General features: G+C 38.3%; 3 protein-coding genes and 1 pseudogene across 3 annotated transcripts; 3 read left to right on the top strand and 1 right to left on the bottom strand.

The window, feature by feature from the left end:
- The first annotated feature begins 15,987 nt into the window (after positions 1–15,987).
- On the top strand, positions 15,988–17,819 carry LOC149011108 (polygalacturonase-like). Its single transcript, XM_089162922.1, has 4 exons — positions 15,988–16,479; positions 16,572–16,861; positions 17,008–17,236; positions 17,374–17,819. Exons 1-4 carry the CDS (start codon positions 16,045–16,047, stop codon positions 17,590–17,592), a joined length of 1,173 nt encoding a protein of 390 aa, XP_089019048.1. The 5' UTR covers positions 15,988–16,044; the 3' UTR covers positions 17,593–17,819.
- Positions 17,820–32,635: 14,816 nt separating this feature from the next.
- LOC149011107 (polygalacturonase-like) lies at positions 32,636–35,613 on the top strand. Its single transcript, XM_089160467.1, has 4 exons — positions 32,636–33,234; positions 34,339–34,628; positions 34,754–34,982; positions 35,337–35,613. Exons 1-4 carry the CDS (start codon positions 32,803–32,805, stop codon positions 35,553–35,555), a joined length of 1,170 nt encoding a protein of 389 aa, XP_089016593.1. The 5' UTR covers positions 32,636–32,802; the 3' UTR covers positions 35,556–35,613.
- Positions 35,614–35,932: 319 nt separating this feature from the next.
- LOC149011105 (putative sugar phosphate/phosphate translocator At3g17430) lies at positions 35,933–66,424 on the bottom strand. The gene is made up of 10 exons (XM_089160468.1): positions 66,289–66,424; positions 63,780–64,028; positions 54,293–54,400; positions 52,556–52,587; positions 52,425–52,475; positions 51,864–51,925; positions 51,506–51,767; positions 49,897–50,162; positions 49,665–49,759; positions 35,933–36,300 (listed from the first exon to the last, which is right to left on the bottom strand). The coding sequence occupies exons 2-10, from the start codon at positions 63,861–63,863 to the stop codon at positions 36,139–36,141; spliced, it is 1,122 nt and encodes a 373-aa protein (XP_089016594.1). The 5' UTR covers positions 63,864–64,028; positions 66,289–66,424; the 3' UTR covers positions 35,933–36,138.
- LOC149011106 (auxin efflux carrier component 1 pseudogene) lies at positions 46,164–47,027 on the top strand (annotated as a pseudogene).
- Positions 66,425–72,089: the final 5,665 nt, after the last annotated feature.

Raw genomic sequence — 72,089 nt, 5'->3', positions numbered from 1 at the left:
CCTCACAAATTCTCCCGCTAGCTTGAAAGAAAACTCACTAGATCTTGCTAGCATCAAAACCCATCTATTATCTTGATGTGTTAGTGAAAAATGAGATAATTATGAGATAATTAAATTGGAATTGTTAAGGCCTTGCAGACATTCCCTGTTATGTATGGCAATATTGTCCACATCAGCCACCGTGGCTTTCGACAACCAACAATCCATCTCCGGGTTCTCTTTTGCTATTGTCGGACAATTCTTTCTCCACGGGTCAAACTAGAACAAGGTTTGAAGGCCATTCACGACCAAGGAACTTAATTTCGCCAAAATTCGGTGGTTTCGCCCCCTGGCGAAACGATACCAGGGGCGAAATGATATTTGCAACATATCGCCGAATTGACGAAATATCGCAATATATCGGTATTTCTCGCTATTTTTCGTGTTTTTAAATTTGTGGTTGAGTGCTATTTGAAATTTGAGCCACACGTGGTTGTTGTTAAACCACAGGATTATAAAAAAAAAAAAAAAAAAAAAGCAAAACATAAACATAAGTATATTGATTTGACAAGTTTATATTTTATTATTTTTTTAAAATTTTCAATCGATGTTTTGCCGTTTGTAAGTACATGATGTGACTCATTGAAGTGTTTTTGTTATTTTTTCAAATTTTGTATTAATGATTTGTAGAGAAAAAAGTCAGACTAATATTATTTTATGTTTTTAAAATTTTACATAGAGATTGACGTTGACGTGTGGGTGTGTATTATATATATAATATATAACCAATGAACTTTTTTTCCGGCGAATTTTGGCGAAATATGGAGGAAATTCGCTGGTTTCGCCAGGCGGCGAACCGGGCGAAACGAACGAAAGTTCATTCCTTGTTCCCGACTTCCCAATTTATCATCTTTTCTAATATAGGGAACACATTGCACAGGCTTTCCAAGGTCCAAGATTCGCCTTTGCAATTGACATTGGCATCAAAGATAGAAGTGTGGGGAAAATATGTATCTCATAACACCTTGACCCATAGTGCTTCTGGTTCACTAATAAGTCTCCATCCTTGTCTTAAAAGAAGTGTCGTGTTGATGTCTTCCATACGTCGGAACCCCAAGCCACTTTGACTCTTTGACTACAACATATTCTCCAAGGGATTAAGGTTAATTGTTTTGTCTTTTCTGGATGCCCTAGCCAAAACCTTCGACAAAGATAGTCCAGTTGTTTACAATTTTTTTTTGGGAAGGTGAAAGCATTGCATTTTGTATTGCGCAATCGGTTGTAGAACCGATTTAATAAGGACTTCCCTTCCTACAAAAAATAGATTGGCCGCTTTCCAATTTGCAAGGCGATACCTTGGTTAAAAGAGCTTGTAGATTTTTTGATCATGCTCTTCCACACAACAGATCCATACCAAGATAACCCACATTATCCTTCACTTCCTTGATCCCCAAAAACTTGTATTAATTGTGCCCTTTGTTGTTTGTTGACATTCCTACTAAAGAAAACCCCGCTTGTCTCCAAGTTGATTTCTTATCCTATAGGGTCAGAGAAAATCTCCAAGATAGCTTTAATGGAGAGCAAATCTTCTTTAACTATGTGACAGAAGAGAAAAGTGTCGTCAACAAAGAAAAGATGTGACACCTCATGGGCATTCCGAGAGATTTTAATTCATCTGAAAAGATTCAAAGCCCAATATTCATTGAGGAGACAGGACAATACCTCCATAATGAGTAGGAAAAGGTAAGGGCTTAGAGGGCACCCTTGCCTAAGGCCCCTAGACCCTTGAAACCAGAGGTACGACTTACCATTGATCTTAATCAAGAAGGAGGAGGTGGAAATAAGCTTATGAACAAGATGGCACCAATGCTGATCAAATCCTAGAGTAGAGAATAGATGATTGATAATATTCCACTCAACTCTATCATTGGCTTTAGACATGTCAAGCTTGAGAGCTACATCTTACCTTTGAGTATTTTTCAAAAAATGAAAAATTTTCAGGGCTAGAAAAATATTATAAGTGATTTGACATCCGGGAAACTAAAGTTTCATAATCACCATGAAGGAGTTTTACAAACAAATTAGCATATAAGATCTAATTGATAGAAAATTTGGTAACATAGGTGATTTTCAACTTAGCTTTGATTAAATTTGATATTTGTTAATATTTTAGTTTCTATTTAATTACATCTTTCCTTTATTTGGTAATTTATTTTAGAGAAAATCACATCTTTTCTTTGGGTGTTTTTTTTTAAAAGAAAAGTGAAATTAAAGTTAATTTTTCTCATATGAAAAAAAAAAAAAAAAAAAAAGGAAAGGGGTGGGGGTGGGGTTGGAAAGAAAAACGGGGGGGGGGGGGGGGGGGGGGGGGGGGGGAGGGGGGGGGGGGAGGGGGGGGGGGGAAAAAAAGGGGGTCTGGGGGCTTTTTAAAATGGGAAAAATGAAACCAAGGGGAATTAACTTGTTGAGAAGAGGTTTGAGTCTACTAGCAAGAGTCTTAGCAAGGATTTTATAGGTCACATTGCACAAACTAATAGGCCGGTAATCCGACAACACCATTGATTTTTTAGGAATGAAACAAATCAAAGTGTGGTTAAAGTCCGATGGTAAGACTAGATCACTAAAGAAAGATGTCATGAATTCGAAGAGATCCCATTTGATTAGGTCCCGATGCTTTTGGTAGAAAAAGGTGTTGAAATCATTCAATCCTGGCGCCTTATATGGTCCCAAAGAAAAGACAACTTGTTTGATTTCATCCAAAGAAGGGTGAGTACTAATATGTCCCAACTCCGATGAGTCGCCAATACGGGGGAATAGAGGGTCAACAAAGGAGGGATCTAAGGGGTTAGAAGTAGCATAAAGCTTCTTCATAAAGGATGCAAACACCTCCGCAATACCTTGAGGTTCAAGGACAGTGGTACCCTCATCCTCAATAAACTCAATTCTCCTCTTGTGGTGATGGATTTTGGTGGTTAAGTGGTAGAACCTAGTGTTTCGATCACCCTTAATTAAAAAATCGCTTCTAGAATTTTGAAGCCAAAAAACCTCTTTGGCGTTGAGGGCCCAAGTGCGAATTTCTTTTTTTTTTTTTTTTGGTTGATAATACTCCAATCTGGATTACCCCAGCTTCTAAGATCTAAATTTTTGCCGAAATATTGTCAAACAACCGATTAATATTACCAAACGTGGACTTGTTCCATCTAACTAAGAACCGCGACATATTGACCAATTTCCGTACCAAGCCATTAGAATAAGAATTCCAAGCCTTAGAGACAACACAAGAGAATTTTGGGTGAAGGTGCCAAGCAAGTTGGTAATGGAACAACTTTTTCCCCAGGGGTGGATTTGTGAGAAGATTGACAAGTAGTGGATTGTGATCGGAGCATACGGCCGATAATTTTTTAACCTTGGTGGAGGGGAAGAGGGAGAGCCAAATCAAGCTAACAAAAACATGATCTAGTTTTTCTTTGATTAAATTTGGAGGTCTCTATTTTATTTTCTAGGAGAAGTAATTCCCAGGGCCAGAAACCTCAACGAGGGAGTGGTTCGAGACCATAGAAAAAACAATTGGGTAGATGGTGACTATTTGAAGCGGCCCCAAGTTTTCCTTCTAGATTCATCACTTCATTGAAGTCACCAACAAGGATGAAGAGGTCGAGAACATTATTTAGAAATAGAGATAAGGAAGACCAACATTCATGTCTATCAGCAAAGGAAGGAGGACCATAAATAAAAACAATAACCCAAGGATTCCTTTCCTTGCAAGAGAGGGCAATAAAAAATTGGCTCACAAATAAAATTGAAATAGAAATAGAATTGGCAACCACCACCAAAAGTCCCCCTTTTAGCCTTTTCCCCCCAAACTATTAAAATAAGCAACCAAATTAAAATCTTTAAACAAATTTTTTTCTTATTGAAAAGATTAACATGGTCAGTGCATTTAGTTTCACAAAGAAACAGGATTTGTGGCCTATGGTTTTTCAATATCTTATTTAAACATTGTAAGGAGAATTTACCATTCATCCCTCTATTATTCCAAGAGAGAATCTTCATGGCTCCTCTTATAACTAAAAAAGAAAAACTTTAACACAAAGACCCTATCACAGGGTAGAATGAAAAAGCAAAATTAACAAACTAAGAGCACATAAAACTAAATATTAATCGAGACAAATTATTCACAAGAATGAAATATAGTCGATTCAAAAGGTGCTAGTCAAGCTACAACTGAGAACTTATATATATATATATATATATATATATATATATATAACACTTATATAAAAACAATTAAACTACAACTGTCTAATCTGCAAATTATTCACCGGAAAAAACACTTGTATAAAACTAGTTAAACTGTGATATCAAACCAATTTTAAGATGGGACGTCAGAAATAAAAATAGCATTAATAGAAGATGTTTCAGGATGGCAATATGGAAAGTTGACAACATGCCAAACGGGTCACCCATCCAACTATTCCTTCACCCAGCCCGCTATACCCAACAAGACATGCCAAAGGGGTCCAATAAGACAACCAATTAAAGTAGCAGCAGTTACGAACAAACACAAAAGGATAAGCAGGTAACTCCTTACATATCCAACTCGACTGCAAGAAAAAAGTGGAACAACTAGCTTCTAATTAAGCACTGAAGTGATTACGGGGTTCGGAGCAAATGTTGACAAACCAACAAAAGATAATAGCAAATAGAACAATGAAATACGTAATGCACTGATCAAAGAAATGGCTGTAACAATGATAAGGGAAAACTTGAGGGGCGTTGGTAGTCATATGCGCTTCCTTCATGTGAAACATAGGAGACAAACCTGGTTTCGCCTCTGTGTGGCCAAAGAAGATGTGGTACTTGAGCTTCATGTCTTCCCAGAAAATAAAGAATTCGGCCGCCGGCTGGGGTGACAAGTTGATAAGAGAATTCAACCATGTATTGGAAAGTGTCAAGTGGTGTAGGCAGGTCATCTGGTAGCATCATTCTTTGTCGCTTGCGGCTCGGGTACATCCCATCCTCCTATCCCCATAGATCCATCCACATTAGGCACACTAGAATCATTACAACCTTGCTTGGTGTTGCTAACGTTGAAGTTTAGGTTTTTGTCACGGCCCTTATCGGAGTTTCTTTCCTTGATCCCTCCATAATTGTTATGAACCTAGATAGACTAAATATTGAAAATTTGGGTGATTTTTTTATCAACATCACGAACTTCATGACTCCTTTTCTCTTTAAGGACTTCAAAGAGTTTCCTAACCAAGGGATCTTGTAGAAAATCTACAGGGACAACCTCGAGGAGTTGCTCCACTTTGTCACCAAAGGAATCGAAAGAAGGCTTCCCCTGCCATTAGATCCACAGCCGAGTTAAAAGAAGACTTCCCCACCACATTATTAGTGAATTTGAGTGCCCTATTAAGGTTTGCAAGTAGTCCATCGCCAGACCCAAGAACATTTACATTGCTCCAGCCAGTTGCATGATTGTCAACATTATCAGTTATAACCTAATTCTTCCCTTTATCATTCCACGAGCAATTTTCTTTTAGTCCTTCCTCCCAATTTGAGTTCTGTTGCTTTTTCCTAACGTCTTCCTTAGTAACATTAGTAGCTTTCTCTTGCTGTGCCTTCTCGCAATGAGGTTGACCAGCTTCCGATTGTCCAACAATAGCGGTTTCTCCCTCTTGAGTCTCTTTGCCGTCATCACAAGCCTTCGAAGGTACTTCTTGAGGTGATGACACAAGGAAAACCTCAGAGAATATTTTTTTGTTTAAGAAAGTATTTACACACTCAGGATCAGAAATAATGATTGGATTTTGGGAGGTTAGAGTTTCATTTTGTACACATCTGCCTTTGACTCTAGGGAACGGAAGTGATCTTCTTTGCATAGATACCCCTCCCTAATTAGAGACAACTCACTCCTCTTCCTATGGGATTTGTGGTAACATTATCAAAAAAAATCAGACGCATGAGCACCCAAACACTGAGCCTCATCCCCTTCATGTAGAGCACAATAATCCGCTTAATGAGTAATCTTGCCACAATTAGTGCACAAGATGGTAACCTCATTGAGAACTTTAACATCAAACCATTCTCCTTCAATGTGTATCGCCACTCCAACCTTGACATGTTGGTTGATGTCAAACATAATCTTCACTCTCGTGTAGTTGATGGGTAACCCCAACTCCACATAATTCAGCCGGACGTCTAGCACCTTTCCTAGGGTAGAAGCAGCATTGAATACTTGTTCAAAGCAAAACAATCCAGGCCTAACTTCACTTAATTGAACCCATATAGCAATGGGAGGGAGGTTAGCCTTCTTTCGGTTTTCAGGAAAATCGTTCACTACAAGATGGATCAGGTGATTCCCCACCCACCACGGAGACAACGAGAATACCTTACTCCTCATATCTAGAGCCACAAATACTGCCTTGAAATATCCCTCCCGCAATAAACAAGAGCTTGTAAACCCAAGTCCTTCCAGAACTTTGACATGCTTGTTGTCACCAAAGACATGGCCAGCAAAGGGAAGCCTAGTGCATACCCATATATCATCCTTTCAGGTGGAAAGTCAATGACAACAACTTTTTTCCAGGCTTTCGGGGAGCAACGTGAGATTTTCCAGGTTGAAACTTGACCCCTTTCCAAAACTTTGGAAGATAATCCAAAAACAAGTTTGGAGGGGGATCCAGATAAAGAATGTGCCCTTTGTGGGGATCCGGGAGAAGAGGGTAGTTGGCCTTGCATTCTAGCTTACAGACAACACCACCACCAAGCAGCAAAATAACAACAAACTGGAGAAACTAAAGGGACAAAAAGCAGACCAACAGGGTCACAAACGCTTGGAATGGAAATAAGAAATGAAGAAACTGGAAAAGGAAGAGGAAGAAAACACTCCGCATAGACAAATGTGAAGAAACAGGAGCATAAGTTATATTTGGCAGAATAACAGGTTGATTAGAAGACATACTTACCATTGATGGAACTAATGGAGAAACTTAGCTGGCTTGGTAGGGTGTAAATTATGGGGGAGACAACTTGAAGCCAAGGGAAGCACCGCGTTAAATTTCTTGGCCATCACAGAGTGGAGTTAAAGCCTACTCCAACGCCTTACATTGAGTTTGCGTAGCATGCCACCTAGCCCCTCAGGCAAAAACCTACACACATAAAACCAATAAAGACGAATAGAAAAGACGAGTTGAGGTACTGGGTGAGTATGGTGGGCTGAGTCGGAATATCGCCAGATGACCCATTTAGACAAAGCACTAACAGGGAGATTTTTTGAAGAAGGTAGAAGTTGGGAAGATAATGAGATTGATGGTGAGGCTCTGTAAGAGAATGGCAGGGGGGCAGAGATGTGGACGTTATAGGAAGATTTGGGATTTTAAGGTTTTGTACTTGTCATTGTTTGTGGTTTTAGTTTTGCTTTGAGGTCATAATATCCAATAAGACTTGGGTTTGATTTGGGTTGATTTTTTCGGTCTATCCAATTGATTTGGCTTCTAGATTTACAAGCTTAACCTTAATGATCCAACCTATTAGAGTATAGTATATCAAGTAATATTTTCTCATATTGTAATGGTTATTTACATTCTATAAATACAAGATTTATAATCTCATAATGAGATTATGCATTCACTTAACATGGTATCATTCCCGAAGGTTCGCTCCTGCTTAATTGACTAAGATTTTCATTCCTTTTTTCTTTTTCTCCCCTGCGCTCTTTTCTCTCTCCTTTCTTGATATTTTCTACGGTTCTTGAGTTTCTGCTCTATCAATGGCTTCCGACTCTGTTACTTCTGCTGCATCCATGGAATCTCCTTCTGCTCGCTGTTCTTCTTCACTGGGATTCTCGAACGTCCATCACTTTCTCACGATTCGCTTAACCCCTGAAAATTATCTTGTTTGGCAAAGTCAGTTCCTTCCTCTGCTTTGAAGTTCTGGATTGATGGGGCTCATCGATGGTACCAAACTCATGCCTCCTCCATTCTTACATCCTGAGTCGGCTTCCCTACTGCAAATCCCGAATTTCTTGCCTGGCAGTATCAAGATCAAACTCTTCTAAGCTGGATTCTCTCCCACCCCCCGGAGTCGGTTCATTCCCAAGTTGTCGGTCTTCGCACCTTTGCTGAGGTTTGGGCTGCGCTCTCCTCTGCTTTTGCTTCCTCTTCTCAAGCACAGATTATGCAGTTACGTTTGCAACTCCATCAAGTGAAGAAAGGTTCTAACTCTATGGCCGATTACTTACTCAAAATCAAAAAGCTTGCTGATGCCCTAGCTCTTGCATCCCAACCAGTACCTGATTCGGATATGGTATTGTATATTCTTGGAGGATTAAGCTCTGAATATCAGGCCTTCGTGACATCTGTAACGACTCTAGACTCTCCAATCAAGATTTCAGATCTTTATGGTCTTCTTTCATGTGAAGAACTGCGGTTATCCTCTGCGTTACAAGATCTCACCAATATTCCTGCTCAAGTGGCTACTACATCTCGTGGGGGCTTCAATCGTGGTGGTTCTTTTTCTCGTGGCAGTAATCCTCGTTTTTCTGGAGGCCGTTTTGGTGGTCGTCATGGAGGACGCCACAGTGCTTCTTTGTTTTGCCAGATCTGTGATCGATCAGGTCATACTGCGAAAACTTGTTTTCATCTTCAACGATATGCCTCTGGTTCTGCTCCCTTCTCTCCAAGGGCTAATGTTGCTACTGCAAATCGTGGAATAATGCATTGGATACCCGATTCTAGAGCCTCTCATCACATAACCTCTGATTTGGGTGCTCTTAGTTCACCTATCGAATATCTTGGTGCTGATTCTGCTCGTCTTGGCGATGGTTCAGGTCTGCACATATCTCATACTGGTTCTTCTTCCTTCTCTGTGAATGGCAATAATTTTCATCTTGCTAATGTTCTACATGTGCCTACTGCTGCTCACAATTTATTATCTGTGCATCATTTTGCTTGTGATAATGATGTTGTGCTTCAATTTGATGCTTGTGGTTTTGTTATTAAGGATCGGTGCTCGGGCCAGGTCCTTCTCAGAGGTCCTGCTGATAATGGTGTTTACACACTTCCTGTGCCGTTGCATAATACCTCTGTTAAAGCTTTCTCTAGTACATGTGTTACTCCTGATGTTTGGCATTTTAGGCTAGGTCATGCTAGTTTTCTTGTTGTCAACCGTCTGATACATACCTTTCATCTTCCTTCTTCTGGTTCTTTTTCTTCTTCTGTTTGCTCTTCCTGTCAGCTTGGTAAATCTCATAGGTTACCTTTTAAATCTTGTTCTACTACTACTACAGCCCCTCTTCAATTGGTCTATTCTGACTTGTGGGGGCCTTCCACTGTTCTTTCCACTGAAGGCCATCGTTATTATGTTTCATTTGTGGATGATTTTACCCGTTTTACATGGTTATACACCATTACTAAAAAGTCTGATACTCTTCAGGTTTTTCAAATTTTTAAAGCTCTAGCTGAAAATCAATTTTCTTGTTCTCTTAAGAGTTTTCAATCTGATTGGGGAGGGGAATTTCGCAGTTTTACTACCTTTTTGCAATCTTGTGGTATACTTCATCGCCTTTCATGTCCTCACACCTCTGAACAAAATGGCCGGGTCGAACGTAAACATCGTCATATTGTGGAAATGGGCCTTTCTTTACTTGCACATTCTGGTTTACCATTAAAGTTTTGGTCTGAGGCCTTCTCTACTGCTTGTCTTCCTTATAAATCGTTTGCCTACTACTGTTTTAGCTTCTGACACTCCTTTTCATAAGCTTTTTAATCGCCATCCTGACTATACATTTCTTAAAGTGTTTGGTTGTAGTTGTTTTCCATTCTTAAGACCTTTTTCACAAACACAAACTAGATTTCAAGTCTTCTGCCTCTGTTTTCATTGGCTACAGCCCTAAATATCATGGGTATAAATGTTTGTCTTTAGCTACGGGAAAGGTTGTCATTTCTCGTCATGTTATATTTGATGAATCTTCTTTTCCATTTCATTCAAAGCCTTCTCTTGTTTCCCCTTCTTCCTTATCCCAATCTCCTTTATATGTTTCTTATCCTTCATCATCTGCACATACATTTTTCAAATCGCTTCTCATCTTGGTTCATCTTCTTGTTCAATCTTCACCCGAGAATACACATTCTCTTTATTCGCATCACATATATTGAGAGAGCATGAAGCAAGCACCTGCACCCAGTATTATGCAAGACCATTCAGTAGCTCCTGTTCTTGAATCACATTTTCGAGCAATGTTTCAAAGAGTGCTGTCCCTGAAAATTCTGCAGCTCCTGCACATTCTACGGTTCTCGATTTTAGTTTACAAAAGAGGACTTCTCACATTCAGCGTTTCCGCACCTTTTGAGGATGCTTCGGGTCCTATATCGAGAATTATGAGGCTGTTTTGGGTCCTATATCGAGAGAATTATGAGGCTGTTTTGGGTCCTATATCAGAAAAATATGAAGTCTTTTCTGGTCCTATATCAGAAAAATATGAAGATGTAAATGCGGTTTGTGATTCTCTTTTGGCTCCTTCAAATTCTTCAGGTGGGCTGGTTTATCAACAACTCCCGTGTCCTGCAGAGAACACCACTGGACCTCTTACTGATGCATTTTCCGATGGGCTTGATACAACTCTTATTGATTTTGCTAATGGGCCTTCTCCTTTTGGTCATCAAGATGTAAATAATACGGGGATCTGTTGAATGTTCAACAAGGACTTTTTTCATTAATGATGTTTTTCCTTCAAATGGATTAGCTACAAGTTCTTTGTCTAGGCCTATTAGTTCTCATACTAATGTGACTTCCAATCACCCTATGGTGACTCGTTCTATGGATGGGACCCGCCGTCTCAAAGTCCCTAAGAGTTACTATGCTTCTCGGTACTTCGTAGCTCTTCTTACTCATATCTCTTCGAGGAAGAACCTACTTGTTATGGTCAAGCCTCCAAATCCCTTGTCTGGCGCAATGCCATGGATGCTGAGTTTAATGCTCTTTTATCCAATCACACTTGGGTTCTTACCCCTCCACCATTAGATCGTCGCTTGATCGGGTGTAAGTGGCTTTATCGTGTCAAACGTAAGGCTGATGGGACCATAGAACGTCATAAGGCTCGTCTAGTGGCCAAGGGTTATACACAGGAATATGGGTTGGACTATGATGAAACCTTCAGTCCTGTCGTCAAGCCCACTACCATTCGCATTATTCTTGCCTTGGTTGTCTCTTCCAAATGGCCTCTTTGACAGCTTGATGTCAACAATGCTTTTCTAAATGGTACACTCACTGAAGAAGTCTATATGCATCAGCCGCCAAGGTATGCAGACTCCCGCTATCCTACATATGTTTGCAAACTCTAGAAATCTCTCTATGGTCTCAAACAGGCGCCGAGGGCATGGTTTCAGCGGCTTAGTACTTTTCTTATCCAACATGGCTTTGAAGGTTCTAAAACTGATTCTTCTTTGTTCATTCGGCATCATCCTACAACGCCATTGTATGTCCTTGTTTATGTTGATGATATACTTATCACTGGGCCTTCCTCGCATACTATTGATGCTTTCTTCTCCACTTTGTCTTCTGAGTTTGCTCTCAAAGACTTAGGCCCTGCTCGGTATTTTTTGGGAGTTGAGCTCATTCCTCTCAAAACTGGGATTCTTTTGTCCCAACAAAAATATATCACTACTCTTCTGGATCGAGTTGGCTTATTGGATGTAAAGCCTATTTCTACCCCGATGTCCTCCTCTCTTCACTTATCAGGTGTCTCGGACAAACCACTGGCTGATCCCACACTATATCGGAGTTTAGTAGGTGGACTACAATATGTCACTATTACTCGTCCTGATTTATCATATGCGGTGAATAAGCTATGTCAATTTTTGGCATCTCCTCAAGAGGTTCATTGGGTTGCTCTTAAAAGATTGTTCCGTTACTTGAAGGGTACTATTTTGTTTGGTCTTCATCTCACTCCATCTTCTTCTACCACTTTAGCGGCTTATTCCGATGCTGATTGGGCTGGTTGCCCTGTTGACCGAAAATCGCAAAGTGGTTATCTTATTTTCTTGGGCTCCAATCTGGTTTCCTGGCAATCTAAGAAGCAGACTACTGTTGCTCGTTCTAGTACTGAAAGTGAATACCGAGCTTTGGCTCTTGCTACAACTGAGCTTACTTGGATACAGTCTCTTCTTCGAGAATTGGGGATTTCTCAAGTTTCTCCTCCAACTTTATGGTGTGATAATATTGGTGCAACCTATTTGTCAGCAAAACCCTTCTTTCATGCTCGCACGAAGCATATTGAGGTTGATTTTCACTTTGTTCGTGACAAAGTTGCAAAGCAAGATCTTTGCGTTCGCTATGTCTCTACTACTGACCAGCTTGTTGATGTCCTCACGAAAGCTCTATCTTGTACTCGTTTTGGTGTACTCCGCTCCAAACTCAAGGTTCTTGAAGGACCCTTAACTTTGCGGGAGGGTATTAGAGTATAGTATATCAAGTAATATTTTCTCATATTGTAACGGTTATTTACATTCTATAAATACAAGATTTATAATCTCATAATGAGATTATGCATTCACTTAACACAACCAAACTAGATTGAATTTGGATGACTCACAAAAATTGATCTGTTAGATCAGTCAGAGGTGATCTTGCTTGAATCCAATACATTGGCAACCTTGCATGTTGTGTGGTGTTACTAAATGGTTTTTAGATCTAGATCCATTGAATGTTAAGTAGAAGCTTGAACATTAATGAAAATAAAAATAAAAACAACATCTACCATGATTACTGTTTATTATTATTTTTTAAAATGAAGAATTTACAATTATATTTTTTGGATTGTATAAGCTATTATATTTATAAATCTTGAAGGGTGGCTCTGTCGGTAAAAGACCAACGCTTCCATGTAAGAGATTAGAGTTCGAATATCTATGAAGCTAGGGGTAAAGCTTTCTTTATATTAATTATATAAAAATTCTTCTGAGAAGTGTTATTTAGCCTATATGAATCTCTCTTAGCTTTCTTTTCCATTTTTTATTTTATAATAAAAATGAGTTTGAGGGTAAAAAGATTTTAAAATTTTTTAAAAATACAATAAATGTTGAATCATCACTTAATTTTATTATTGTAATAGTAATGACGTGTTTGTGTAATTTAGGAAGTATAAACATATTAATCTATAAAACCAGGGGTGTATGTGTAATTTACGTTTTTAAAATTGGAGTTGATAATCTAAAAAAAATTATTTTGGTTGAAAAATCTAAATTATTGATACTTAATTATAACGTATTAAATTTCCTGAACAGGGTGTGTCATTAAATGCTTACACTCTAATCCACGTGATTAATTCTCTTTAATTTTGGGTCGTACAATCCACATGATTAGTTCGATAGTTAATTAATTAAATAATTAAGATCCTAATGAATGACTAGTGGGAATTGATCCGAACCTAATAAAAGTACCAAAGAGCAAATACGGAATTGTCTGTCGTAGCATGTCTACACATGCAAAGCAATAGATAACCACCGACAGCATCATTGTGACATAAAATCGATACCATACTGAATTGTGAAATTTCGGGAAATTGCTTTAGTCTTGCGCATTAACTGTGAAGCTAAATTTCGAATTATTGAATGATCTGGCGGCTAAAATTGTTTTGCTTGACATTAAATGCGCATGACTAAAGCAAGGTCCGAAATTCGGTTTACAGTACGATGCGTTTCGATATTGACAAATAGTTTCGTATGCATATCTCGTGGTTTAGATTTAATCCTTTTAATTCAGGCAATTGATGACTTAAGAGATAGATCTTAGGGCAATCTTAATTGAGTTTGGATTACTTCTCCATCAAGGGAGAACATTGTGTTTCTGTGATACTTCTCGACTACATAATAGGGTAAGGCCAACTTTTGAATGTTGATAGAATAGATCAGAGGTCAATGAATTCTATGTGGATCTCAACTTTATTGTGTGATTGAAAAATCTCAGGGGCAAAACACAGTGTTCTCTACAAGGTGCGCAAAATAGCCGAATTTTGGTGTTGGGTGAAATGAACCCAGCACCGATATGCAATATGGCAAGATATCGCCGATTTTTCGGCAATATCTCGCCGATTTCTCGGCAATATCTTGCAATATATCGCGAAATATTGATTTCCCCCCCCTTTTTTTTTGCGATTTTTATGCTATTTTTCTGCAATTTTTAGACAATTTCTCTTGCAATTTTACAGCAAAATCTTTAGGATCAATGGACAATTTTACCAATTCTATCCCAATGATTCAAGACTCAACATGTAATGTGCTAATTGTAATTAGGAGGAAAATCTACGTAAAATAGTTTATGAAAATAATTCAAATTAGGAAGACATTTTATAGCAAAATCTTCAAGATTAATGAGCAATCTTACCAATTATATTTTAGTGATTTATGCCTCAAAAGTCAACATGCCAAATGTGGTTAGGGAAGAGTATATAAATGAAATAATTTATTAAAACAATTTAAATTATGAAGGGATTTTGTAATATAATCTTCAGAGTGAACGGATAATCATTCCAATTATGTCCGGATGATTTAGGCCTTAGGTAACATGTTAGATGTGGCTAGGCAGGAGAATTTAAATGGAAAAATAAAAAAAAAAAAATTCAAATTTATCACATATTGGCATCAATTTAAGGTAGACATTAAAATTTGGGCTCAAAATGACAAAAAATACATGGGGTCAAAATGGAGGTCAAAATCTGGGCAATATTCGTCATATCGCCTGGTTCGCTGGGCAACAAACCCGACAAACCGAGCAATATTTCGCACCTTGGCTCTCTGAGTGGTGATCCAAGCTCTAAGTCTCGACTGACTTCCCATTCTCTTATTTGAAAGGACTATTATTATTATTAAAAAAAGACGAAGAGGAAAGAAGAAGTACAAGGTCATGTGGGGCCCACCCACAGTTCCACATGGTCGGTGCAGAATCCATTCCCCCACTGTCTGGGGCTGTGATGGCGCCTAAATCTTCTCCACGGTGTTGTGTTCTTATTTTATTCCGACTGCACATGCAAGCATATATGCAACGCCAAAACTTAATATTTCCTGGGCCGGCTCTGTGGCCCCATGCTTCAAAAGTACTGAACCGGCTCAGTTTTCTTGAACCGGAATTTGTTAATGGTTGGCCCTCACCCCCAGTCTATTTAGGAGTATTTAAATTCGTCCAATTACTAATAGGATGTGAATATGGTAATAGTCTTTCTAACTGATTATTATTCGTTGGATAAAATTATCATATTAAGTTACTTATTTAGATTCATTTCTTAATTTTATAAATATTTTTACTTGAAATATGTGAATATTTTTGTAAATTTTCTATTAAAAATAGATGGCAAAGTTGTTAAATTCATACATTTCAAATCCAATCCTCACAAATAAAATTGTAAAGATATCAATAGGTAATCGAAAACTTGTATTCAATCTGTATTCTTACCCATTTGGAAGAGTTTACTTAAGAAATAACTCCCTGACTATCAGAATCGGACTGGAATCGTCCGAAAACCAATAGAATGTTATTCGAATCTGTTTGAATATAATAGGATGTGGATATGATATCATCAATATCTAATCTGAACCCAATCCGTTTACACTCATAATTGAGTATCCAAATAAACCGAGGGGTTAAATCCAATAGAACCGAACCGAGCCGAGCCGAGCCGGGACTTAGAACTGTTCATTGCTTGGTACACTCCAAATTAAAGCTTCTTTTCGATCTGATGATTAATACATATAGCTAGCGTTAATACAACGTATCAAGATGCTCTAATAGGATTGTGTAATCGATTATCAATAAAAAAAAGCAAGTTATCAATTTTCTGCAGCAAGTTATCAATTTTCTGCAGCAAGAACGTGATGAGGTGTGGGTAGTGTGACATTTAAAAAAATGATTAAACTCATCAAAGTTCATTATTTCCCACCGGAGATTCAGGAAACAGAAACAGTTATGGTAGCTTGACCTGAATATAAAGCCAAAATGATGCCTGGAACGAATTCCAAAGTCATTCTCTCTCTCTCTCTCTCTCTGTCTGTGCACTTTTGCATTTGAAGAATGGCTAAGCTTGTAGTTGCTAGTTTTCTATCTCTCTTCTTCTTCTTCTTCTTCTCATCCTCAGAAGCAGCTTACAATGTGGTGAGCTTTGGAGCCAAACCAGACGGCAAAACAGATGCAACGCAGGCATTCCTAAAGGCATGGGCTTCGGCATGCAACTCGGCCAGGCCAGTCACCATCTACGTTCCCAATGGAAGGTATTTGCTCAAAACTGCTGTCTTCGGAGGTCCTTGCAAGAGCAGAATCACCATATTGATGATGTCTGCAACTACTCTTGTTGCTCCTTCCGATTATCGCGTTATCGGCAGTTCCAGCAACTGGTTGTTGTTTAATAAGGTTGTTGGCTTGACCATCCATGGCGGAACCATTGATGCTCAGGGACATAGCTTTTGGGCTTGCAGGTCTAGCAAAAACAGTTGTCCTGCAGGAGCACGGGTATGTCATTTTCTCAAACCAAATGTTAAGTACTTGACCAATTCATACTTCATAAGATAAATCAAAAAAATGTTTTTATTGTTGTTATGCAGTCAATGACATTCAATTATGGAAGAGACATTGTGATCAAAGGATTAAAGTCAGTGTATAGTCAAGTGTCACACATAGTATTTGATGGATGCACCAATGCACTGGTGCAAGGAGTAAAGATCATTGCTCCATCAAAGAGCCCAAACACAGATGGCATACATGTACAATATTCAACTGGCATAACCATTTTGAGGTCTAGTATAAGTACTGGTGATGATTGTGTCTCCATTGGTCAAGGCTCCACCAATGTATGGATCGAGCGCCTCAAATGTGGACCTGGACATGGGGTCAGGTAAGCAAAATATAATTACATATCAGATTTTTGAGCCTAGAATCTCTCAATAGTGACATTGAGTCAAGGATCCAGATTTTGAGTTTTTCTTTTTTTTTGCTAGACTCCATATTAATGTGAATGAATTTGGTGCTTGGTTGATGCAGCATTGGAAGTCTAGGTAAGGATATGTATGAACAAGGAGTCCAGAACATTACGGTAGTGAATTCCATTTTCAAAAAGACACAGAACGGAGTACGGATAAAATCATGGGCGAAACCGAGTCACGGGTTCGTGAGGGGTGTTACGTACAATAACCTTATCATGATGAATGTTCAAAATCCAATCATAATCGATCAACGGTATTGCCCTGACTATTATGGTTGCCCTAACCAGGTATATATAGATGATTCTTTCCACTTTATGAAATATTTTGTTTGGAGTTCCCCCTCTTGAAACATAATATGTTATGGCCTCCTTGATTGATATAAAGAAGTCTGAAGTTGTGAAGTTTATTTTTTTTGTCTGTACAGAATTCCGGGGTGAAGGTGAGCCAAGTTCTATATAAAGATATTCGAGGATCATCTGCAACTCAAGTGGCCATTAAACTTGATTGTAGCTATACAACTCCATGTAGTGGGATCAGATTGCAAGGAGTTAAGCTTACATATAGGAAAAGACCAGCACAGACCTCTTGTAACAATGCTGGTGGAGTTGAAACTGAATCGAGTATGTCAGGAAGGTGTTTGTGAAAACCAAATTCTATTAACATGGAGGGAGGGTTTTTAATTACCTTCATGTTACTAGCATGGTTCATGAATGTAAATTTTAATTTTAAATTTAAATGCATTGAGTCCAACAGAAAGTAAATGTCATAAAGATGCTCTATATACACATGATTGTGCCTTTCAAATTGTAATAGGCCTAGCACAACAAGAAGCCAATTATATCATAAACAATTATGATAATATAACTAAGTTTGGGCCGAAGCTTGTATAGCAAATTAAGTCTACAAGTTTAAGAGCAAATTGCATATACACCCTTGAATGGGCAATCAATTAAAATACTATCCTTGGAAAAGTGAAATTACAAATGCACAACCATTGTTGAGGATTGGGGTTAACTGATGACTTCTTCCACAACTCAATCAAGAGTCGTTATAACTCTAATCGGATTGTTATAATTCAAGGCATTAATGGTAGATGGAATTCCAATCCTGCTGAAAGAGGCAGCTAGATTTTTTGAGCAGGATTGGAATTTGGAAACTTTGAGTTGCCAGTTGACAGAAAGCTCTCTGATCAATATAGTATCCACATGATTTGACCTTTCATTGTTGATGGAATCAAGGCTTTTGTTTTTGGGGCCGATGATAACAGCTGTTGGAGTACAAATGGATCTAGGCCTCTAGGGTTTGTTTTTATAAGAAGTGTTGGAATATGTTGGTGCAGACCTTTACAAGGCCATCCCCCTTATCATCTGAATCAGATCAAGATTTTTTGCATCACCCTTATTCCCAAAGGTGATGCCTAGAACACTTTTCATAACTATAGACCCATTGCAGTGGGTTCTTTCATTTATAGGTTCATTACTTAAGTTTTTCTGTGATTTGTTAGATGCAGTTGTTTCTGCAAGATCGTATGAGTGCCACCCCCATGTCAAGGTCCTGCCATCAACTTAGTTTGCTTTGCAGACGATGGGCGTGCCTCAAGGAACAATGTGGTGGTCTTGCATGACATCTTCTCCCATTTTTCTACTAAATCTAGCCTCACAATCAGGGAAGTCCCTAATCTTCTTTGTTGGGGTAGGGGAGCAGGATTTCTATAACACCTTCGGGTTCAACATGGGATATTTTCTTAGCATATATTTGGGGGTGCCAATGACCTCTAAAAGACCCTAGGCATCGGATTATGCAAGATTGATCACTGAAGTGTAGGGAAGGTTGAGTTCTTGGTGGAATAGTGTTTTTCCTTTTGTAGGAAGACTCACCCTCATCCACTTTGTCATCTTGGGGATCATTGGTTACTACAACAACAACAACAACAACAATAAGCCTCGTCCCAACTAAATGGGGTCCGCTACATGGATTCTTGCCCTCCAATCAGTTATGTTCGAGGCCATGCTAGATACAAGGCCTAAGCTATACATATCCTTTCTCACCACTTCTCCTAAGGTTATCTTAGGTCTACCCCTAGCTCTTCTAGTTCCTTCAATATGGATTATATCATTTCTCCGTACAAGAGCATTTATAGGTCTCCGTTGAACGTGGCCGTGCCACCTCAAACGACTTTCTCTAAGCTTATCACTTATGGGAGCAACTCCCAGCCCAACTCTAATATGATCGTTTCTTATCTTATCCATCCTAGTTTTGCCACTCATCCATCTTAGCATCCTCATTTCTGCTACACTGAGTTTATCTATATGATTCTTTTTAACAGCCCAACACTCTGCACCGTACATCATAGCTGGTTGAACAACGGTCCTATAAAATTTTCCTTTAAGCTTTAATGGAATACGCCGATCACATAAGACCCCGGACGCACCTCTCCACTTCATCCACCCTATTTTAATTCTTTGGGAAACCTCATCTTCCAAATCACCTCTTTTACTTATGATTGAACTTAGGTACCTAAAACAATCACTCTGAGGAATCTCTTTATCGTCAAGTATCACCACCTCATCATCTGGCCGATCATGACTAAAGTTACAAACTAAATATTCTGTCTTCGATCTACTAAGTTTAAAGCCTTTTGATTCCAAAGCTAATCTCCATGATTCTAATTTGGTATTAATCCCCACTTGGGTCTCATCAATCAACACAATATCATCCGCAAAAAGCATACACCAGGGGACCTCATCTTGAATGTCTTTGGTTAGTTCATCCATTACCAGTGCAAATAGATATGTGCTTAAAGTTGACCCTTGATGTAGCCCAACTGTTATCGGGAATTCATTACTTTGTCCCCCCACTGTTCTAACACTAGTCACCGAACCATCATACATATCCTTAACTATATCTATATATTTACTTGCAACACTTCTTTGCTCTAGTACTTGCCAAATTAACGCTCTAGGGACTCTATCATAAGCTTTTTCTAGGTCAATAAATACCATATGAAGATCTTTCCTACATTCTCTATACCTTTCCATAAGTCTCCTAATTAAGTAAATAGCCTCCGTTGTAGATCTTCCCGGCAGAAACCCAAATTGGTTCTCTCAGAATCGTAGTTAAGTGTCTCAAACGGGTTTCAATTATTCTCTCCCATAATTTCATCGTATGGCTCATCAATTTAATGCCCCTATAGTTATTACAACTTTGAATATCTCCTTTATTTTTGTAAATTGGAACCACAACACTTCTCCTCCAATCATTTGGCATTTTCCCTGTGCTCATAATCTTATGAAACAACTTAGTCAACCAAACTAGTCCATGGGTTCCTAAGCTCTTCCATACTTCAATTGGGATTTCATCAGGACCTTGTGTCTTGTCAAGTTTCATCCTCCTTAAAGCTTCTTTTACTTCGGACATCGAAATTCTATGTATATAAGTTCGGACCTTGGTGCCTTGGTGAAAAGTGTAATCATCCGAAACATAAGTGCTTGAAGAATGCTCATTTAGTAAACTAGAGAAATAGGTTTCCTATATTTTCTTAATATCCTCCTCACAAACAAATACTTTACCATCCCCATTTTTAATACATCTAACATGGTCATGATCTCTACTCTTCCTATCCCTCATCTTAGCTATCTTATAAATAGATTTTCCCCCTTCCTTTGTTCCCAATTTATTATACAACTCTTCATACTTCCTTTCCCTTGCTTTTCCTGCAATTTTCTTAGCTTCATTTCTATCCAACCTATACCTATGAAGATCCTCAACATCTTTAGTTCTTTGCCATGCCTTAAAACTAGCTTTTTTATTCCTAATGGCAGCTTGAACCTCACTATCCCACCACCACGTCTCTCTATAAGAATGGGTATTTCCTTTTGATTCACCTAGAACATCTTTAGCCACCTTCTTAATACACATAGCCATCTCATTCCACATTGCATTGGTATCCCCTTTAAAATCCCATGGACTAGTTTGGTTACTAGATTGCTATTTTTTGCCTCCCTCATAGTGTAGTAAATCATCTCAATAAAATTATGGAAAAATTTCTTTTGTAGGGTTCTAGTGATCATGGATCCTTTTGGGTTGCATGGAAGCTAGTTTGTTGTCTAAAAGAAGAAGGGGACCTCGGTAGATCTAAAATATAGATCATTGGAACACCACTTTCCTGATGCATCAACTTTGGAGGTTGGTGAGTGATAGAACCTCCACTTGGTCCAGATTTGTTCGCCTTAGATGGCACTGCAAGAACTCCATTTGGTCTCTCCTTGTTCCGTCTAACTGCTCAAGTTCTTTCAAGGCCATTTTGAGTCTTTGGAGCATTGCTAGTAAATGCATCACCATCTTAATTCATGATGGGAGAGATACCTTGCTTTGGCATGACCCTTGGCTGCCCATTGGACCTCTTAAGAGCGATGATGCTCTCCTAATGATAACAATGTGTCGTGATCCTAAGTCCAAGTTGAGCGTCATTTGTAGTGAAGATGCTAGCTGGCGCAAGGGGATTACAAATAGCATTATCCTTAGCTGATGGGAGGAGATCACTTACACACACACACACACACCTTTATAAACCTTCCTGGTGACTTAGTTGTCTAGAAAGGGCACTCCTTGGGTAAATTCACCTTGAAATCGGTCTTTCATATAATTAGATGGCCTTCTACAAAGGTGGGCAGGTCTATGGTTGTTTGGCTAAAAAGCACCCTCCAAGATTTTCATTTATTAATTGGCTTGTCGTTCTTAATTGTCTTCCCACAAGGAAATGATTAACTTCTTGGGATATGTTGACGGACACTACATGCTTGTTGTGTAATTCTAATGAGGAAGACACAGATAATCTCTTCTTCAACTAGCCCTTTTCTACTGAGCTTTGGCACCGTATTTTGAATATGAATGGCTTCTCGCCGCATGATTGGAACCCTTGAAACATGGAGATACAGTGGGTTATAAAACACTTTGCAGGGAATTCCCTAGTTTGCGCCATTCATTGTCTCAATTTTCAACGTTTTGTGTATTCTATCTAGCAGGAGCGCAACAATAGAGTTTTCAGTAGGGGACAGTCAACGACTTCCCAAGTGTTCTACAAAATCACCCACTTTGTGCAATACAGATTCTAGGATGAGAAGCATTCTGTGAAAGATACCCCACATCATCATCAATTTTTTTATGAACTAGGAGATTCTTGTCTAGCTCCCTCTCTGTTTATCGTCATTTTGCTGATGGGATCCTCCTTAGGATGGCTAGGTTGTTCTCAATACTGAAGGTTCTGTTAAAAGCAATGGGGGTGGTTATGGTACTCTTTGCCATGATCATATTGGAAGCTCTCTCTTTGTTGTAGTTGGTGGCACTGACATAGGAGATATTACTTCTTGTGAGATCTTGGGGATGGTTTGTGGCCTCAAGGAAGTTGTGGATCGGGGCAACAATATGGTGATTCTTTGGCAAGATTCCAAATATTGTATTAAAATAACCTACGATTAGAAGATGAATAGTTCTTCTAGTCCCTCCAAGGACCCAAAAGTTACAGCACAACATTAAAATGAACTCAAAGAAAAAGAAGAAACTTTGCAAGAAAGTAAGTAAACAAGAATGTGTGTGTTGTATTGTATAAAATCATATTATGTAAGGAAGAGGATGGGTTTATATAGGCTTTAGATCAAATATTGTACCCCTTGAGTTCTGTATGGTAATGAATTGGGTCAATCAATTGTCTTAACTCACCTTCCCCGTTAAGTGGAGAGCCAATTGTCTTGATCCACCTCCCCACTAAGTGGAGAATCGATTCCTTACCAATGGAGAATTAATTACCTTTACCAACCTTCCCCATTAAGTGGAAGATACCATTTTCACCTTATGGCTATGAACTAGAGTTGAATTGTAGTTAATCCATTCAAATTGTTTAACCCCCACTCTTGCTAATTGTCACACCCCACCCAACCGGATCCGGCCATACCCGAATACCCGTGGGAGTGATACACCGCAGGAGCTTGGTTTTGTGACAATTCCATACAACACATGATATAGCATAATTAAAAGGAAAAGAATAAATCAAGTTCTAATAATAAGTTATTAAATCTGGTTTATCAAAAGGTTACAATCATCCATTATCTAAAGTTAATCAAAATGGACATCAGAGTTTGAAGGAAGCATAGATTGTTATAACGGAATTTAAACTAAACTGATTCCCTAATAGAATCCAACCTCATAAGAATAGTCTTTGCACGGGCATGAAGCTCCATGCAAGTCTACATCTTCTTCAGTCAATCCTTCAAGAAAGCCTGCCAACGACGAATCCTCCACTTGGAAGGAGTCCTCATAACCTACAGAATATTCTAATAGAAACAGACATATGAAAAAGGAATTAGTTCAACAGAACTCAGTGAGGTCAACTCAACATCTTATCATACATTCGTCCACAAGATTCCACATCATATCATGCATTCATACACAAGATCCCACACCACACATATAGCTTGAGTATCGATAATGTAATTAATGATAGTGATATGATGTATGAATGATTATGATATTATGCTCCTAACTCTATCATGAGGTTTCTATGGTAGACACGCATTAAGTTTGTACACCAATCTCCTTTGGGTGGTCTTAGTCACTCTCCCTCAACAAGAGAAAACTATTGGGTTCTCTACGGTTGTTGGGTAAAGTCCTGTCAAGCCATGGTTGGGGTATAGGTCACCACTCTCTCACATCATCGTTTGGTATGAGATTGGCGCGTGTCAAGGATAATCCTAGCCCAGGGCAAAGTCATACGGTCTCGTACTACATATGGTCCAGATATCTCCCCTCATGCCTAGTGCCCTTTTGGTTCAATACCTTTCCACCTATGAATGGAATCCTCAACGGGAGGCATCTGTTGGATCCCATTCCTTAACCCAGTGGTCATCCACGTATAATGGACATGATGCTCTCCATGTCCTCTCACGGATCATTTCAACGGTCTTGAGCGCCCAGGAGCCCTTATCTATTATATGCAACCCTACCTCTCTATGATGATAGTGAGCCTGCTTGACGCTCAAGACCCAGCCACTAACATCACGGGTTAACCGGCTTCAATACCCCTGCCGGAAGGGTAGTAGTACTCATGAGGTTACCTAGCCAAACACTTCTAGACACTTAGCATTCATATACTTAGGTCTAGATGCATACTCATGTAAGTTCACTAGGGTAATGGGCGAACCCACAACCCTAGTTTGAAACATAAAATAAAAAGAGTAATTTAATTCAACATCATCCATATATCTTCATATCAATAATTTAGAATTTGAAAATTAAAGAAAACACTCAATCCATTCAATCTCATCCATCTCATCCATTCTCATTTTATTTTCAAAGAATATTGAAAATAGAAGTAATGATACTTGCTTACCTTTCATTCGTGCAAAGTTCCACACATAATCACAAGATAATAAATATTAAAGCAAGGCAATATATCAATAAAGAAATTTAATTACATAATTAAACATGCAAGATAATGTTGAGTATATTCCTCACCTTGTTAGTTAGCATAAGCTCTCCAAAGTTCCACAAAGTCACACTTAGGAGTTGGTGATTATAATCAAAATAAACCTAATCATGTAAGAGGATCATTAGACATAAATTAGAAGTCAATTGGGTTTTAATAAAGTTCCGAAAATCACTCAACAAAAGCCTAATTTGCCAACTAGTTTCGAACATACCTTTCTCAACCTAGTTTAGGCAAAAATCAAATTTCACCATCGATTCGAAGTCGAATCGAAATGAAACTTTGGGAATGTCTAATTGGAAGCAATAGGGTCCTAAGTATACCTTTAATTTGATCCAATTCGTTTTGGATCAAAAAGCCTCAAATTTGGCTCTCGTAAGTCGCCCGGGAGCATCTCTGAGAGTCAAAACGTGAAATCGTTTACAATGGTCTACACAAACCACTCACAAACTAAAGAGAAACATAAATAAAACTATCTGCAAGCATTTAGTAGACCTAACATGCAACAACTACTCAAATCTATCATTTATTGTGAAGAACACCTCATAAAACCAAGCTTAAAGAAGAGGGTTTGAGGATTCTCACATTTTCTAATGATTTCGCTATGATTCGGGTGTCGGCACGCTTCCGAATGGTTAGGAACCTTCCTCTCCCTTGGTTTCTCCTCCTCCTTGAGCCTCAGCCTCGTACTAGCAACATAAAATGCGAGTATGAGTGAAAGAGAGCTTCAAAATAGGGTTTTAAAGGGTAAAACCCAATTCTGCCCCGAACTGGGCTGGGGGCGGTCGACCGGCCGTTCAACCGGTTCGATAGATCGGCCTTGGTTGAGGGGCCAAATCAAGTCCAAATTGGGAGATCTTTGGCTTGTTGGAAATGTCTTTCGACGCTCTTTGTTTTGATACCTTTTTGTGTCAATTGGATTCTCCATCACCGATCTATGGCCGTTCCAAGATCATCCTTTTTACACCATCATGATTAATCTTCTCTCTTCAATTAAACTTTAGGAGAGTTGATGAGTCATCACAAGGGTCATCCACCAACATTGGTTCCATTTCCAACCCTTTGGGCTCCACTTGAATGGCCCACATTTGTCGTCAACTCGAGGCCCAATTTTCTCGATTTTGATGCCATGGGTTAAAGGGGTAAAAATCCGGGGGATTTCACACTAATGGCCATGAATTACCATGAAGGTGCTAATAGGAATTCTAGGTCAATGTTAACCTATGTTGAGATTTGAGAAAATTCCATCTAATAAGCATGCCCACCTCATCACCCATGACTAAGATCTTTTACAAGGCTTTCATATTAGTTAATTATATTCCTAGTGACCTCACCACTTAACTCATAAGTACTATACGCAAGCAAATCAAATAAAAAAAAGGAAATGATGAATTTTGAAACTTAATATATAATTAAAATTTTATTAGAATTATAACAACGAACCATAAGTTAAAAAAAAAAAAAAAAAAAAACACGTGTTGTGACTTTATTAGACACTAAAGGACACATCGTCGTTGGTGCCTTTTGAACTTGAACCTATACCACATCTAATGAATCGTGCTACAAAGTAAGAGTTTAGACACCTTGAACCTTTCCTCATTAATGTAGCTGACTGATCCATCATCCATGTCCTAGATATCGACTTTTGGAGCTACCCATTATATTAACACTTTGGACTTTTGAACTGATCATGTCCCTTATCATGGATTCATGAATGTTCAGAGAACTCGCCAATAAGATCTCATTGGTAGCGACCAACCCCCTATATCCACTTAGATTAGTCTCTGATGTGCACCATAACTAACATACCCCTTCATTTCTTAGGATTAGACTAATTAGAACTTTACTCAAGCTCACCCTTGCAGTAGTACTACTATCTTCATCTACACCTTAGAATTCAACTATTACAAACAATAGTTCTGAATCAGTCATCCCATGACTTTGTTTGTATCCCTTGAACGTAATTAATGTATTTAGCCTCTTCACATAGATAGGGTATCCATCATGTGACTTGATGATTAGGCTTTAACCTCAATCCTATATATGCAGTACACAAGTTCTTGACAGTTAGCCTTTGTGAACATGTCATCTTGATTCTTTATTGATTTCACATAATCAATAGTTTTTAATCTCTATATTGTCTCACAAGATTGTGTCTAAGGCGTATGTACCTCCTTTTACTATTGTATACTTTGTTCTTGGTCTAGTGTATGAATGTTTGATTATCACAATGTAGTGATACCAATGCCGTTAATTTTTTCCACAATGGCATATCTATCATTAAATTTCTAAGCCATTAGGTTTTTGTTTCTACATTTCCTAAGGCTACAAACTCATCTTCCAGGGTAGAGCTCATTCCACATAATTGCTTTGTGGAGTTTCATGAGATTGCACTATCTGCTAATATCAAAAAAAGAAAAAAAGGAAAAAAAAAATATATATATATAGCATTGCAATACCCTTATGGGGCCATTGATTTACCACTATAGTAAACTATAGTTTTCAATACCTTTTAAATATCTTAGTAATCTATTAATTGTACTCCAATGCTCCTTATTTGGAGTGGATCTTCCCTAGCCACTTGAGGAGGCCATTACCCTTAATATGCATCAAGATCTTTAACATGCTTGTATTAAGGGGAGTAGTTGTCTTGTCTCTTGATCTTCTCTTTCAATCTGACAAGCCTCTTCAATTTTCATCCTTCCTTGGTTCCTTGAATTCTACCCCTTGTCACTTCCATTCTTGCCCTCTTTGCTCTAAACCTTTCTATCACCTTGCTAGGCTTCAATTATTTCAGAGATGGTTGTTTGTTTGTGGCATCTTTTCAACAACTCATTATACATCTCAGGCTTGTCTTGGAGTATATTCCGAGCAACTTGGGATGTATAATCCCTTGATACACATCATTGAAAGCAACCTGTTTATCCAGGTGCTCAATCTCGATTGATACTTTGTCAAAACTCGCTAGGTAATCACTGATTAAATCCTTCTATCCTTGCATGACTGCAAAGAGGCTATCCCCAGTCTTCTTAGTATTGATCCCACTCTGGAACCACGTAAATGTTGTACTGAGATGCTCAAAGTTGGTGATTGATCTTGCCTTTAGGTTGGTGAACCACTTAGTGGCCGGTCCCTTCAGAGAAGTTGGGGAATGTACAGCATAAGGTGGAGTCATTTTCCCCAACCCAAACATCACAGACTTGAAATGGATGATATGTTCTTGGGGATCTACCTTTCCATGAAACATCAAGAAGGTAGGGCACTTGAAACCTATAGGCATCTCTATAATCATTATCTCTTGGGAGAAAGGGTTCTTGTTAAGTACTGGAAATATGTCATCCTTCCTTGGGTCTTTGAGCTTTTTCAACATCTCATCCAACTCCTCCAACCTCCTATCTAGGTAAGCGAACTCTTTCATACGCCCATCAAGATTATGGTCAGCCATCCCTTCTCGAACATAAAATGTAACAAACTCCGTTTCGCCCCATCGACCAATCTCGTTCATCTTCATTTGGTGGGCTTTTCACTTCATGAGATATTTTCGTCTATTGTGGGGGAGCTCAGGAGTCCTCCATGGTCGGTCACCCAATTGGTTGAACGCAATTTGCTGAACACTTCTTTGATGATTATTGTTCATGTTCGAGGGGATTCCATCTTCTCTTTAATGGTCGCCCTAGTCCCCTTGACTTTTGGGAACAGAACGAATAGCCTACTATCACCTTGAGATGGGCGGACGTCTTGCTGCTAAGACGCTTGATCATCTTGCTGCTAGGACACTACTCCCCCCAACATTGCTTGCCACATGAACCAATTCTTCATTGTAAGGGTTTGGATTGGAGGGAGCTCCAATACTGTGTGTCAAGCCGTGTAATATGCCATGAACCTTCAGAAGTTACTGTTGCGTATTACAGAAGTCTTCAATGGTGATGGGAACCTAATTTGAGGGACCTAATGAGGAAAGAATAAATAAACCTGAACCAGTTCGGTTTAAGCCCAGTCCGACCAGATCAGAATCAAACCAGTTCGGTTTGAGCCTAATCCGACCAGCTAGGATCAAGACAGACCGACCAAGTCAAGGTCGATCGAATAAGTACAAAGGCTGAACAACAAGGTGAATCTAAATAAGGTTCTTGCCAAAGAAACAATATTCAATCAAGACTCAACTACTCATGTTTGAGTAAGACTCAATGACTAAGAGTCAGATCACAACCTAACTAAGGTTTGAGTCCCACTCGAACTCATAAGTAGAAAACCTATAAAAAGGTAAGGGAGCACAAGAGAAAGGTACGCTGAATAGAACTATCACTATTCGAATTCTTATTGTTGATTACTTTCTTGTCTTCCTTAGTCGGATCCCTAACTAGATCGTTGGAGGTGAAAACTCGACCTCCACGGTCGAGCTCATTCGCAGGTTCAACCGGCTGAAGGGACGAACAGATTGTGCAGCAACATGACCCAATAGTGGGTCAGTCTGAATTCTCATTGCAATTTTTTCTGCCGCACATGGAGAAGACTGGAGTGGGAGTTGATTCTAATTCGGTTGTTGTTGGTTGTTATTACTCCAATGTACTCTAGTAACCAATCTTGTTCTCCTGGTAGTCACCATGGCTTCTTTGTATTGAATTTCCTATAGATGACACCAAAAATTGTTGCATCTAGAGCTTGATGCATGCTCTCTAGAGAAGATGAGAACTTGCAAGACAATGTGCTCAACTGGTGGTGGTTGGGGGAATGTTTGTGACGATCAACTCACTGGCAACACAACAGCTTGAGGGTGACTCTTGGACATGTGGTGCCTTAGAGCCTAAATGCAAATTAAGAATAATGAAGAATGTTCCTTTGCATGGTGAACAACAAGGTTTATATAGGTCTAGAGGGATTACCATGGGCCCTTAGATGCAATGTAGGCCCTGAATCATTGATAGTTGGATGTAGAGCGTCCTTGCTCGCCTTATTAGTGGCATCCCACTCAAATATGGTAAGCAACCATTAGACCTAGAGAATCCTTATCTACTAGGGATTTGTCTTACGTATCTTAGGGTGTTCTCCGAGTTTTTTGTTCCCTTCCCTAGTTAGGAATCTTTCTATTTTGGGCTCTTGTACTTGGCCGAACTCGTGCGCGGCTTTGCCAATTTAGTGTCTAGTCCATTCTATTAGACTGAGCTCCTTGGTGAGGGTCACTTGCGATTTCTCCACACAATCAAATTAAATTTAAATTTGGATGATTCACGAATTGATCCAATGGAATATTTGATCAAGGTTTGAAGAGTGTTTCTTTTTTTTTTTTTTTGGTAAAGATCAAGGTTTGATGAGTTGAGACCATGGTACACTGTGTCGGTGATATAATGCCAACACAGGGCGATAGCGGTATATCGCAGAGTCGCTGGGTGGCGACACGACTCCCCCCAGCAACACGAATTCTGCAAAAAGTCGGCGAAATATCACCGAAATGTCGACATTTCGGCGATATATCGCCCAATTCACATATTTAATAAAGATTTATTCGGGTTTTCACCGATTTTTCGTTCAATTTTTTCCAAAGTGATGTAGGACCTCTACAGGCTCCGGGGGCGTTGCCCCCACACCCCTGCTGGGGCGGCTTCCTCGAACCCCCACTTGCTCACCAGGGAGCGGGACCCCGTGTCTGTCGACAACAAAATGTGAAGCATGAACCATACTCAACCTAATTGTATAGTGAATTGTAAACTTTAGTTCATCTATTCACTAGTTGCGCATTGTGGTCTCTTTGCATTGTTTGCATTAGTTTATATGAATTTTCCAAACTTCCAGTTTTGCCCGCATATAGCCAGGCATGTGCCAATCAAAAACTTTAGATTAAGTCATGTTTCAGGCCAAAAATAATGTTCCCAATGTTTTTGTTGGCCTCAAATTAGGCTACAAGTCAAATTTCAGGTTAAAATGACCTGAAATACCCTTCGAAACAGGGGTTCGATTTTTCATTGAACCCCAACCAAAAGTCGCCCGACTTTTGGCGACATGTTGCCCGAGTTGCCAAGGTCTGACACGGCGACATGGGCCGACATGTCGAACCTTGGTTGATTGGACATTAGTTTGTGATCATGTTTTTTTTTTTTGGTAAATAAATATTTCAATAGAAAGTAGAAGAACTACAAAAAAAACCACACAGTTGGCAAAACACTACACAACCAGGGATTGGATAACGGCCAAATTGTCTCACTCGGAATAGATAGAGCCTTCCTAGCTAGGGAATCAGCCAAACCATTGGCATCCCAACAAACATGAAAAAAATTACAAGAAACACAAATGGATGATAGAAGTAATGAATCCTCCAAAATACCCTCAACCTCGACAGGAAGATTTCCAATCTAAGTAATCAAAAAAGAAGACACTAATTGGTTATCGGTAAAGACACAAAGACGACAATAACATCGTTCAATAAAATCCTTCAAGGGTTAACGTATGACAAGTACTTCACCAGAGATCACATCGTGGAAATGTAGAAGTAGATAAACTACCATAAGGACATCCTTTCTTGGAGAGATTAGAGCATAATCAATGCCCCCTATATTATCATCTCGAGTAAAACTTGCATCACAAAATAGCAAAAATTTTGACCTAATCAGATTCAGTTCAGGTCAAAGGCGCGCTATAGGTGTTTGGTCTACATCCATTGAATGAACAAATCACCATTAGTGGTATCATTTGTTTATTATTATTATTTTATTTTATTAAATTAAGCTCTTTGTGTGAACTTGAACTCTAAAGTATTAATGCTCACGATAGTGGATAAAAATATTTCTCAATAGCATGTGCCATTCAATGCTTAAGCTCTAATCCACATGATTTTATTAATCAAATAATTAGTGATTGGGTTTAGATCTCAATGTGAAAGTACTAAGCATAAGTACGGAATTGTCTATGAACGCAATAAATCAAATTTTACAATATTAAATTTTTATTCACGAACAAAACGTAGAAATATGTCAGATTTAGCATGGTTCATACACTAACACGATGAATTATATGTTGACGAGTGAAGAAAAAGAACTTTCACTATATATAAAGATTACAATTCAGGCTTCTCAACTAATAGCTTAAAACGACATTCCATAAAACTTTCACCCAAAACTCGAAGGTGAAAATCCCCAAACCTCACAATGACTCAATGGGAGGATGTTAGGTTTATAAAGTTACAATCGAGTAAGCAAAAGGCCTTGTGTTTCCATTGCAGATCTCAAAGAATGGATCATCTGAATCACCCACCAGAATATATATGTTATTGTATGTCAATCTTCTGAGTCGGTATAAGAATTTTGTTTGCATGTAATAGTAAAATTTTGAACTTTATTACTTGTTGTTTGCATCATAAATTGATATAATATTAAACTGGTATTGATCTATACTGATAAAGTATAAAATCAATACATAGCATCCAATAGAAAAAATACGATTGTGATACCTAAAACCATGCATGGTAAAGAACATATTACTAACTTCATTGATACTTATCTTACATTCTACATTTCCTTTATCAACGACCCTTCAAATATCAAAAGGTGATTATTAGTTTTTTTTTGGGGTAAGAATAAACATGATTGATTGACAACGGATGGGCAGAGGAGAGATTCTGTAGCAATCCCAAGAAAAAGAAGTAGAGGAAGTACAAGAAGGCACAAGTCAGTACTGGAACGCACAGTTCCACATTGTTGCTGCCATTTTTTGGGCCTGTGATTGCGCCTTTATCTTCTCCTCTTTTCTTCCACCACTCTTCTTATCACATGGCATCTCTCTTATTCTAATGGGTTCTCCATTTATCAAATGGCAACCTTCTCTTATTCTATGAACTTAAACATTTGAATGGAGAAATTTAGAATTCTTAACTGTTGTTCTTTGTGAATATGATATTGTAAAGTCAATATGGATCTATGGAACCAGTTAAGGTAAGAATGATTTTAGATTATAATCAAAATAAGCCAAGCTTAAATTTATAAGCTCTGAATTAATGGGGAAGGCCTGACCCAGGTAACACTCCTTCAATGCCTCTGAAGAGAATATGGACTTGGTAATTAAAGAGATTATCAGCAGTATATTATTACAACACACATATAAATAATAAAAATGAGTAGATAAAGAATCCATAGCTTATCATGGATCATATAACCGATTATCAGATACATGTTCAAGAACAGATTATCAAATATATATTTCTGCTGCAAGAACGTGATGACCGGCCTGATCGTTTAGTAATCAGTTTCGTCATCAAAATGGGTTATTTTCATGCTCTCAATCAACGTACTCTTATGCTCACCATTATAAATAAAGGTCCAGTATAGTGACTGCAATGAATACCAAAGTCAATCTCTCTCTGTGGACTTTTGCATTTGAAGAAGAATGGCTAAACTAGTAATTGCTAGTCTTCTATACCTCTCGTTTCATCTTCTGATCGTAGCAGAAGCAGCTTACAATGTTGTCAGCTTTGGTGCCAAACCAGACGGCAAAACAGATGCAACTCAGGCATTCCTAAAGACATGGGCTTTGGCATGCAACTCGGCCAAGCCAGTCACCATCTACGTTCCCAATGGAAGGTATTTGCTGAAACGTGTTGTCTTTGAAGGTCCATGCAAGAGCAGAATGACCATATTGATGATGTCTGGAACTACCCTTGTTGCTCCTTCCGATTATCGAGTTATCGGCAATTCAAGCAACTGGTTGTTGTTCAATAAGGTTGATGGTTTAACCATCCACGGTGGAACCATTGACGCTCAGGGCCGTAGCTTCTGGGCTTGCAGGAATGCCGGAAAGAGTTGCCCTGCAGGAGCACGGGTATGTGACTTAACTCAACCCAACCCAACCCAACCCAACCCAATGATTATTAATGTATTAAAGAGCCTCTTTATGATATTAATGTGATTCTGAGGAGGCTGACAGCTTACGTAGTTCTGTTATGCACTTTGACTGATGCACCACAAGCTGCTGATGTATTATTTGGTGTACATATATTGATAAATTTTCTTTCTAAATATCAGGGTTTAAGCACAAGGTTTGTTTAGGGCCTGTTTGGTTACGTGAGTCTGGAGATTTCAAATATCTAGAGATTTCAAATCTATAGATTTCAAATTTATGGAGTTATAATTTATAAAATTAGATGTTTGGTTGTGGAATGAAATCTGTGGATTCATCTTAAAAAACTATTTGATCGACGTGATTTTTGTGAATGATCAAATGTATAGTTTTTTTGAAATCTCTGGATTTCACCCTTTACCCATAAATCTACAGATTCACGTTGTTAGTGTAAAAAGGTGAATCTCTAGATTTCATGAATCTAAAGATTTTTACAACCAAACGGGTATAATTCTCAGATTCATGTAACCAAACAGGCCCTTAAAGCATTACATTCGTACATCTATTGATAAACTTTCTTTCTAAATATCAGGGTTTAAGCACAAGGTTTATTTAAAGCATTACATTCTGAATAGCTATTCTTGAATACCAAGACTTTCACAAAAAAAAAAAAACCGAAAATGTGACTACGTCTACTAGTGTTTATGGATAAGACTAAGTTCTACAGTTAATAGAATTTCCATAAAGCCCACGATATTGTTATATTGGTACTCGTCGAATGAAGTTTATTAGAACATAAATTAGGTATAGCTCAAATAGTAATACTTCAACATTTCTAAGAACTATTCGCAACTTTCTTTGAATTCTAATTACTATTTTATCCAAAACATAGTATCTACTGTTTTTTGGTGGAACAACAAGAGTGTCTACAAGTGGTTGGTACTTAAACCGAAAACTAGAAGTTCTACAAGTGATGAAGCATTTTAAATCAAGTTTTTTGTCTTTAAATTATCACATATATACTAGATTAAACACCATTAAGTAACTCTAACAATGGTAATTGGTGTGTTTATTATTGTTATACAGTCAATGACATTCAACTATGGAAGAAATATAGTGATCAAAGGTCTAACATCAATCAATAGCCAAATATCACACATAGTGTTTGGTGGATGCACCAATGCGCTGGTGCAGGGAGTGACGATCATCGCTCCATCAAAGAGTCCCAATACAGATGGCATACATTTGCAGTTCTCAACTGGTATAACAATTGTAAAGTCCGCCATCAGGACTGGAGATGATTGTGTTTCCATTGGCCCTGGTTCCAAAAACATATGGATCGAACACCTCAAATGTGGACCTGGCCATGGAGTCAGGTAACAAAACCAACTTTGATATGATTTTGTTTGTTTGTTTGTTGAAGCTTTGATTATTGAGTTCGTAAATAGCCTTCTAAGGACTCCATAGTAATGTGAATGAAATTTGTAATTGGTGGATGCAGCATCGGAAGTTTGGCCAGGGATCTACATGAACAAGGAGTACAGAATGTAACGGTGGCGAATTCCGTTTTTAGAAAGACACAAAACGGAGTAAGGATAAAATCATGGGCAAAACCAAGTTACGGGTTCGTGAGAGGTGTTACGTACCGTAACATTGTCATGCAGAACGTTCAAAATCCAATCATAATTGATCAGCATTATTGTCCTGATAATTATGGGTGCCCTAGCCAGGTAATTGAAATGCTGTGTTTGCTGTATAACCATAAAATTCATTACACAGTTAAGGTTGTCAAGCTAATCTATTGAAGTCAATAACAACGCATCACTGGGGGAAATGGATTCTCAATAGTATCTGAACTGAGACATGATCATCTCTAGGGACATTTAATCATCAAAGCTGATCTCCCACCACTCATGAGGCGTGGGAAGTGGCATCCACCTTAATTTAGTGATGTGGGTTCATGGAACTTGGCTTTCTTATTTAGAGAGAGAGAGAGAGAGAGAGAGAGAGAGAGCCCAAAGCTCCAATTTGATGACTATTCATACACATGGTATATCAAATAATATTTTTATTTGTGTATGCAGCATTCAGGGGTGAAGGTGAGTCAAGTTCTATATAGAAATATTCGGGGAACATCTGCAACACAAGTGGCCATCAAATTTGATTGTAGCCATTCAGACCCATGTAGTGAGATCAGATTGCACAGAGTAAAGCTTACATATATGAAGAAACCAGCACATACATCTTGTAAAAATGCTGGTGGAACTGCCACTGAAACTTCCACTACAGGAACATGTTTGTAAAACCAAACTTGTACATGAAGGGTTTTTAATTATCTTCATGCCACCGATGTAAGCCCGTGTTGGCCGGTGTTCTTTGTTGAGTTGTACTTGAACTTGATTATAAATAAACACAAAAACAGAACCAGTCAGTTCACTTCAGGGATTTATTTGTAATGGCAAGAGAAACAGCAATCTGTTCAAATTGTATCAACCAGTTGGATGCTAACCAAAACTGTCAAAATTTCAACCTATGGCAGTATACCAGACAGATAGTAACCCCAAACACCCTGGCTTGCCAAGGGCTTTGGAGCTTAATATCTCTCTCGTGTTATAGCTGAGGTATCAATCGATTACCCTCAACTGTGACATGTCCATTAGGAAACCAAGACAAGAAGACCAACTGGAATCACTAATCCATTGATACCAAAGAAAATGAGACGCTTCTACAACAAATTGCCTTCTAATTTCAAGTAAGAAAACATGTTTCTTTCACAGAAGAAACAAATATCCACAAAACTATAGAGAAATCTCCGAGTGGGTGCTTACAAGAAAATAGACCTAAGCTGCACATTTTCGTTCAGGCAGTGTAGTTGCTAACTTGGCTTCATTCAATATGAGACAGTCTAGAAGATGGGATTAACGGTGCTTCTTCATCCAGAGGGGAATCAGAGGTAGCGATATTCCCTCCATTGCTTCCTACATTGCTGGTGTTAGTATTGTTGTAAGGTACATACAAATCAGATGATTTCTTCTCCAGTCCCCAGTCCTGCATTAAAGGGTAGCACATTAGAACTTAATGAATTATAAGGGCCTGCATTATGCAAATATAACACACAAACTGCAATCCTGCTACTATTTCATAAAACTGAAAATAGTGGTGGATTACAGCTCTCCATATACTAGCTCTGAATGAGTTGAGCAACAAAAATTTCTTGAGGCTGCAGTGGAGTCATACTGTTGAGTTTGAGTTATCATAGGTGACAAAAGAATCTCCTGTATGACTTTTGGAACATCGAATGTTGTGTCTTCAGATTGAAACATTAAAATTTATATAATATCCATAACTGTTACAAAATTTGATTTCCATCCTTTACATTGTGTTGGCTCTTCTTCTTTTTTAATTATTTTAATATTGTGAACTCGTCATTCCTTTTATTTATTATTATTATTTATTATTATTATTATTATTATTATTTATTTAGTTTTTTGAATCGTCATTTAAATATTGTTTAAAAAGTCCTAGAGGAATTACAATTAAAACACATATTGTCGTACAATTTGAGATTGTTAAAGTTCTAGAGGATCTTATAGCATCTTGATACAACATATCCTTGTGCTATACATAAAATCATCGATTCCATCCTTAATATGGCCTCTCCCTATGACGTTCAGACTCAAGATCTAAAATAATGAAAAACAAAAGGGTCAATTTAAAGAAACATAAAAAATAGGCTAAAGAACCATAGTATGAAAAGCTAAATGGCTTTCTCCACTCACTAGACAAAGTCAGTTACAAAAAACTGGATGCAGTTTAGTCAACTACCAACAAAGATAACACAAAAATAATTCACATGTTCTGATCGTGACAAGAAAATTTCATGGAAGAACTGCTATAAATTGGTAGCCATATGACTTGGCATCAAGGTCAAGTTTAGTTAAGCTCTAAGCTTATCTGTTTTCCTTTTGACTATCTTAAGTAGATTAAGTAAACAAGGGGTTACAAACCCTCATAATGAAATCAATACATATGCGAAACATATTTCCTTCTAAGTATCATACTCATACATTCATACTACGGAAAAACAGTTCAACATAGACTTTTAACTTCAATACATAACCTAAAGAATGTTAAAGCATAGTGTTGAGAAATATGAAATTGGTAGAATGGCATATTGATCAATGATCTCAAGCCCTCTATTTATAATTATGTGGAAAGTATACTATTACAAGGAATAGAATTTACATGAATAAAAAATCTAATTAAACTCCTATACAAACTCTTATTAGATTCCTAATAGAATCCAACACTCCCCCTCAAGTTGAGGCATGGATATCACACATGCCCAACTTGACCAAAAAGAGTATAAAACATCTGTCCAGGTAAACATCTGCAATTTGATCTTCAAACTTATAGATTACGCCTGCCTTATACCCATTTGCTTTGTCCTCATCTTTACTGCAACTTTATGTCTCCAAGGAAGAACGCCCAAGAAAAAAGGTAGAATCTTCAAATGTTGAGAAGACTAAATTTCTGCGTAAATCTGAGGGAAAATATATTTTTAGGGTAACAATTGCTAGGGTAAAACAGCCAAAGTGAAACTTTTGATTTGTAGCAATGTTAGATCTTTAAAGGGAAAGTTTGCCAAGGGACAATCTCCAAAGGTAGGGGAAAATTTGTCAAGATAAGTGACAATCTCCAAAGGTAATAGAGATCAAGTTCTGCAAAGGTCAAACGACAAATCTTTTGCAAGATTAGATCTCCGAAGGGAAGATGTCAAGTTAAGGGGCAAATCTCTAGGGTTAACAAAGATCAAGTTCTGCACAGTCAAAAAGATAGCTCTATAGCAATGTTAGATCTCCAAAGTAGAAGATTGTGAAGGTAAGGGGCAAACTTTCAAAGGTAACAAAGATCAAATTCTACATAAGGAAGTCTACATGAAAGGCATTGAATTGTAGACATCTTCAATCTCCCCCTCACGTGTAGCTTTACATGTGGGAAAACAATAACAAAGGAAATCCCTAAATGATATGGTCCATGGTCCACCAAGGTAAGATAATGGCTTGAATGTAATTAGAAGAATTCTTTTAAGACAAAATTCAAGCCAATGGGGAAACTTGGAAAGGAAGAAATTGTAATGGTAAGATGAAAGTATTAGGAAAACAAATCTAAAGAAAATGACAAAATTTGAAAGGGGGATGACCGAGCCTACGGTGCCACTGATGAAGGTCTGATATTACCGAATGGATCGGATTAGAAGATGTAGTCAAAGCAGAAGTAGATCCTCCAATCGGCTCGAGCAAATAAAGTCCATTTACCACGTCCAATCTCCTTCTCCGTGACCAGATCCTGAAGTAGCAAGGAAGGAGTTGGTAGGGGTAGTAGAGGAAGCAGTGGTCGAGGCTGTACCGGCAGTAGAAGACTGTAGAATACGTCGCAGAGTAGCGAACTCCTCCTGTGAAAAACCAACGTCTGCAGAGGGTGTGGCGGAAACTGTCTCAGAAAGATTAGCCTTTGGTTTTCCCTTTCTTTGTGCTCGTTTTTGCTCAAAATCAGCAGGCTTCCCATGCAGTTTCCAACAATTTTCCTTGGTATGATATGGTTTGTGACAGTGCTCACACTTGACAATCTCCTTAGCCGGAGCAGATTTAGTGTGAACAGACTGTAAAGCTGATTTCTCCATAATAGGAGTATGAAGCATGACTAATCGACGACTTTCTTCACACTGAACAAGAGCATAAGATTGTTCTAATGTAGGAAAAGGAGAACGACTTAAGACTTGCACTCTGATCTGATTGTACTCCACGTTCAAACCTGCCAAGAAGTCATATATTCGAATCTTATCAATGTACTTCTTATATGTCACCACATCATCTGGATTAGTGGGGTGATAATTCCCATAATGATCCAACTCTTGCCAAAGAGATCGCAACTCAGCATAATAGTGGGCCACAGTTAGTTCCTTTTGGGTAGTCTCATGAAGCTTCTTTCGTAGCTCATAAACCTGTGCATCATTCCCCAACTGTCCATATGTTTCAGTAGTAGCCTTCCAGATTTGGGCTGCAGTATCAAGTAATAGGTAACCCTGGGCAATATTTGGATGCATGGAATTCAAAAGGAATGACATAATAAGAGAGTCATTTGATATCCATTTATCTTGTAAAACACCTGCGGTAGTGGGTTTGATAGTGGTGCTCGTACTGTATCCAACAAGGCCTCTTCCAGCAAGCAGATCGAGACCAAATCAAATAATTTGTCCCATCAAATCTTACCGAAAGAGAATGAAGAGTGTGGTAATTTTCGGAGCCAGTGGGAGCAGGATTATCATCAATAGTTGTCATGTTGACAAATTTTTTGCAGTTCTTCAGTCTTCACCTTTTGAAAAAAAACTAAAACGTCGCAGAATGTAATAGCCAAACAACTCAAGACAAAAAAAACAATTTTTTTTTTTTCAGAACAATAGAAAAGGAAAAAAAACAATAGAACCAAACATATGGTTCGGCCAAAGACTAATGAGTCTGGTTGGGTCTGGTCTAAATGTAAAGGGAACCAAAAATAATTTGGTTTGGTCCAAATATGATGTGGTTTGGTTTAAATATAAAGACTTTTAGACAAAGGGTGTAATACTTGGTTTGGTTTAAAGGGTGTAAAGGGAACCAGAGGGGTTTTGTTTCAGACGAAGGGTACCTGGTTTCTTGGCGATGGCGACGAATTGCAGCGATTCTGTTCGGCTTCTCCTGAAGTAGCAGAAAACAGCAGCAACAGGTAGCGGAAGTGGTTCTTGTCCTCTCTCCTTTCCGTCTGATTTAGTTGTTCTTTCAGTGGCAGAAAAACTGAAGAACGATACCAGTTTGAGGCGCAGGAAACAGCGGCTTTTCTTCTGCTTTTTCTCCTCTTTTTTTCTCCTGATGGCGCAGGAAGCAGCAGTTGTAGCAGCAATGACAGTAGTAGCCATAGATATCAGTTGGAACTGAAGCAGCGGCGGTAACTAGAAGCAGCAGGTGTGTTAGTAGCAGCGCTGGCTCTTCTTCTCTTCTTCTTCTTCTCTCTCTCTCTCTCTCTCTCTCTCTCTCTCTCTCTCTTTCTTCTTCTTCTTTTTTTTTTTTTTTTTTCTTCTTTCTGGTCTTCGTTTGCAACCGAAAAGATAGTGCAGCGGTAGATGGTGACCTAATTGCGATGGGTTTGAAAGAGAGAAAAAAGAAAGAAGAGAGAAAAGAAAAAAATCCTAATCGAATTGAGGCTCTGATGCCATGTTGAGAAATATGAAATTGGTAGAATGGCATATTGATCAATGATCTCAAGCCCTCTATTTATAATTAAGTGGAAAATATACTATTACAAGGAATAGAATTTTACATGAATAAAAACTCTAATTTAACTCCTATACAAACTCTTATTAGACTCCTAATAGAATCCAACACTCCCCCTCAAGTTGAGGCATGGATATCACACACGCTCGGCATAGACACTTTACACATCACTGCCAAGGCCTCCAAGGTCTTTCTTGGGTCCAAATCTTCTATCTCAACCTTTTTCCTCCTCCGTGCTTCTTTTGATCCCCAAAATCTGTGTCCATCGTTCCATTTTCTTGCTAGTCCAACCTTACATGTCTTTTGGCCCTAAACTTTGACATGTGGACCTCTCACAAAGAGTTTATCTTCATTTTTGAGGAAAAAGCCACTGCATGCCTACTCCCCTCCCTGGGGCGGTGCCCAGGGGGATATGCTTTCCTACCCATGAAACTCCAGAATGCTAAATATGCCATCAAAGATTGTAACTCCTCCTTGGGAAACAACATCTCCTTGGTTTAGACTTTAGACTGCAGAAATAAGGACTCTATCATCCAGTTAAAGCTCCAATCTAGCAATTTCAATCCCCATACCCCATGGCAGACAAAGAAGAAAAAAAGGATCTCTTTGGATCTTCTCTCATCACTCACTCAAGAAGAGAGCTTCTGGATATGTTTATTTTCACAGGTCAGTTTATTCCAGAACTAATACCATCCCCATGCTTGTGGCTAGAGATGGTTCTACTCTTCAACAAGTTAATGACATAAAGCAAAGGCAGTTGGCTACTTTGATGAGTTGTTCAAGCCATCTTCCATTGTTTCCACAAGGCCTTTTACCTGAAAATCCTGATTACAAGTTATTCCCCATTACATGGTTGGAGTTAGGTGATTCTAATGCTCTACTTGGTTTCATGGTTTTGTGAAACCCATGACCAATACCAACTCCATCCCATGGTTGTGGCCAGACATGGTTCCTTTCTTCACCATGTTGATGATATTAAAAGCAGAAGAGTTGTTCAAGCCATCTTCCATGCCCGCAGGGCCCTCACCTATAAAATCTGGCTTAACAAGTTTATTCTTAGTCACCTCATGAGCTCCCTTCAGGCTGTTCCCTTAGAAGGAGAAATGCTAGCAGCTGTTCTTTCTCATGAGGTGAACAGAGCTCGTGGGCGCCATTGCTTTGACATGGGATTCTTCAACGCCTCCAGGAATATTATTAAAGATGACCTTAGCAAGGTTCTCAAGAGTTTCTTATTCAACCCCAGCCAGATGAATCGGCCTCTATAATGTTTGACTTTGGCCCATTTTCCTGCACAAATTTCTCCATAAATTTATTGGGAATGTCCTAGTGAATGGGTTCAAATTGGTGTGGTTCTCTTGTGTGCGACAATCAATCGCCTTCTATTTTTGGCCGGAGTATAATGGATAATATTTCCTCCATACTTAGCTTGTTTGAGGCTTTAACAGAAAATCTCATTCCCCAGCCTTGATGAAGATTAGCATTCACAAAGCCATTGATTCCTAAAGTGGGACTTTGTTTCTAAGTATTGCTTACGATAGCCATTCCCCAGTGTCTGTCCATTAGGCTGTCTCCATGGTTTGACATCTTGATATCAATAGGGATCTCAGTCCCTCAAAAAACCAAGGTCTCACGAGATCTTGGCCGAGATAAGGTGAATTTTGCCAGGTCAACTCGAGTCAACTCGGTGGCCCATCTAAGCCTTCTAAAGAAATGACTTTTTAGTATCTCAATTGCAGCAAAGAGCCCTCTATGTTTTGGTGGTTGTGGGGAGGGCTTAGTACTTCAATTATTCCCCATGTTCCTTGAATGGGTCTCTTAGTCGCTGAGAGGGTTGCCCAAAAATGATAAGGCATACCCGGTAAAACTAACAACTGAACTAGATATAGAGATGGCGACTACGGTTGCTGTTTCCATTATTATGCAATTTCAAGACTACAATGGATCTATGAAAAGATCATTTATTTACAATAAAATGTCATACCAAGTCAACAACCATCCAAAAATAAAGAATATTGCTACAGTTGGACTTGAAGGACATGTATTGTTTAAAGTGGATAGTTTTTTCTATTCCTATTCATTATATATTTCTACCACAGATGGTATTTCTTTTATGACATCGAGAACCACAAGAACCTTGTGATATGTTTTCGAAGGAATTCCATTAATTAGGATTTCTAACACAGTGGTTGGCCTTAGATTTGTGAAAAAACAAGTGAATGCATAAATTCCAACTCGACCCTAACTTTGAAACCAATACACTGAAGGAGCGAACATGTACACTGATAAAACATGAAATACACAACCATTACAAAACACATTACAAATAATATAAGCACTTTTCATGACATTTTAATTTTTTTTTCTTAAAAATATATTTAAAAAAAAGAGTTAACAATAGAAAATTATTTCGTTTCCATGAAAGTGTAGATTAAGCTAAGATGTTCAACATATATTTAATCCACATCCAAACAACTAGTATAGAACATTGTTTTTGAAAAAGATGAAGATTGGAAGAACACTCAACTTGCTTCAAGATTTGCTTCATAATCAGTAGATCCTTGTTGTACATGACATAACACCTTGTCGATGCAACCTAGGTAGAGAGCTGACCAAGTTTGTGATGAAAAATCTGGTGAAATCACCAAAACCAGCCAAAGGAAGAAGCAATATCGAGACAGGTTGAGATCAAGATATCTCGATATCTCGACTTGTCTCAATCGAGATAAGGCATATTCAAGGGTGGGCTGATCTAAGATCTTGACTCGACCAAGATCTTGACCGAGACGTTGAACTTTTTAGTTTCCCACTATACTTTTCTCGAGGCCTCAAACAAAAAAAAAGATCATGGGAAAGATATCTCTTGACACCTCAAACCATAGCTCTCCCCATTCATCTTCACCTTTCCTAAAGCAACTAGGGTTGAATGGATCAACAGATTATCTACCCTACATCCCTAGGTGCAATGATCTCAAGCTCTCCCACCTGCAAACAACATCATGATCTTCTCAAAAGCTCAAGATGTCTTTTCTTTAAGACCATCATGTCATGTTTACAATAATTTGAAGAGCATAAAATTATTGCCAGGCCAATTGATTTTTATCCATTCTTTTAACGTATTATACGTTGATTTGGCAATATTAAAATTACAATAATAAAAAGCATAAAATTATAAACATTAACATCAAATTTTGTTTGTTAATCACTTACATATATAATACGTTTATATTGGACCAATATTTTAATATATTAGATGGTTCAAATTGAAAAACAGGTTAGAGTCAAAATAAACAATAGGTTAGATTATGCATTTTATCGATTATATATATTACATATGACTCAAATTTGATCAAGAACAAGGATAGGGTCAGGGCCAATCAAGGACAGAGATACGGATAGGGTAGGGCCAATCAGGGACAGGGACAGGGACAAGGCCAATCAAGGATAGGGATAGGGATAGAGTTAGGGCCAAACAAGGATAGGGGATAGGGTCAAGGCCAATCGGAGTTAGGAGGGCCATTAGGGACAAGGGTAGGGCCAATTAGGGCCAAGACAAAGACAATGCCAATCAGGGATAGGGATAGGGCCAACCCTTCCACGACTTGGCCAATCATGGATAATTAGCGCAAGAATGGGCTTAATTTGGCACACAATGCTTAAGATCAGGGACAAGAATTCTAGGCCTTGAATCAGTGTCAGAGCCGGAATGGGCTTAGATAAAACATATAGGATTGGGAGTGGGATTGAAAAAGCCCCGCCTAGCTCATCCCTCTTGCAGCCCCATTGGCAGGAGAGGTTGCGTCTTTGGATTTCCTAGTTGTGGTTGATTATCAAGGGGAGGTCAAGGACATGGTGACATAGGTAATGGAGAAACACCCACATAGGAGCAACCTTCAAGTATATCCCTTAATATGAGGAGTAATAAATGTGCTTTCACATTTATTTGGATCATTCTTCCTATATGACTAGTAATCAAATGTGTCCAATTCTTTCATTTAGATGTCTCCTCTTACGACTATTAAGTCGAATGTGTACACTTCTTTCCTAAACTTCTGCCATCTCCATTCTTGCAGATGGATCTTCTGCTAAGTTTGTAATCATTGTGCAATTTCCCTTAGTTTTCGACTTTTGTTCTTCACACACTGTAATTACGATTGGTCTTCTTTCAAAAAGCCAGATAACCACACTAGTAAATCATTCAGTTACTTGTTATCCCTAAAATTTTCTGTCTTAAGATCTCTAGAACAAAGAAGACAAATGGTGCAAGGCATGAGAAGGATAGGTTATCCTATTGTGATGGAGCTTCTTTTTCTATAGCCAATTCTATCGCTGCTAGTGGTTCTCCAATTGCTTTTTATTTACATCATTTGCATCTATCCAAACTTCAATAGATCTTTCACTGTTACAAGCATAGTACAAAATTCCCTTGAAACATCTCGAAATTTCTCATTTTGAAAAGCTAGAAACGAAACTTGTACATACCGAATGAAATCACAGGTTTCAATCGACACCTACGAAGTTTCATTGGAACTACTCAAACATGGGAAATTTCCCCACCGGGTTTAAACCTGGTTCGACCAGGCAGGTTTTTTTTTTTTTAACTTAAAATCATCCCTTTCACATGAAACTCTGCACTCGTAGAGTTTTGTTCGAAGCAGGGGCGGAACCCCAAAGTCAAAGCTTGCATTCCTCCCCCCCCCCCAAGCCTTTTGAGTTGATTTTAGCTCATTTTAAGTATTTTAATTCATTCCTTTCATCCTTTGGTGATTTCGATACTTTTGGTGGCTATTTCAAGTTTTTTTGCAACGTAATCAAAATTTCTCCAAATTATTTATTTTTTCTTTGTTTCATGGTCAAATGATATTGGATTTTTTTTAATTTAACACATGTTGTCTCTAATAGCTAGATAAACAAATATATGTTGTTGGATTTGATTTTTGAAGTGTGCTAGTATTTATTTTTTTAATATTTATGATTCAAAAAATACCTAAAATTTTATATTTTTCTTTGTTTCATGATCAAATGTTGTTGGATTCTTTTGAATTTAATATATTTTGTCTCTAGTAGCCAAATTTACAAGTGTATATTGTTGGAATTAATTTTTGAAGTATGATACTATTTTTTATTTTAAAAAATACCCAGAGAACTATATTTTTTTTTGTTTGTTTCGTGCTTAAATGATGTTGGATTCTTTTGAATTTTATATATGTTGTCTCTAGTAGCTAGATTTACAAATGTATGTTGTTGGATTTGATTTTTGAAGCTTGTTACTATTTTTCCTGATTTTCATGTATTTAATAATTACTATTAATTAATACTTTAATTATAAAAAAGTAATTAATATAATTACTTTGTATTTAAAGTTTTGAACTTAGAAGCTATATATTGAATGTTATGTGCTTAAATTTGTAGTGTATTTGTCGAAAAATCTACATAGATGTTACATGTTAGAGCAAATTGCATTGGCACCCCAAAATGGAGGCTTTAAAGCACTGACACCCCATTTTATGTTTAAGAAACACAAACACCCCATTCATTAAACACACTAGTCCATTCTGTTAGTAAAACCATTAACCCACAGTTTATTTATTTTTAATTCCAAAAATGCCCTTACCAACATGTAAAACCAAGGAAGGGAACTTTGCCGGATTTTGGGGTTTCACTGGCCGGTGCAACCAACGAAACCCTGAAATCTCGGCGAAAGTTCGCCTATTTAGGGTTTCGTTATTCATTCATTCATTCTTCTTCTCTCTCCTTCATCTTCCTCTAAAGCCTCGGCATCTGATCATTTGGTACATTCTCATGCTTTTCCTGTTCGAGTACAAAGGTGCTAGGATGCTTATCACAGAGCAATTCCCAGATACGGCTGGTTCAATCGTGTCCATTGCTGTTGATTCTGATGTGATGTCGTTAGATGGACAAGAGCCTTTGGAGACCCAAGCAAAGATTAAGGAAGACGGGAAGCTTCATATCACTGTCAGGAAATCGAATGCGTCAAGGTCTGATATCTTTTCTCGGCGTTCTCAGGGGCTTTCCACGACACCTCGGCCGTCCAATTTGACGAATGCGGAGAAATATTCTCTGCAATTGTCTCGGAACCCTACGCCACGAGGCTCCAATTTCAATCACACTGATTTCTATTCCATGGTCGCCGGTGGCCGGAATTCCAACCTTGGGGCTGCAGATGCTTATGGACTTGCGACGTCAAGAGGGCCGACACCGAGACCTTCAAATTACGAGGAAGACAACAGTGGTAAATCCAGGTTCCATTACCATGGAACAGGTGGGACGCATTATCCTGCACCGAACCCAGGCATGTTTTCTCCTCCTGGATCGAAACCTGTAACTGGTGGGACACATTATCCTGCGAAGGTGGATAAGCAGAAGAAGAAGATGAAGGACGTTCGTTTTTGTAGTGTTCACACGATGGGCAAAGATCAGAACTTGGCCCTGTTTCTAGTTCAGTGATAGTAAGAGCAAATTCCACCGGAATTTCACCGAGTGTTGAAGCTGTGATTGCATTTAGGCGCCGAGATTTCAGGGTTTCGTTGGTTTCGCCGGCCAACGAAACCCCCCGAAACCCGGTGAAGTTCCCTTCCTTGGTTTTCAGTGTTGGTAAGGGCATTTTTGGAATAAAAAAAATAAACGGTGGGTTAATGATTTTACTAACAGAATGGACTAGTGTGTTTAATGAATGGGGTGTTTGTGTTTTTTAAACATAAAATGGGGAGTGCTTTAAAGCCTCCATTTTGGGGTGTCAGTGCAATTTGTTCTAGATGTTATGTACTTTGAATGACACATCATTTTACTAGTGACCCACTTAAGTGGGGGTGAAACTCTAAGCTCTCCCCTTAAGTGAAAAAAATTACTGGTGACCCAATTTTAACAAACTGAAAAATTACTCGTTGCCTACTGTTAGGGAGCAACCTTCATTCTGTTAACTAATCCAGATTTTGAAATTGAAATGAACATTTTTGCCCTTACTTGTAGTGTCATGACCATAATGCCTCCATCATTGTGTTATTCCATGCCCAATCCTTAAATGGGTGAAGAAATTCCCCCTTCACCCATCTTCTTCTTAGACCTCACCGGAAAACCACCCCGCTGGAAAGCACCGCCCCTACTGGAAATCACCTACCACCCATTTATTTCCTCCACCCACCGCCCCTGCTGGAAACCAACCAAATCTTCATCTGAACAAATTTAAGGACCACCACTAGCGACAAGAATCAACTCAACACGTTTGAAAACAGGACAGGAGAGTCCTTAGACACGTTTCAACCTTCAGCAACGTTTTTATTATTTGACTTCATGTTAAAAAAGGAGCAACAACAAACTAGAGAGCTGTATGAAGATTTTGAGAATCAAATGTTAAAGCTTAAAGAGGCACAGTGTTTTTCTTGATCTTAAAAGGTCCATTTCCTTTTAATCTTTTCATGGCTTACTGTTCTGTTAGTCTGTTAACCCGTAATAGCTGTTTTGTATCGTGTGAGCAATAGGGTTTCTTTGATTAGAGTGTTGGAACTTGGTATGGTCACACATTGAACTATTAGGGTTTACAATATCAAGCCTTTCTGTTTGATTGCTGAGAAACTGACTGTTCTGTCATTTTTCAGGTGATCATAACTTACATATGAATTAGGGTTTTGATTAATCTTTTTGGACAGCCAACTCATCTGCAAGTTCCTGCTCAAGAATCTGGCTTATTGAGGAGAAATCGATTTCATTTCAGTAATGGTGTATTCGTCTTATTGAGGAGAAATCGATTTCACTTCAGTAATGGAAGGAGATGAAAGCATTTTTTCAATTTGAAACCAGAGCACTCAGATTGATGTTCTAAAAATGACGTTGTTGGTGAAGAAAATACTTGTCCGAAGCAAGACACATATGTAGTTGTATTTGTATCGAGGAACACGAACCCCTCTAGGAGGGCTGGATCCACGAATACTAGCCCTTCTTGGCAGAAGGGGTGAAGCCCAAGCCATGAGGCTTTCACCCTAATTACCGGTGGCTGATTTCCAGTAGAGACAGTGGGTGAAGGAGGGAAATAAATTGGGTGGTGGGTGATTTTCAGTGGGGGTGGTGGTTTCCAGCATTGGTGGGTATTTTCTGCTAAGATCTAGGAAGAAAATAGGTGAAAGGGAAATCCCTTCACCCACCTTAAGGTTGGGCATGGAATGACACAACGATGGGGGCATTATGGTCATAACAGCACACATAAAGGCAAAATGGTCATTTCAATTTCAAAATATGAATTGGTTAACAAAATGAAGGATACTAACAGTGGTAACGAGTAATTTTTCAATTTGTTAGAATTGGGTCACTAGTAATTTTTTTCACTTAAGGGGGGAGCCTAGAGTTTCACCCCCACTAAAGTGGGCCACCAGTAAAAAACCCTTGATTTTTTTAGCCAAATGAATGTGCCAATGTGTTCTTTATGCTCAAATTAGCTTATATGTGGATTGCCACCCCAAAATACTCCCTAAAACATGTCGAAACTTGTTGTTTGTCTTAAGTTTCCACAAAGTTTCCTAGGGTTTTGACCTAAAATTCCCATTTTCACAGGGTCGAAACTTGGACCATGGATACAAGCATGTTACTTGACTCATACTTGTTAAGGTGTCGCCTAGGCATCCAGGCAGTGGTTCAGGCATCGCCTTGGTTTTCTTCACACCCTCAGATGCGTCACCTAGATGCCATGACAATTATGTTTATAGTGTTCTATGCTTCAAACTGTACTTTGCATGCCATAAATATTTTTGTGTTTCTTGGCCATCTCCCAACATATTTTATGTCTCTCCGATATGATATATCTCCCTAGATCTCCCTTCTGATACATACATGATACCACTACTTTAAAGCTTGGGTAGGACTAAGTCATGGGTCATGATCTTCATTGCATGAATAAAACTTCAAAGATTTTGAAGTGCACTTAAAACGTTAGATATCCTAACTTGATGCTTGCAAATCACCATTCAGAAGAAACAGATAACAGCAGCATGCAAAGAAAATGGAGGAAAATCATCAAATAACATCATACACATACCTTCTGATACAAGAGAAATACTTAATCTAGGGAAAAAGTTTTATAATTTATCTACTAACCGTAGATGGTTTTTCAGGAATGTTTTCCGCAATTGGTTGAGATGCACGGGCATCCTTAACCTTCAGGTAATTGTACATGACGACGCCACATAGAGCTACAGTAGAAAACATGATACATAAGTATATAACATTTGTTACATATCTTAATCAGTTTAAGTAAATCTTTATTGATATAAGTAGAATAAAATGGTCATTCCATGAATCCTTATGGTTGCTATTGCAGGATAAGTACCAATTGCATAACCAATGATATTAAGCCCAGTAATGGTTGACTCAGGAAATAGGACTGTTGAAAGCGCAATTAGTATCCAATCTTTCAAAACACCAGCAACTCGGATTGTGACAGCTCCAGTTCTACCAAGTACTAAGAATATCGAGAAATTCAATGCTAAAGCACATAGAGCATTGGAAAAGAATATCCAAAAACTGAACTGGATCTGTGAAACTTCCATTGCTGACTGCTCCAGTAAATACCAAGGAATAAACAAGAAAAGAAAACTGCATAAAGGAAAAAAAGGAGGAAATAAGATCTCAAATAAATAGCGTATGATATTATCTAATCCACCACAAAAGAAGTGGCATGGCACCTACCAAACCATAAAATAATAAGGACAGACTAAAAGGGAAAGCAAATTCTCATTTTACGAAGGTTATTCAAGGATTAAAGGTAATGAATTACTGAATAACATGACTAAGCAAATACAAGAGCTGGGCTCAGCAAATAGCTCCGACCTATTGATGCGTGAGCAATGCAAGATTCTTTTCCCAACATCATAATTACAATAAAATCTTAAATGATGGAAGCTTCCATCTTGATGGCTGGCCCTGGACACATGTCAGATCAAAACATTTAAAAATAAGACTGATCAAACATTCGAAGGGATTGATGCTGCCACCTGTCATCCTAATGTTTCGTCATCACATTACTCATATCATTATATGTTTCCGTGTCAAGTTAATTTCACAGTCAAGTAATCTTTTATTTTCATGATCGATTATCTTGCCTGCGGTATTTCTTGGATGACCACCTCCTCAGCAGAGGATAATTAACCAGTGAAACATCTGTTACTGCTACTTGACCTCCTACTAGTTCTGTGACTTCTTGGCAAAGTCCCTCCATTATCGATACATCAATGCAGGTCATCAGTGCAACCTGAATTCAGCCTCCACAAGTAAAAGCCTTTGCTTCGGAGGTACTCTCAAAAAGTGAATGCTAGTGTTAGACTGACTGCAAAGGCAGGTGGCAAGAATATCATCTAAGGTGTCTCGTGTGCGTATAGTAGGGAGTTCAGTAGACTATCTTCTCATCCACTTCACCTTCTCTAAGGTTATTTTGGGACCATTTTATTAGTACATTTGATCTGAACTGGAACCTTCTTCAAGGGGTCACAAGCTCATCGATAGTCAACCATCATTTTGACAAGTGCGGCAAGACAGGCTGTGTGAGTGTGACCTTGTTGAGATAAGCACATCAGGTGTATTATTATAAGACCCTAGGGTTCTCTGTTTAGTTTTCACTGATCAGAACACTGGAGAGTCCCTATTATAGTGAGAGTTAAGTTGTGGTGATTGTTTCTACATTTAAGTTGCTTTGCTATTTTATTTCCTTGAAATTAGACTTAAGATTCTTGGTAAGTTTCTGATGCAACTCGGATGCTTAAACCAGCCTTAGGTGGAGGGTTTCTTCCCTACAATAGTGCCATTAGGTTAGTTAGGTGTAGAGAGGATCCCTAGGGTTCATAGTCTGGTATGCACATTACAATTTTACATATAACACATAAAAAAGCAGGTGTCACAACTTCAAATCAGTAATTATAAAATAATCTATTACAATTTGGTACCTGCAAGGTGCTATGTAATATAAGCTGGTGATTGGGTTCAAAGTCAACCCCTTCTTTTGGAGAAGCACTTGAGTTAAGACCAGCCTAAGGGCTTCAGCAAATATGCCTGTGACTTGGAAAGCTGTACCAATCACATTAAAATGTATTTCCCCGTATGAGGAAATTACAACTCCAGCACTGACCAGCACCATGTTCAAGAATACGTCACACCTCAATTTGTCGGTGCGACATACAACAGCCATGAGAAAAGTTGCCACTGGCACTGTAACAGTCAACATTTTAAGAATAAAATATCTTTAGAGTGAGTTTCAAGTTAAAAAGCATGAATCAAGGAAACATCCAGATGAAATTAACTCACTAAGAGCTTTGAGCATCTGGATAAAGGCCACAGAAATGTGCAAATAAGCAGTATTGCCAAACCTGACAAAAATGCACTTCTCAGTACCAAAAAGTAATAAACCCAATGGTTGACAAAACAAGGGGGACGACAGAGATAGAGAGAAGCTGTTACTACTCCAAATAGAAAAGCAAGTTAATGATTAGCCAAAGTTAGTTATGAAGTACCATATATGTATGTATATTATGTACTTACTTTAAACTATCTATCAAAAGAAAAAAAATTCAGCTTCTATGGAATTCAAAATGCAAAGGGATCATTTTTCCTGATTCTTATACATGAACCAAAACCCATTGACCATTGTGTTAACCAAAGGGAAGAAAAGTGCAAAAAATCTACTTTAATTGGCCAATCAATTTTAATCAAGGGATATGAGAGATACTCAAGACAGGATATTAAGAATTCCAATGAAAAACAACAAAATTGGGTAAAAAAGTTAGAAGACTCCTATCTGAAGCAATATCAGCAATATTACAAAGACAGGCCCAAGCATTAGTCCAGTCCAGAAAATTAAGGGCTTACCAAAGGCTTGCTGCAAAAAACGCACTTATGGGAATCACACACTTAGCATATCTGCAGTACCAAGAAAAAGTTCAAGGAAGAACAAGGGAGAAAATGAAAAAGGAATCAACAAAAAAATCCTGTAGTCTTACATCTCAAATGTCATTTTCACCGGAGACACAACCTGCATGATTGAACCATCAAACAATGTCAGCCAATGTTGGAGCAGGAAATAAAAACTGCAACATAAGTCGTGAAGTTGAAAGAAAAAGGAGTCAAGAGTCAGCGCCAGGGGCAAACTGTTGAACCAGTGATAGATGGTTGTTTGAGTTCGTTTAGAACTCTAGATTAGATCTTCTACTTTGATTGTAATTCTACATATTTGTTCTATAAATAAACAGCTTCTTCTTGGAGGATCACATGATGAAAGTGAGGCTCCACTCATCTTCTCTCTCTCAATTTCTCTCTATTCTCTGTTCTTCTTTTTCTTTCTCCTTCTCCAGATCTATCAGTGCTCTATTTTTCTACAAAAGTTATATGGTATCAGAGCTGTGGTGATAGAATCCTTCAACTCTGCATGCGAGAAAAATCTGAAGTTTATCTTATCTTCCTGCAGTAGAGTGGAGTTACCAATACAGGTTTGAGTGTCGTCTTCAAGAACTCATCACCTTGCAACAGCACTCTGCTGGTTTCTTTTGGGGTTTCTTTTTTGGAACTGAGATGGGAGGCTGATTCTTCATCAACTACAAAGGAATCGAGTCTCTGTTTGCTGAAGGAACGTTGGTAGAAGGTTATTTCTTCTGTGGGTTTGCTTACCGCATTATTAAAATTCCAAATTTATTTTTTGGGTCTGGATTATGGAAATTTGTTCAGATTAAACCCTGCTAATCAATAGGAGACTGTTCTGAAATCCTATTTTTGAGGATTGTTTGTCTTTTCAACCCAAGACGCTACAACAGTTTGAAGCTGATTTATTTTGGGATCCTGTAAAAGATTTTGGGCTGATTTACTTCTGCAATATCTGATTTGGAACTGTTTAGTATCTTTTGGGGCTATTTGTTGTCTGCAATTGGGTTATTCTATTGGATGAGGGATTCAGAAAGAAAACTTGAAGGACTTCCTTTTTTGGGGTAACCTCTGATACAGTGGTTTCCCTTTCTTTGTGGGTAATTTTCTTGGGATCTCTGTGGATTATTATCTTGATTTTCTATTATTCTGGGATAACCATGGGAGGGATAGACTCAACATCTAATACGAGCTCCATGACTGAAACTATTTCCTTATCCTTACATAAGTTGACTAAAAAGAAATTAGGAGTATCGGATTTTCATCAGTGAAGAGCCATAGTAAAAGTAGTTCTCACTAGACGAGGACTATTAGATCACTTGACCAAATCAGCCTCTAACGCTGATGACAATTGGGAGGTCACTGATGCTTGGATACTCGACCATATGTATAACTCTATGGGAGATGATGTTGTTAACCTTGAAACCCACTTGAAGACTGTTAGGAAGCTATGGGAATATTTAAATATGTTGTATTCTGGTCAGAACAATCTATCCAAAATATATGACCAATCACAGGAGTTTTATCAAGTAGATAGAAAAGGGAGAGATATTACTCAATATTTTGCAAACTTCAAAAGCATGTATGAAGAGTTAATTTTGACTCTACCTATTTCCTCTGATGTAAAAGCAATTAAAAAAACAAAGAGAACATCATGTGCCTGCATCTTTTCAACTTAGGTATCAACAAAGTGTACAAAAATATATGGTAAAGAAAAGATAATTAACAGAGCAGAAAGAGACCAGATGTAAGTGTGAACAGATCAGATATATAATACTCATAGTCAGTTTATTACTAGTAACATTGGTCAATGAAAAGTATACCTTAAAGACACGAACAAGAGAAAATGCTACTATGCCAGAAAATCCCATATGAATCATAGTGAGTGTTATTGGAAAAGGAAAATCGAAGTACTTTGGGGAGAGAACCCACTGCATATGAACAATAAAGACATGTTTCAGAATTAATTGGATAAAGGATAGTTCAAAGACCATCCTCAACAGTAACTACTCCAATAAGAAAAAGCAAGAATGCAGACCAGGAAGAAAACAAGTAGCTTGGGCAATATTCAAACAGGCAGTTCAATTTTAGAAGATCAAGATAGAACAAGAACTCATCAGCAAGACAAATGATGGACTCCATCTAACACCACTGCAGATTTCAGTATCCTACCCCTAACAGAATGCAGAGGTACACAACCACCAGTCAAAGGTCTGTTGAACTCCCAAACCAGAGCTCAGATAAGTTCCACCAATGGTTTCAGAGATAAAAACAATGACATATCTTCTCATCCACATGAAACAGATCAGTATAAGATTATTCAAACCTGTTCGACTCAATGGATAGACCATAATACATAAAAATCAAACAAATTCAGCAGGCATAACCTTCAGATCAGCCATCATAAAGTAGTAACTCAAGGTTAGATTTCCAAACTAGTTAATATTTTCACATTATTGATTCAGACACCAAACTGACATCAGTTCCTCATTTCAACTTCTGAAACTTACAATCTAATGAGAATAAACAGACAGCTAGGTTTCACAAAACTAGCAATTCACAAAATAGCAGAAAGAGTTCTCAGGATAGGCAGGCCTGATATGGCAGGACTTCAGGTCAAAAGTAGTACTGAGACAGTGATTTAACCTTCAACTTTAGTTCAACCCATTGGCTCAATGTTGTTCTAACTTCGAACTATCCTCCAAGAAACTTCAAATGATATGGCAAGCCTCATGTAACAGTAGGATAATTTCAAGTTTCAACGGAACAGCAACAAACCAACATAAGATCCAACAACATTTAAACTTAGTTCATCAGGCTTCACCAGATTTTAACTAGTCTCAACTCTCAACAATGTTCCAAAAAATTTCAATAGTTTCAACAATATATTCAAAAAACTTTGATGATAGTGTTGACCAACAAATATCAAGTATTGACAAATTTTTCCCAATTAGTTTAGGTAGTTTCAACTTTCAACTAGTTTCATCAATTTTAAACAGCCAACCACATGTTGAGTCTACCAAGAAATTTTTTGTTTCAACCAGTTCCAACCAAATTTCAGTTTCTAGCTCGTTGAAACCTTGGAACACACCAAAATCATTCTCCTTGTCCTACTCTACCAAACTAAACCTTGGAACACACAAAAATCATTCTCCTTGTCCTACTCTACCAAACTAATCTCTCTCTAGATCCACTAGCATCTCAGTAGGGAACTCTGCCTATCAGAGAAGGCCTGCATCACACAGGGAAGAACTGTACAAGGCCATTGTTTACCACTGTTTCTTTACTTCTGTCTTAGCGATGGGGTATAGTAGGACCATGGAATAAATTACGACCGAAATCACTGCATTTTCGGAAATCAAAACAAAACCTTCAAGATTTCGTCAAAATCATAGGTTTCAACTGAAATTCATAATTTCGACCATTTCGCAGGTTTTGGCCTAAATTTTGCAGGTTTCGACTGAAATTTCCCAAGTTTCGACACTCAAACTTGTTTTCCTTGGTTTTTGTCGATTTTTATCCCATTTTCACCTAATTTCCACAACTCCTTTGCCTTCAAACACCTCTTTTGCTCCGCTCCTCTTTTGCCTCCAACCTCTTAAGCCACAACAGCTACAAAGGAGACTCCGGCAACAACAAAATGTGAACCATGAGCCATACCCAACAGTTTCAAACTTCCCATTTTTTTTATTTTTGTTTTGTTCATGCCTTAAATGATCCTATATTGCCTTGAAATTAATATATGTTTAGTCTAGGACTATGATTTATTATTGTGTGTCGTTAAACTTAATTCTTATTATTTGCTACTATTTTTTAAATTTTCTGATTTTAAAAACTATTTTTTAAATTATGTATTTTTTCAAAATACATATGTATACATGATATATAGGTGTCAACTTAATGTATGTGAGACACCATCACTTGATCTAGTTGGTCATTGTATTTTGTTGACTTGTTGTACATATAACGATTCTATTAAACAATTCATGTATGCTGATGATTCTATGCCTCTACGCAATATAGTTTGTACTTCTCAGAACCAATCATTTGTTAGTATACTTGAATGATAAATTTTCAGTGTTTTTTTCCGGCAAAATACTAGTTCTATTGTATTTATTATGCTTTATATTGGTAGAAGGCAAGAAGTCAGATGAAATGGAGGTCATATAAGGCCCGAAACCTAGGGTCAAATTTTCAAAAAAAAAAATACTAGGTTAAAACCTGGAGATTTCAGTTATTGCCTGGGTCAAAACCTAAGTTTCGACCAAAATTTGAACCATGAGTAGGACCCTGATTTATATTCATAACCAGGAACTAGGTTTTGCCCCCTTGATTGGAGAAGGAAACCACTACAAAGTAGTACAAAAAAAAAATGGAAACTAATCCTAGTCTAAGATCTAACTTCCAGATTCAACCCAAATTAGAAACATCCAATTAAACTACTGCTAACCAAGGAAGATAAAAGAAAAATAGAACTAAGGGTCCCCATGTATGAACTAAACAGATGCAGTAATGAACTTAAATCTGCCAGCAAAAATGGACCAATAACTGGGCCTGAAGGCTTAGGCTGGCTGGCTAGTTTTTTTTTTTTTCATCTCCTCCAACAAAGATTATAGAAGGTCATAAAAATCTACATTCTTTCCTCATTCAAATCATGTATCTCCATAGTTATTGCTTTAGTTGGATTATGACATGTTCATGAAGGTTACCAAGGACAGGTCTGCAAATTATGTCGTAACCTTCAAATTACAAAGTTTAGGCTTGTTCCTTTACACTTACCTAATTTTTTAAATGCATTTGTAGGTACAGTCGATAATCTTACCTATAAAGACTATGGTGTAAAACCTAGCTTCAGTCATCAACTTACTGTTCAACCAAAATTTGCATCCTAGAACCAACACTGTCCAAAGACCCACTCTGAGCCCAAAAAATGGCATCTGGTATCATTTTCAGTAACCTATTTATCTTCCGGAGAATGGGATTCCCAGTGCGGGCAAAACCTACTTTCAAATTTCAGAGAAACCAACTCTCAGAGTTGGCACTGAAAGTTCAACAAACATGTGAGGCAACAAGGAAAAATGAGTGAGGACTATGATAAACAAAAGACACCTCGCCTATTATCCAAAGAAAAAACAATGTGGACACCTCTCCTGGCCTTTCATCTCTCTGAATGAATTTCAGTCTACCTCCCTCAGAATTTATATATTGATCACCACACACAAAGAAGGATCAATCAAATTTGGCAAGGAAAGAGCTGTCATCACTCAAACCATAATAAGGACTCTGCAATTAGAGATGATTGGTTTCTCAGGTGAGGTTCACATGCACTGTTCAACTCTCAATGCTCAATTCAGTCCTCATTGAAGGGTCAAAACCCAGAGCAAAAATGGTTGTGTTCTTTCACTCCCTTTCCCTTTCCAAATCTTGGTTGTAGGTATTGTTTGAGACTAATTTAAATCTCTGAGTTGTCTGAGTTTCGGCTTGGTTTAAACAATACCATGGTCGAAATTCAGTATCAAAACCTCAAAACAAGATTCTGCACATCTTGGTTTCAAACCAGGTATGAAATCAAGATCTTGATCCTTGCTCTGTATCAATCTTCTGCCCCTACCCCCCCCCCCCCCTCTCCCTCTCTTAGTCAAACCCTTCCCTATGATTTCACATCTTCAGCTTATTCGCATCAGATGGGTATCCCTTTTAAGTGAGCACCGTAATGCAGAACCAAAGGCCAGACAAAAGAAGAATAAGAAACGTGACCATGGGACCAGGACCAAATGGGCCAGCCGTGGACCAGACCAATTCAAGCCAGCCCAATCAGCTCAAAAGATCTTCTAGAAGGGCCAAAATGAGGCAAAACACTACTCACATCACTGCGCACAGCCCCATGGTTGACTTAAATGGAAATATTTCTGGAGGCCTAGATCACATTCCATAGAGGCTTCTTTCTTTTCTTTTCTTTTCTTTTTCTTTTTTTTTTTTTTTTTTTTTTTTTGGGGGGGGGGGGGGAGTTAAAAATATAGTTGATTTTCCATTTTTACCATGCAGTTTTTAGTTATTGCTATCTTATAGTTTCTTTCTTTTTTATTCCTTGTATGTCGACTGTGATCTATAAACCTGAGCTGTGAAAGCCCATTGCTACCCCTTTCTTCTTCTATTTTCCCTCATCTCAATCAAACTCTACTTTTGCTATGTTACTGAAGGTGCTGCAACCACTGCAAAATGCCATAAAAGCTGCTGTTGTTTTCATCCATCCTCAAACTGCTATGCTGTTGCTGCTGCTACATCTCCCATTCAAACAAGCCTGCTGCTTTAGTGTTATTTGGCAGATTGCTGCAACATATGGTGCACCCATCTCCATCATCCATTACGAAATCCTCCCGGATTTTGAAACACAACAGCCATCATCCATATCCTCCCTAACTTTCCTCCAACAAACAATTTCTTTTTTTTCCATTCTATCCTCATATCTTCTAGTCTACCCATGAAACTTCACCAAACCTTCAGCACAACCTCACCACCATCAATCCTCCACTTGATCTAAACATGGTTGCATTCCACTGGGAATTTTGACCAGCAACACCTTAATTTCTATTTTGGCAGTTGCTGCCAATATCTTGGATTGGATCACCCAAAGTTAATAAAACTTTCAGCAACCTCACCATCATAGAAGCTTCACTTGATTGGAAGTTGGAATCATTCTACATGCTGGTTTGGTCTAGAACATAACTTTCTAATTTTGACCTTTTTTATTACTGTTGTGGATTGATAACTATATTTGGGACTGTTACCCCTTGGAATCCACATTAGAGGGGCTTTCAGTCAGAATTTCTTTTAAGATTTTTCTCCATACCCTTTTCTTTCTTGAGACGAATTTGCGGCCAAACAATTTACTTTCTCTAACCAAATACCATTTTAAGAACACCCTTCCCGCGAGAGAAACAATGGTTTCTCAGAAAAGGTATCAAAGAGAGCCCAAGTTTTCCCACCAACTAGGGCCTTGTTATTAAGTCTGCCAGGCAATGAGGGAGCATGCCCAAGGGGTATTATTGAGTTTTTCTAATCGTATCCGTATCTTGGACAGAATTATAAAGCCTACAGAGTGTAGCTAGTTACTATCCATGTATTTGGGAGTTGTGTCAGTACTCTGTTTAAATCAATGAAGATGAGTAGGAATATTCGGACAAGGGTTGCACATAAAGTTTCTTCCTGTCGTGAGCTCAAGGTTAATCCAGAAGTTTCAAGATTTGCAGGTAAGAGATGATATATATAACAAAACATCAGAAATGTGTAAGTCCGTAATACCCCACCTTCATTAAATTCTAACAGATTTTATATCCCATTTGTTGCAACACAATTTGAAGCGTTCATATCTCACTATGCTACATACATATCTCAAATGCACCATACGTTCCCAGGGAGACAGGGAAATACATTTTAGGTTGACCAGATCAATAATCAGTTAAATTTTAGAGTCATAATAAAAGCAAATCAGTAGCAATAGAAGTTTCATAGTGAAAAGTTCAATAGGATGGATATTACAACATCATGACGATAAAGGAATTACAGGACAAAACCATCATAAAGTTACCAAAAACAGTGATTCATAAAAAGTACACAACTAAATTACCCCTGCATGACTGAATCGACCAGAGCACTAATGGAAAACTAGTAAATTATCTCCCAAGTAAACTGAAAGAGGCTCAAATTACAGAGTACCCCACATTTAAGTCAGCATCCTGATATGGTTCAACTTCAAGACAATCCAGGATGAGAAAGAATTTGAAGGATTGAAGCACCAAATAATCTGATTCAGTTGTTAACTCGGTCTGGACCCTCTATAAACCATAGGCTACATAGAGTTTTAAACTTGTTTTATCTCTATTATCTAGTTAATTGGTAAGCGTAAGAGTTCTATTATATCTTCTTTCCTTGTATTAATTTCCTGTTCTCAGTTTCCCAGTATCCCTATAATCTGAAACATTTTTATTTTGGCCTATTTCAGCTAACTAACCACATGATGTAGCCCTAAATGGAAGAGGATCAGACAGGGCCTGGTCATTTAGGATCTCAATTGAAAAGGTTAGAAGAGGAAGAAGGATCTGGGTTTCCAAAAATAAAAAAAAATTAGGAGGAGCTATCAAGAAAGAAAAGAGGAATCAGAATTAGGATAGCGATCCCGTATGCATTGCCAAACAGCACCATAACTCTTATAAAAGGGTAATATTCATTAATCAAAAATCTCCAATTGGTTGGAGATGCATTACACATCTAGAGACATTCTAAAACTCCTAATACTCATAAAAGGACTAATACACAAAGTTAAATAAAATCGAAAACGAATTCTATCTATGTAACAAATGTCCTAATATAACTTAAATATTGAAATTGACTACTAACCCACGTACCAGCATTAACCCTACTTTATGGGCTCATAAATTAGGCCCATTACATCAATAAACCAAAAAAAAATAGAAACCTAATTTCTATACAACCCACCCATGTGCCATGATAAAGGGTTCTAAGGCCAAATTGGTTCTGAGCTGCATCACCACGAGCTATTTTAAACATCCCTACAGTTTCAGAGCTTGAATCTGTGTCCTTCTTAACAGAGTCCCATCAAATTAGAACTCCTGTTACAAACAAGCGCCGATAGAGGGCATTGAAAAAGTATAGGTTGTTAAAAGCAACTGGCTGCCCAACATACTTCAACCTGTTAATTTGCCGCCGAGTTTAAAGAATTTTTCTGTGGTATAAATCTATTGTTGTTATCATACCTAGTCTCTAATCTGTTTAATCCCACTATTAGCTTCCCATAAGAAGTTCCCATCAACCTACAGGGTTTTGGTTTCCGTTTACTATTCTATAGAAGGACACTTCATAAATTCAATCTGTCTATTGGACCTTAACCAATATTTAAGGGATTACAATTGATAATATTAGAGACATTCTAGTCATCAACTTTTCCTCAAAACAAGGAAAGCGGGAATTGAGGAAAAGTGTTTGAAATCCTTCGATAATGAAGTACTCAAACAAAGAAAGTGGGATTTTGAGAGGGGACACTAATGCGATGTGGAATGAGATGGCTACATGTATGAGGAAGGTGGCTAAAAAGATTTCAAAGGTGAATCAAAAGGAAAGCTCCATTCTAAGTTGGTGGTGGCCTTGGTGGGATAGTGAGGTTCAAGCACCCATCAAGAATAAGAAAACTAGTTTTAAGACATAGCAAAGGATTAAGGACATTAAGAATCTTCAAAAGAATAGGTTAGCTAGAAATGAAGCTAAAAAAATTGCAAGAAAAGCAAGGGAGAAGAAGTATGAAGAGTTATATAATAAGTTGGGCACGAAAGAAGGGGAAAATCTATTTATAAATAACTAAAATAAGGGATAGGAAGAGGAGAGATCATAACAATGTTAGATTTATTAAAAGTGAAGATGGTAAAGTACTAGTACGTGATGAGGACATTAAGAAGAGATGAGAAATTTGTTTATCTGGTCTATTGAACGGGATTACTTCAGGCATCAATAATTCAAACTATTACACCATTCACCAAGGCACCAATCTTTGAATGTATATACGGAGAATTTTGATGTCCAAAGTAAAAGAAGCACTAAGGAGGATGAAAATAGGCAAAACACAAGGTCCTAATGAAATCCTAATAAAAGTATGGAAGAGCTTAGGAACTTACGAGCTAGCTAGGTTGACTAAGTTGTTTAATAAGATTATAAGCACAAGGAAAATGCCAGATGAATGGAGGAGAAGCATCGTGATCCCAAGTCACAAAAATAAAGGAGATATTCAAAACTATAATAACTATAGAAGCATTAAACTGATGAACCAAACTTTGAAATTATGGGAAAGAGTAATTGAAACCCGTTTGAGATACTTAACCACAATTATGGAGCACCAATTTGCGTTTATGCTGGGAAGATCTACAGCGGAGGCTATTTACTTAATTGGGAGACTTATGGAAATTTCATATGGTATTTATTAACCTAGAAAAGCTTATGATAGAGTTCCTAGAGCATTACTTTGGCAATTACTAGAGAAAAGAAGTGTCGCAAGTAAATATGTGCACATAATTAAGGATATGTATGATAGTTTAGTGACAAGTGTAAGAACAGTGGGGGGATAAAGTAATGAATCCCAAGTACAATTGGGCTACATCAAGGATCAACTTTAATCTCATATTTATTTGCATTTATAATAGTTGAATTACCTAAAGACATTCAAGACAAAGTTCCTTGATGTATGCTTTTTGCTGATAATATTGTGTAGGTAGTTGAGACTTAAGTAAGGACTAATACCAATTACCAAGTTAGAATCATGGAGAGCAGCTTTGGAATCAAAAGGCTTTAAACTAAGCAGAACGAAGACAAAATGTCTAGTTTGTAACTTTGGTCATGGTCAAATAGACGATGAGGTGGTGAAACTTGACAATAAGGAAATTTCTCAGAGTGATTGTTTTAGGTTCTTTGGTTCAATCATAAATAAAGAAGGCGATATAGAGGATGATGTTTTCTAAAGAATTAAAATAAAGTGGATGAAGTGGAGAGGTGACTCCAGGGTCTTGTGTATTAGACGTATTCCTTTAAATCCTAAAGGAAAATTCTATAAGACTATCGTTTGACCAACTATATTGCATGGTGCAGAGTATTGGGCTATTAAAAAGAATCACATAGATAAACTCAATGTAGCAAAAATGAAGATGCTAAGATGGATGAGTGGCAAAACTAGGAAGGATAAGATAAGGAATGATCATATTAGAGTTGGTCTAGGAGTAGCTCTGATAAGCGATAAGCTACGAAGAGGTCGTTTGAGGTGGCACGGCCACGTTCAACAGAAGCCTGTAAATGCCCCTGTTCAAAGAAGTGAGATAATCCAAATTAAATGAATTAGAAGAGCTAGGGGCAGACCTAAGATAACCTTAAAAGAAGTGGTGAGAAAGAATACACATAGGTTAAGCTTTGTATCTAGCATGGCCTCAAACAAAGCCAATTGGAACGCAAGAATCCATGTAGCCGAGCCCATTTAGTTGGGACAAGGCTGCTTCTTCTTCTTCTGCTTGTTGACTTTTCCTCAAAACTGGTCACAATTTAAATCACTTCAATTCTGAAATTTATTGAGTATTTGAAACCAAAATTGTTAGGTCTTTAGGAACCCATCACATGACCTTGCCCAAAGGATCTTATAACTAAAACAAGATCATTTTGTAGCTAATAAACTTGATGCACCAGAAGAAGATAATAAAAGATCTAAGAAACTGCCATTGCCAAAAAACAGAGGTACAGATAAATATTAAAGAGCTTTACCTTATTGTACAAAATAACTCCCGATGATAGTAAAATGTATATAAGTAGGTACAAATAGGTTAATAAAAGTGGCTTCCAAATCATTTTGTCTGCTTTTTGTTTCACGTAACTTGCCAATCATCTAGAGAACTGAACCAACCACTTGAGACAAAAAATATTGGTGTTCTTTACATGCTCCATCAGCACGGCAGTGCAGCAATATAATCCGGAGTTACAATCTCAGCCACAAGCCATCACCCTGTGTAGTTCCTGCATATGAATCTGTTATAAGATTTTACTAGACTAGTAAATCATTAACCAGTTATGTAAAATGATATGTTAGCAATAGCAACACATTTACAAGAACCAACTATCAATAGAGTTTACAGAGTGGGACGAAGAAAGTTATCAATGATAGAAAGCAGCAGGCATGCAAGCTAACCTGACAACTAATTGACCGAAAAAGCAGTTGCAAAAGGAATAATACTTTCACTGTTCAGAATAACAACCACAAAAAATATAAATACGACCCATATAAAGGTTTAATATCCCCACAATGCCACCCCAACCCCCAAACCGTCTTTTTAAAAGAGTAAAATAGCTTTCCAACTAAAATGCAGTCATTAATGACGGATATAAAACGTAACCTATTTCACTGAAGCTGTTACTTACTACTCCCACCGGATTTTAAGTGACAGGACAACTTATCCTCCCTTTGCTCCGTGGTTCTACACATATGCAGAAACAATTCTATGTCCTTAACAACTGCATGAGACAATCCAGCAAGCATGTTGCATGTAATGACTCGCAGTTAACTTAGACATTATAGTTGCACTACAGGTATAAGGGTTGTCCTACAGCATAATTATCAAGGCGTGCAGCCATTTTTTTGGAGGACTGGATAGTGCTAAGGTTTCTTGGGAAGCATTAGGAGCTGTTTTTGTTATTCCTTTTTTGCTGTTTTCAGCATTATAAAGTAATGTAAAAGACCTAGTACTTTCCCTCAAGAATTGATGATGGAATAGAATTTCACTTTAGTTCTTTTCTGCATTCCCTTTTTATTTCTGTTTACAACATTATAAAGTAATGTACATGGTGCACTCTCACTGGTTCTGATATAGTGTGTCATGCCTCATTCATCCTGCCTCTTTCTTTGTTCTTGTTTCTGCTGAAACTCAGGTGATGCTGATCTGCGTTGTCGTTAAAGAATGAAAAGAGTTGGGGGACTCATGATTTGTGTCTATTGAGAGCACAACCATGTTCCATTTTGCATATATAAGAAGACAAGTATTGAAAACAACAATATACAAGTAGATCCATATAATTAAATAGAACTACAAGTATACCCAATAGCTCTTTTCTATGGATCCATCATCCAGTTATCCTTAATTTTCCTGCCGCCAATGTGAACCAGAATGAGTGCTTGTCTGAGTTCGATGTTTGTTTATGTCTTGTCCTTACCCCCTAGAATTCTTCAGCACCCAATGATAACCATCAGACAAATGTATATTGTTTCTTAAGCATAATCATCCTCTGCCTTCCGCCAGCCTGAGACCTCTTTCTGATCTTGGGTTTCTATGTTATTTAATTTCTGTTTTTCTGATTTTGCTATTCTGCTGAAGTGCTGAGAAGTTCCTACCTCAATATCTCTCCCACATTATAGAACTTGACCATCTGATCTAGTTAAATTTTTTATACTGTGTCCTATATATGATTTAAAAATGACCAAATTTTCAAACGCATCTGAGTGGTTGATCACCTGCTATTGAATTCCTACCTCTGTTTATGGTTCTGGTTTACTGGGACTTTATTAAGCCGAATCTTTGTGTAGTTAGCTTCATTAACTATCCTACCGGAAAAAAAGAAACTTCAGTAACTAGAAATTGCTTGTGGAGGCCATTCTAGCTCTCCATTTTCAGACATTTATGAAGGCATTCTATTGACACTTAATAATGAAAACTGCTTGCCCAAAAAAAACAAGACTATTTTGATTTCTCTTCTTTGAGTCGGCAATTTGTCCATTAACTGCGCTATTTCTCTGTAACAGAGATCCCGGTTTGGTGAGCCAGATCTGTTTCTGCTTTTCCGAACTGTTTTTGCCTACATTATCAAAGAAGCGAAGGCTCATGCTTCCCAGAACTCAAGTGATGATTCTTTATTTTTTAAGTTTATTTCTATAGACAAAAGAACCCAAGACTCTACATTCTTTACCAAAGTAGCAAGAAAGACATCCATACATTCTATTTGAAGCCACTACTACCATGGAATGAATAGTTTCTTAACTTCATTCTGTTACATAAGCGCCTGAAAGTAGCATTTTACAGATACTGATCATTCACTGAAATGACTTCCATTCAAGAACCTAGATCAGACCTAAGAACTGAAACAAGGATGTCGAAAGCTCATTGAGAAGTTAAAACAAATTTCACATTTCATGTAAATAACAGCAAAATGGAAGAAATTTAGAAGGAAAAAGAAAAATAGCACCTAAACTCATGCAAGAATGTCATAAACGAAACAGTGAACTTACATTCAGTGATTAAAGCTTCAAAAGACGCGAATCAACAGCAAGAATAGATCTGCAAGAATAGATCTATCGGAATGCTTTGGTTTCTTGAAGGGCTTAATGCGATAGTGTAGACGAGCAAAGTGAAGGTTTCGTTAAGTTTGGAATCAAACTGTTAGTGGTTTTGTCATATAGACATTATATAATTGATGAAAAACGTGTTCTCTGAGCGCGCCTTAGAGCCTGGGGCCCTATACGCGGGTCACATCATTTTACGAAATGACAACATTGCCCTGCCAGATGCCTAGACTCACTGTCTTATTGGCTAAGGTACTACCACAGGCTTACAGCGCTATGGTCCCCAGTCCCACCAGAATTTAAGTTATCGTATTAAATATTCAGGAGAGGCTGTCGAGCTGCCCAATTATAATTATATTGGGATATCGAAATGATAGCGACAACGATTTTCTTTTGAAAATTTTCTACCAAAAAAAAAATTTTCTTTTGAAAAATTTAAGCGTTTTTTTTCTTCTTTCTAACAACTAAAATCTATTTTTTAATTAAAAATGCTAAATTAGGACCTGGAAGAGAGAACACAAGGGTTTACAACAAAAATAAGCGGGTGGATACCCACCACAGACAAAATAGATGTAAACAAGAAGTCCCACTAGCAATGGAATCAGCAAAACAAACAGTTGATCCTCTTAGGAATGAACTAAAAAACAAGTGGACAAAAATTAGAAAGAATGTTCAAAATATCTAACAAAAGACCCCTACTTAATCAATCTAGTGAAGCGTAATAAACCTGCAAAGCTAAGACCAACAGCTTGATGATTGGGTTTAGAAGAATATAAGAAATGCCAATAGAGTTTGCTATCTCTTCTAGCTTTCAATTCCGTCATAGCTGCAGAAAAAGCCACATAGTTTTTACATTGTACAGCAACGAAAAACCTCCATCCAGATCTCATAGAATGCTTCCCCTCCCATACAGCAGTGATTCTTTTTCCAAGATCCGTCCATAAAATTGAAACAAATCTCTACTGGTAGGCAAATCGGAAATAGAATCATCTTTTCCTCATTCCACATTGGTTGCCCCTAACGCATTTAACACAAATGGAGATAAGTTTCTATGTAAAGCTGCTGATAAGGATAAATTTCTAATGAACCGGGTCCAACCATGGTTGAGCTTGAGAACCCAACCGAGACAGATTCGTGGGACGGATCAGTAAGTTACATGAAGGTGAAGGAACTCTACAATTAAAGTAGCGAACGTGTCCCCAAAGGATTCAGTATATACGATTGTAATAAACAACGAAACAATAACCACCTCTTGAGGAAAAGGGTAAAACCCTATGATCAAGCGGTCACAAAGGAAGATGGTGGATTGATCCGACGGTCGAAGATGAGAGATAAATCCTATATAAACTAAAAGATTACACAAAGCAGAGGTATCCGAATTGTTTCCCTCCATTAACGTTCAATTAAAGCTCTACATCCAACCAAAGCTCTATGGTGTTCCAACTGCTAACTTAACCTTTGGAAGTGGCTACCCAACCGTGCGATCAGCTCATGTTTGACGTCTATTTTGTAGGAATTTGAAGGCTAAATAATTTTTTGACTCATCATTTTGCATCATCTATGGGAAGCACTTCAAAAAGCCATGGTAGACACCAGATCTACAATTCAGAGGCACCATAATCAGAATCTCCAACCTCCTTCAGATGGAAACTGTCTTCCTCATGAGTGAAATCAAGGTGAAATCCATGAAGAAGAAGAAGAAATAACAAGAGGAGTTTGCTTAAATGACCATAACAATGAAGTTCGAATGGTTCCAGTCATTTAGGAACAGATGAATCAGATGCAAATCCAATTTCTAGAAATGCAACAAATACTCCAAACGGTGGCCAAATGCCTAGGAGCCCCAAGAAACCCAAATCTTCATGATCAGGAGGAAGCAAGAAGGCAAACACGAAGGACTGAGAGAAGAAATTCTCTAGTCAGGGGGCGTTCCCCTCAAAGAGACAAACACCCGACCGAAGGCTAGAACTTCCAAGAAGAGGGTTCTGGTCAGGGGGGGGGGGGGGGGGGGGGGGGGGGGGGGGGGGGGGGGGGGGGGGGGGGGGGGGGGGGCCCCCCGGGGACCAACCCCCCCCCGAGGGGGACCCGAGAGGAACCAAGGCCCACAAGAAGTACAGGAAGAGCAATCGAGAATAAGGAAGACTGGAGAGTTACCAAGGATAGATGATCAAGATGTTCGAGATCGTGCACAAGGGAGTTGAACTGGAACCCTCACCAGGGTTAAACGTGGAGTATGAATGCACAAGGCGACATCCCAACAATCGGGCCGGGATAGCGTCCGAATGACAAGCACTCAGGCAGTGCAGATTGACCAATAATTGGTCGACATCAATAAAACATTGGGACAACTCACGAGGGGCAAAAGAACCAATGACATCTATTCGATCATTAGAAAAACCCCGTTCGTGGAGGCAATTGCCAAGTATGAATTCCCCCACAACTTTAAACTTCCAACCTTCTCTCCTTTTGATAGATCTAGAGATCCAATAGCCCATATGAGTTATTATCAACAGGCAATGGCTGCTGCTAGCAACTCTAATGAGATTTTATGTAGAGTGTCCGAGTCTTTACTCACAGGAGCAGATCTAAAGTGGTTCTTTTACCTACCCTCGGTAAGAATAGCTGATTTTGATGAACTAGCTCGAAAGTTCATCGGACAATTCCAGAGTGGAATTCAAACCAAGAAGACCGAAGAGACATTGTACAAGCAAAAAAGAGTCCATTCGAGACTACTTACAGAGGTTCAACAAGGCAACCATGGAGATTGAGAATCTTGATGAACAGGTGGCCAAAACAACACTCTTTACAGGCCTTTCTAACAAGCAACTCCTGGAGTTGCTACTATAGGATATTGCCGACCACGTATCTCAAACTTGTCCAAAGACGCCAAGAAACAAGCGAAGTAACATAGATCCATGACACTCGCCAAGGAGAGGTGAAGACAGCCACTAAAGAACAAAAGGCTTTAGTAAAGGTCAAGGTTCGAAAGTACAGAACAACGATCAGGGGAGAAAAGCCCGTTTGGGTTGAGACAACGTTTGCTCAATCATATAGGATATACACTTCTGAATGCCCAACAATTAGAGATCCTAATGCAAATTAAGGATCAAGGCATCCTGAGATAGCCACCCAAGATGATTGTCAAACCCAGAGAAAGAAACATGGACAAATACTATCATTTCCATAGAGATAATGGGCATTAAACTAATGAGTGTAGACACTTGAAGGCAGACATTGAGAGATTGATATCCCAGGGACATCTATCCAACTACATAAATCATCAAGGTGACGATCGAAACAGAAGAACTACTAGAGAGAAGAGAAGGGAGTGCTCGGGAAGTAGAGATCATCGGGCTGAAGCCCCTCAATCCAAGAAAGGGAAGGAGATAATAGGGGCTAGTCGATCCCCAATGTAACATCCAGCCCAAACCTAGCCCGGACACCCTATTTATTTTTGGGATAAAGAAAGACTTGTTCAATGTTAGACCTTAAAAGTTGGACTTTAATTTCAATATTATTATCTTTGAAAACCTTAGGAAGCCATGTTAGACCTTTCCCCTATGGTAGATCTGTAATGTCTAGCCTTATCCTAACATTGACCCGGCCGGGGACCTGTTATGTTTGTAGGTCCGGAAACCCGAAGTGGGGGAAAATATACTTGTGGACCCTTTTGATTGTTGATTTGGTGTCGGAGCCCAAGCCCTTGGACATTGATGATGATGCCCCTCACTTGAGAGCATTGTCAGTGTTAGTTTTGAATCTGCGCACCGAAGAGGGGTGAATTAGTTGAAAATACCAAATGAACTCCTGTGCTCAATCCGAATATATTTCCTAAAACTAGACTTCTTGATGGAATTGTAGGAGAAAAACCCACTCCATTTTACCTTGTATAGCCCTCCAAATCCCTGTCCGAAGTTGCTGAACTATGTCTGGGAAATCCTGCTTGTGCATCAAAGAAGGTGAGCTTAGTTGGTGGACCTAATGACCTCCCATTCTTGACCCAAAGGTATTTCTGGAAACTAGACTTCTTGATTGACTTGTAGGAGAAAACCTCACTCAATTTGACCTTGTATAGCCCTCCGAATCCCTGTTCGAAGTTGCTGAACTATTTCTGGATTTTCTGCTGAAACCTGTTACTTGTTTTGGTCGATCCTTTTGGTCGATGCCACCAACCAAAACCAACAACCAAAGTTACCCAGAATCAAGAAAAAGATGCTTTTTGGATATTCCTTCATCTATTTAAGTGAAACCTCAAACCTAGAACGATATTTCACTCATTTCAACACCTGAGAACGTGGGAAAGCTCCTCTTAGGCTCCTCTTTGGCTTGGGTGATGATCTTCTACAATAATCATTGTCTCTTTTCTCCAACTATCATCTTCCAAGGTATGATTCTCTCTCTTGCTCTTTATTCTACTCACTTCTCTTCTTCTTTTTATTGTTGAGACCATGGCCAAGGTGCTGCAACCTTGCAAACACCTTGCCATGAATGTCTCTTCCCATTTATACTTGATTTTCCTTCATCCTTGCTATGCCTCACTTGCATCTTGATCCTTACATATTCATTACCATGATTCCTTGCTTAGCAACTTGATTTCTTATACTAAACTGAGATGTGGAGTATGATTAGTCTAATCTCTAGCTTGCAAATGATTGTAATCATGTTCCTAACCTATTCCCCAACTAATTCTCTAGCTTCCCTTTCAATTCCATCAATTTCTCATGAATGCTAGGATTCTTGTCTTTAGAACATAGGACCTCAATTTGGGGGTTTTCATTTGGACCATTGGATTATGATAATACTTGCTAGGTAGTGTTCTTACATTGTTATTAATCATCCCTCCAAGTTTCGGATCGATCCGAGCCCCGGAAGACCCATTTCGGACCAAAATCCACTATTCTGTCCCGAAGAGAATTTTGGTCGATCCTTTTGGTCGATACCATCGACCAAAGTTGTTGCTGACAGCAACCTTGGCCAGTTTTGATCCAATTGATATCCGACCTTCCCGACTTCTTCTCTAACTTATTATTGATGTTTGTTTAGGGTCTTAACAATTCTTTTGGACTATTTCTTGGTATTCTCAATTCATCATCAATTCAACCTAAGGTAAGGATGGTTATCTCCATAAACATATATATCATCAACTTATGATTCATGTTCTTATTTATGAATAGAATCTCTTGATTACTTTTAATCTTTATAAGACTGTTATATATGTGTTAGAACAGTAGTATTGAAATCTTTATACTCTTGTCATGTTACATTACTATTCTTGTTTACTTATGTCTATGATGATTCATTTCAATATCATGATTTAACTTGTATTATGAAGATGTATTGGATGCATGAGAAGTGATGAACTTGAATATGTGATTGCCTACGTGTAACTTGGGATTGGGGAGTGTCCTATTGATGCTTCTGTCCTTGGGCACCGGAGGGAATAGTATGGGATGTTCTCCGAAGGTGCCTATCGACTCTTTCCCGGGTTATTGGATGACATACATAGGACTGTCTAGTTGTTTGGCTAGGATGTCCCTATCGTATCAAACCCGAATCGGAAGGGCATTAAGACCGAACGACCCGTGGTAGCAGTGGGGATTTGTGGGCACTCAAGACCGGTAACCAACCCGTGAGAGGTCATAAATCTCATTGTGGAAGCCATTTATTGGTAGGGTTGCAAATGGATAGACTTGGGCTCACGGGTGCTCAAGACCGGTAACCAACCCGTGAGAGGACGTGAGAGCTTC

This window comes from Hakea prostrata, chromosome 7, assembly GCF_041222555.1.
Source record: "Hakea prostrata isolate BN-2017 chromosome 7, UWA_Hpros_2, whole genome shotgun sequence".
In the NCBI taxonomy this organism is placed as follows: Eukaryota; Viridiplantae; Streptophyta; class Magnoliopsida; order Proteales; family Proteaceae; genus Hakea; species Hakea prostrata.
Note: the sequence above shows the minus strand (reverse complement) of the source record. Positions and strands in the feature narration are given on the sequence as shown.

Bases quoted from the DNA above. Each gene is read 5' to 3' on its own strand.
- LOC149011108 (XM_089162922.1), top strand. From the start codon at position 16,045: ATGGCTAAGCTTGTAGTTGCTAGTTTTCTATCTCTCTTCTTCTTCTTC. The intron at 16,480-16,571 runs GTATGTCATTTT...GTTGTTATGCAG, and splicing joins GTTGTCCTGCAGGAGCACGG to TCAATGACATTCAATTATGG. The intron at 17,237-17,373 runs GTATATATAGAT...TTGTCTGTACAG, and splicing joins ATTATGGTTGCCCTAACCAG to AATTCCGGGGTGAAGGTGAG.
- LOC149011107 (XM_089160467.1), top strand. From the start codon at position 32,803: ATGGCTAAACTAGTAATTGCTAGTCTTCTATACCTCTCGTTTCATCTT. The intron at 34,629-34,753 runs GTAACAAAACCA...TGGTGGATGCAG, and splicing joins GGACCTGGCCATGGAGTCAG to CATCGGAAGTTTGGCCAGGG. The intron at 34,983-35,336 runs GTAATTGAAATG...TTGTGTATGCAG, and splicing joins ATTATGGGTGCCCTAGCCAG to CATTCAGGGGTGAAGGTGAG.
- LOC149011105 (XM_089160468.1), bottom strand. From the start codon at position 63,863: ATGATTTGGAAGCCACTTTTATTAACCTATTTGTACCTACTTATATAC. The intron at 51,926-52,424 runs GTAAGCCCTTAA...CATTTTTGTCAG, and splicing joins TTTTTTGCAGCAAGCCTTTG to GTTTGGCAATACTGCTTATT. The intron at 50,163-51,505 runs GTACCAAATTGT...TCCTTTATGCAG, and splicing joins TATTACATAGCACCTTGCAG to TTTTCTTTTCTTGTTTATTC.